Genomic DNA, 72,089 nt, shown 5'->3' on the forward strand with positions numbered 1-72,089 from the left:
GCAGGGAGAGTCAGCTGCTCTATGCCCTCACTTAAGATGATAGCTGTCTGCTGGAAGAAGGACCACCCCAGAACAGAGACCTCAAAATACAGGAGGCACCTTGGGTGACTCTGTGGGGGATGTCAGCTGCCCCAGGTATGTAGAAGAGTATATATGCTATATATACAGTTTTTGTAATGCATACGGTCAGTGGACCACCCAGTTGTTGCTACGGTCACCAGTGAAACAGAAAGTAAAATTAGCATTAAAAGCTGTAGTGTCCCAAGGGTGAAAAAAGACATGTTCATGTAGAGCCATTGAGCGGCCAAAATGACAGAAAATCTCAACGAATGACTCGATTTTTAAAACCCCTTGTTAAATTCATTTAGGGGAGTACTGCGCATTTTGACCCCACAGTTTTTGAATGAATCTAAGCAAAGCAGAAGGAAAAAAATTACAATTTTCATTTTTTTGCCAATCGTGTCACTTTACATTTTTTTTCTTCTACAGCATACATATAAATGAAGACTTTCACCTCAAAATGAATACTTCTATTTGTCCTGTGTTCAGAAACATACCCATTGTGGCTCTAGTATATGTCTCTATGCACAACAGGACACAAACCGAAAGGAGCAGATGGTGGATTTCAGAATAGACATTTTGCTTGAAGGTGTTTTAGGTCCCATTGCCCACCTGTAGAGCCCTTGGGTGGCCAAAATGATGGAGAACCCCCACAAATGACCATATTTTGAAAGCTAGACCTCTTATTGAATTCATGCAGGGGTGTAGGGCATATTTTGATCCAACAGTTTTTGAATGAATCTGAGCAAAGCAGAAGATAAAAAAATACTATTTTCTTTTTTTTTTTTGAGGCAATTGTTTCAATTTAAAAACATGTTTTTTGTACAGCACACATATGAATGAAGACTTTCACCCCTAAATGGATCCCCCTGTTTGTCCCATTTTCACAAACATACCAATTGTAGTCCCAATCTATTTATAGGACACATGGCTAGGCCTATAATGGAGGAAACCCCCATTGTATTTCAGAGCACAAATGAAAAAATTCCAGGCCCCATTACTCACTTGGAAAAATAATTGACTTCCTAAAAATAATCCATCCCCTTCCCTTCTTTTATGGCATTGCCTAGATCTTAGATAAAAATAATAATGTAAACTGTGTGATATGTCTGAAGACAGGGGTAAAGGCTTGGTTGGGGTGGGCACATGGTGCAATAAAAGTGGCTAGCCCTCCTCCTCCCATGGTTGCTGCTAAAATGAGACACTTTTTGGGGGGGTATTTCTTGACCTCAGCGGCAGGGATGAGGTGTAGAAAGTGGCGCTCTGTGAACCTTCGTAAGCATGCTGAGGTACGGCAGTCTCAAATAGAAGGCTCTCAACAAGCTGCTACTGGAACTGCAGGAAGGCAAGCATTCCCGGGGCTTCTTGTAAATTATGTATTACAGGTAGCGATCTGAATAATGCCGGGCTCACACGGACGTATATGGAACCCACTTGCGGAGGCCCGCAGTGGATTCCAGCTGTGAGCCCAGCCGTGGACCTGCGTATGGCCTTGTAATGTACTGTGCATAACTGCATACCCTCACAGGCAGTCAATCGCATGCAGAATCTGCAATTTTTATCCGGTGGTGTGAGGCCGTGACCAGGAACCACTCAACGAGGCCAGCGGTCACTGTTCCAGGTTCCTGGCTACCTTTGGTAACTGGGAGTAAGGAGATTTTAAATTTCCTGGGCCCTCCCCAGTTCCTGCGCATATGTCTGGCATTTTACCAGCCGGCGCATGGGCAGAAGCCGTGGAAGGTCCATGGAGGATGATCGCGCCAGGGTTCAAATGTGGAGGCCTCTGGTAAGAAGCTTCATCTCCTCTCACTGGGAGCAGGGAGATTTTAAATATCCTGGGCATTCCTCGACTTTTGCGCATGCAACCACCATTTTGCTGACGGGCGCATGTGCAGAAGCCGGGATAAGGTCCACGGATAAAGATCCCATCGGGGAACAAATCCAGGGACCTTAGGTATGTACTTTCATCCCCCCCCCCCTCGTGGATACGATCCATAAGGGGAGATGAAAATGTAACTTTTTAAACTTTTTTTTACACTTTTTAACATTATATGATCCGATGAATAACGGCAATTATTTGACTGAAAACTGCATACAGCTGTCCCGAGTGACATCTTCCTGCAGTTGGCTATCTTTGACAGCTGGTTGCAGGGAGATTTTAAATGTCCCGGGCTCTCCAGTCTTCTGCACATACACACAACATTGGCACATGAGCAGAAGGCCTCGGCAGGCCCAGATCGCCGCAGGACATCATGGAGGATAGAGGTCCAATTCATGAGGGGAGCTGAAACTTTAACCTTTTTAAACCTTGTTACACTTTTCTGTGATCGACGTTATCCATTGGATAATGGCGATCACGGGCCCGGAGACTGGTCACTGAAGTCCCTGGTGACATCTCCTGCCTCCCAGCTACTGAAGGTAGCCGGGAGCTAGGAGATTTCAAATCTCCCAGGCCTCCCAGCCTTCTGCGTGAAGTAATATGTCTGACACGCATGTGCAAAAGGCGGTGGCAGGTCCTTTCTGGAACAGATCGCCGCGGGACATCGCAGAGGATGGGGGTGAGTACTATCATCTCCCCTCATAGATCCCATACATGATGGCAGCTAAAACTTTAACTTTTTTTTCACTATCTACTTTTATGCGATCGGCGTTATCCAGCATGGAGCCGTCACGTCCTCCACCCACATGGCTTTAATCCCCAGAGCGGGCATATTTTTATGGCCCTGAGGATTAAAACCCACTAAAGCAGGATGTAAAAAGTCTATGGGGTGCTCACTATGGGGTTAAGCACATATTAGTTTATGATTTCTGCGCCTTTTCATGTGGGAACTTGTATTTGTATATGTCCCATCAGAATCTGTTTCATTATGCCTAAGGAATAGAGATGAGCGAACACCAAAATGTTCGGGTGTTCGTTATTCGGAACGAACTTCCCGCGATGCTCGAGGGTTCGTTTCGAATAACGAACCCCATTGAAGTCAATGGGCGACCAGAGCATTTTTGTATTTCGCCGATGCTCGCTAAGGTTTTCATGTGTGAAAATCTGGGCAATTCAAGAAAGTGATGGGAACGACACAGCAACGGATAGGGCAGGCGAGGGGCTACATGTTGGGCTGCATCTCAAGTTCACAGGTCCCACTATTAAGCCACAATACCGGCAAGAGTGCCCCCCCCCCCTCCCAACAACTTTTACTTCTGAAAAGCCCTCATTAGCATGGCATACCTTTGCTAAGCACCACACTAGCTACAACAAAGCACAATCACTGCCTGCATGACACTCCGCTGCCACTTCTCCTGGGTTACATGCTGACCAACCGCCCCCCCTCCCCCCCCACAGCGCACACCAAAGTGTCCCTGCGCAGCCTTCAGCTGCCCTCATGCCACGCCACACTCATGTCTATTTAGAAGTGCGTCTGCCATGAGGAGGAACCGCAGGCACACACTGCAGAGGGTTGGCACGGCTAGGCAGCGACCCTCTTTAAAAGGGGCGGGGCGATAGCCCACAATGCTGTACAGAAGCAATGAGAAATAGAATCCTGTGCCACCGCCATCAGGAGCTGCACACGTAGGCATAGCAATGGGGAACCTATGTGCCACACACTATTCATTCTGTCAAGGTGTCTGCATGCCCCAGTCAGACCGCGTTTTTTAATTCATAGACACAGGCAGGTACAACTCCCTATTGTGAAGTCCCTGTGGACCGACAGCATGGGTGGCTCCCTGGAACCCACCGGCGGTACATAAAAATATCCCATTGCATTGCCCAACACAGCTGAGGTAGTAATGTCGTGCGTAATACAGGTGGGCTTCGGCCCACACTGCATGCCCCAGTCAGACTGGGGTTCTTTAGAAGTGTACAGATGTATTAAAAACTCCGTGTGCACCTACAGCATGGGTGGCTCCCTGGAACCCACCGGCGGTACATAGAAATATCCCATTGCATTGCCCAACACAGCTGAGGTAGTAATGTCGTGCGTAATACAGGTGGGCTTCGGCCCACACTGCATGCCCCAGTCTGACTGGGGTTCTTTACAAGTGGACACATGTAGGTTACACTCCCTGTGGACCCACTGCCTGGGTGGGTGCCAGGAAGCCACCGGCGGTACATAGAAATATCCCATTGCATTGCCCAACACAACTGAGGTAGTAATGTCGTGCGTAATACAGGTGGGCTTCGGCCCACACTGCATGCCCCAGTCTGACTGGGGTTCTTTACAAGTGGACACATGTAGGTTACACTCCCTGTGGACCCACTGCCTGGGTGGGTGCCAGGAAGCCACCGGCGGTACATAGAAATATCCCATTGCGATGCCCAACACAGCTGAGGTAGTAATGTCGTGCGTAATACAGGTGGGCTTCGGCCCACACTGCATGCCCCAGTCTGACTGGGGTTCTTTACAAGTGGACACATGTAGGTTACACTCCCTGTGGACCCACTGCCTGGGTGGGTGCCAGGAAGCCACCGGCGGTACATAGAAATATCCCATTGCATTGCCCAACACAGCTGAGGTAGTAATGTCGTGCGTAATACAGGTGGGCTTTGGCCCACACTGCATGCCCCAGTCTGACTGGGGTTCTTTACAAGTGGACACATGTAGGTTACACTCCCTGTGGACCCACTGCCTGGGTGGGTGCCAGGAAGCCACCGGCGGTACATAGAAATATCCCATTGCATTGCCCAACACAGCTGAGGTAGTAATGTCGTGCGTAATACAGGTGGGCTTCGGCCCACACTGCATGCCCCAGTCAGACTGGGGTTCTTTAGAAGTGTACAGATGTATTAAAAACTCTGTGTGCACCTACAGCATGGGTGGCTCCCTGGAACCCACCGGCGGTACATAGAAATATCCCATTGCATTGCCCAACACAGCTGAGGTAGTAATGTCGTGCGTAATACAGGTGGGCTTCGGCCCACACTGCATGCCCCAGTCAGACTGGGGTTCTTTAGAAGTGTACAGATGTATTAAAAACTCCGTGTGCACCTACAGCATGGGTGGCTCCCTGGAACCCACCGGCGGTACACAAAAATATCCCATTGCATTGCCCAACACAGCTGAGGTAACGTCAGCTGTTATGCAGGTGGGCTAAAAATTAATTTGATTACACTGTAGGCGAGGGCCCACAAAAATTGCTGTATCAACAGTACTAATGTACATCCCAAAAATTGGCCATGGCCAGCCAAGAGGGCAGGTGAAACCCATTAATCGCTTTGGTTAATGTGGCTTAAGTGGTAACTAACTAGGCCTGGAGGCAGCCCAGTGTAAGGAAAAATTGGTTCAAGTTAAAGTTCCAACGCTTTTAAGCGCATTGAAACTTATAAAAATTGTTCAGAAAAATTATTTGAGTGAGCCTTGTGGCCCTAAGAAAAATTGCCCGTTCAGCGTGATTACGTGAGGTTTCAGGAGGAGGAGCAGGAGGAGGAGGAGGAATATTAGACACAGATTAATGAAGCAGAAATGTCCCCGTTTTGGATGGTGAGAGAGAACGTAGCTTCCATCCGCGGGTGCAGCCTACGTATTGCTTACGTATCGCTGCTGTCCGCTGGTGGAGAACAGAAGTCTGGGGAAATCCAGCCTTTGTTCATCTTGATGAGTGTTAGCCTGTCGGCACTGTCGGTTGACAAGCGGCTACGCTTATCTGTGATGATTCCCCCAGCCGCACTAAACACCCTTTCCGACAAGACGGTAGCCGCAGGACAAGCAAGCACCTCAAGGGCATACAGCGCTAGTTCAGGCCACGTGTCCAGCTTCGACACCCAGTAGTTGTAGGGGGCAGAGGCGTCACCAAGGATGGTCGTGCGATCCGCTACGTACTCCCTCACCATCCTTTTACAGTGCTCCCGCCGACTCAGCCGTGACTGGGGAGCGGTGACACAGTCTTGGTGGGGAGCCATAAAGCTGGCCAGGCCCTTAAAGACTGTTGCACTGCCTGGGATGTACATGCTGCTCGATCTACGCACATCCCCTGCTACCTTGCCCTCGGTACTGCGCCTTCTGCCACTAGCGCTGTTGGCTGGGAATTTTACCATCAGCTTGTCCGCAAGGGTCCTGTGGTATAGCAACACTCTCGAACCCCTTTCCTCTTCGGGAATCAGAGTGGGCAGGTTCTCCTTATACCGTGGATCGAGCAGTGTGTACACCCAGTAATCCGTCGTGGCCAGAATGCGTGCAACGCGAGGGTCACGAGAAAGGCATCCTAACATGAAGTCAGCCATGTGTGCCAGGGTACCAGTACACAACACATGGCTGTCCTCACTAGGAAGATCACTTTCAGGATCATCCTCCTCCTCCTCCTCCTCCTCCTCAGGCCATACACGCTGAAAGGATGACAGGCAATCAGCCGGTGTACCGTCAGCAGCGGCCCAAGCTGTCTCTTCCCCCTCCTCCTCATCCTCCTCATGCTCCTCCTCCTCCTCCTGTACGCGCTGAGAAATAGACAGGAGGGTGCCCTGACTATCCAGCGGCATACTGTCTTCCCCCGCCCCCGTTTCCGAGCGCAAAGCAGCTGCCTTTATGGTTTGCAGGGAATTTCTCAAGATGCATAGCAGAGGAATGGTGACGCTAATGATTGTAGCATCGCCGCTCACCACCTGGGTAGACTCCTCAAAATTACCAAGGACATGGCAGATGTCTGCCAACCAGGCCCACTCTTCTGAAAGGAATTGAGGAGGCTGACTCCCACTGCGCCGCCCATGTTGGAGTTGGTATTCGACTATAGCTCTCCGTTGTTCATAGAGCCTGGCCAACATGTGGAGCGTAGAGTTCCACCGTGTGGGCACGTCGCACAGCAGTCGGTGCACTGGCAGCTTAAAGTGATGTTGCAGGGTGCGCAGGGTGGCAGCGTCCGTGTGGGACTTGCGGAAATGTGCGCAGAGCCGGCGCGCCTTTACGAGCAGGTCTGACAAGCGTGGGTAGCTTTTCAGAAAGCGCTGAACCACCAAATTAAAGACGTGGGCCAGGCATGGCACGTGCGTGAGGCTGCCGAGCTGCAGAGCCGCCACCAGGTTACGGCCGTTGTCACACACGACCATGCCCGGTTGGAGGCTCAGCGGCGCAAGCCAGCGGTCGGTCTGCTGTGTCAGACCCTGCAGCAGTTCGTGGGCCGTGTGCCTCTTATCACCTAAGCTGAGTAGTTTCAGCACGGCCTGCTGACGCTTGCCCACCGCTGTGCTGCCACACCGCGCGACACCGACTGCTGGCGACATGCTGCTGCTAACACATCTTGATTGCGAGACAGGGGAGGAGGAGGAGGAGGAGGGTGCTTTAGTGGAGGAAGCATACACCTCCGCAGATACCAGCACCGAGCTGGGGCCCGCAATTCTGGGGGTGGGTAGGACGTGAGCGGTCCCAGGCTCTGACTCTGTCCCAGCCTCCACTAAATTCACCCAATGTGCCGTCAGGGAGATGTATTGGCCCTGCCCGCCTGTGCTTGTCCACGTGTCCGTAGTTAAGTGGACCGTGGCAGTAACAGCGTTGGTGAGGGCGCGTACAATGTTGCGGGAGACGTGGTCGTGCAGGGCTGGGACGGCACATCGGGAAAAGTAGTGGCGACTGGGAACTGAGTAGCGCGGGGCCGCCGCCTCCATGATACTTTTGAAGGACTCCGTTTCCACAACCCTATACGGCAGCATCTCAAGTCTGATGAATTTTGCGATGCGGACGGTTAACGTTTGAGCGTGCGGGTGCGTGGCGGCGTACTTGCGCTTGCGCTCGAACACTTGCGCAAGCGACGGCTGGACGGTGCGCTGAACTACACTGCTGGATGGGGCCGAGGACAGCGGAGATGAGGGTGTGGGTGCAGGCCATGAGGCGGTAGTGCCTGTGTCCTGAGAGGGGGGTTTCATCTCAGTGGCAGGTTGGGGCACAGGGGGAGAGGCAGGGGTGCAAACCGGAGGCGCTGAACGGCCTTCGTCCCACCTTGTGGGGTGCTTGGCCATCATATGTCTGCGCATGGTGGTGGTGGTGAGGCTGTTGGTGTTGGCTCCCCGGCTGAGCTTTGCGCAACAAAGGTTGCACACCACTGTTCGTCGGTCGTCAGGCGTCTCTGTGAAAAACTGCCAGACCTTAGAGCACCTCGGCCTCTGCAGGGTGGCATGGCGCGAGGGGGCGCTTTGGGAAACACTTGGTGGATTATTCGGTCTGGCCCTGCCTCTACCCCTGGCCCTGGCCACTGCACTGCCTCTTGCAACCTGCCCTGCTGATGCCCTTGACTCCCCCTCTGAAGACCTGTCCTCCTGAGTAAGCGTTGCACACCAGGTGGGGTCAGTCACCTCATCGTCCTGCTGCTCTTCCTCCGAATCCTCTGTGCGCTGCTCCCTCGGACTTACTGCCCTTACTACTACCTCACTGCAAGACAACTGTGTCTGATCGTCATCGTCCTCCTCACCCACAGAAAGTTGTTGAGACAGTTGGCGGAAGTCCCCAGCCTCATCCCCCGGACCCCGGGAACTTTCGAATGGTTGGGCATCAGTGACTATAAACTCCTCTGGTGGGAGAGGAACCGCTGCTGCCCAATCTGAGCAGGGGCCCGAGAACAGTTCCTGGGAGTGTTCCCGCTCCTGAGCAGGTGTCATTGTAGTGGAGTGAGGAGGCTGGGAGGAAGGAGGAGCAGCAGACAGAGGATTCGGATTTGCAGCAGTGGACGGCGCAGAACTGCGTGTTGACGATAGGTTGCTCGAAGCACTTTCTGCCATCCAGGACAGAACCTGCTCACACTGCTCATTTTCTAATAACCGTCTCCCGCGTGGACCCATTAATTGGGCGATGAATGTGGGGACGCCAGAAACGTGCCTCTCTCCTAATCGCGCAGCAGTCGGCTGCGACACACCGGGATCAGGAGCTCGGCCTGTGCCCACACCCTGACTTGGCCCTCCGCGTCCTCGGCCGCGTCCACGTCCTCTAGGCCTACCCCTACCCCTCAGCATGCTGTATTACCAGTGATTTGATTTCACAGGCAGGAAATAAATTGGCGCAAGACTGCAGGCCAAATATAATTTTTGCCCTTTTTGGAAAACGAAAGGCCCCACTGCCTCTAGTGAATGAATAATCTAAGTTTAATAACTGTGCTGTGTCCCTGCTAATGTGTCACAGAACGTGAGGGTAGCAGAGTTATTATAACTCTGGCAGAGCAGGTATTTTTTTCCCAATTAAGGAAAGCAAATGGCGAAGCCAGCAGTAAAGCGTAGCTGGGTGCGTCTGATTTAGCAATGTTGTTCACGCAGCTCACACGTGTCCACAGCCCTTAGGACGGACAGAGGCTGGACAATAGATTTGTTTTCAGTTTTTTTTTCCACCAAAAGGCAGCACTGCGTATATTCAATGAACATGAGAAGTTTAATAACTGTGCTGTGTCCCTGCTTATGTGTCACAGAACGTGAGGGTAGCAGAGTTATTATAACTCTGGCAGAGCAGGTATTTTTTTCCCAATTAAGGAAAGCAAATGGCGAAGCCAGCAGTAAAGCGTAGCTGGGTGCGTCTGATTTAGCAATGTTGTTCACGCAGCTCACACGTGTCCACCGCCCTTAGGACGGACAGAGGCTGGACAAATAGATTTGTTTTCAGTTTTTTTCCACCAAAAGGCAGCACTGCGTATATTCAATGAACATGAGAAGTTTAATAACTGTGCTGTGTCCCTGGTTCTGTGTCACAGAACGTGAGGGTAGCAGAGTTATTATAACTCTGGCAGAGCAGGTATTTTTTTCCCAATTAAGGAAAGCAAATGGCGAAGCCAGCAGTAAAGCGTAGCTGGGTGCGTCTGATTTTTACAGGTTGCAGACGCAGCTCACACGTGTCCACCGGCGTTAGGACGGACAGAGGCAGGACAAATTTAATTATTTTCCGTTTTTTGGCACCAAAAGGCAGCACTGCGTATATTCAATGAATAACAACTGTGTTGTGGCCCTGCCTATACAATTCTTTCCCTGCAGTATCAATGGAGGGTGCAATGCTCTGCAGAGGCGATTTTGAGAAGCAAAAAAAAATGCAGCACAGCTAACAGCAGCCTGAACAGTACTGCACACGGTTAAATATGGCCCTAGAAAGGACCGTTGAGGTTCTCGAAGGCTACACTCACTCCTAACACTCTCCCTGCCTATGCAGCACTTCTGTCCCTAATGCCGGGTGCAATGCTCTGCACTGCCGATTTTGAGAAAATAAAAATTTGCCACTGCTAACAGCAGCCAACACACAGCTATCAGTGGCCCTAATAAGGACCTTTGGGGGGTCTTGAAGCCTACACTAACTACCAATTCTTTCCCTACAGCAGCTCCGGTACAAACAGCACTGTCCCTCATCTAACTCACCAGGCATCTGAGGCGAGCCGCGGGAGGGGCCGACTTTTATGTTCGGGTGACACCTGATCTTCCCAGCCACTCACAGCAGGGGGGTGGTATAGGGCTTGAACGTCACAGGGGGAAGTTGTAATGCCTTCCCTGTCTTTCAATTGGCCAGAAAAGCGCGCAAACGTCTCAGGGAAGTAAGTGAAAGTAACCAGAACACCGCATGGTGTTCGTTACGAATAACGAACATCCCGAACACCCTAATATTCGCACGAATATCAAGCTCGGACGAACGCGTTCGCTCATCTCTACTAAGGAAGGATCCTAAGTAGGTCCGATTTTTGTTAGCCATTAAAAGCTATCATATCTACAGGATTACTTGGTTTCTCTTACTGAAAACAATCACATCGGACACAGGCGCTGTTACTGGGAGCAACACTCTTCTGAAAAGGAAAAAGTTCCAAAGCCCCACTACAGTTTGATGGTTCGGGGGTAACCAGTAGATTTTGAGTTTCAGAAGTGAGAACGGTGCTCGGTAAAAAACTACACATGTGCACACAAACAGACTGATAGGGACTAAGCAGGCCTACTAGTCATAACACGTTATCCAGTAAGATCCAAGGAAACCCTTTGGTTAAAACAGAAGAGAAAATAAAAGGACATTTCTGGAGTTGAAGCAGAGTATTACCGGAACTTTACCTTATGTGTATGCATCCACTTGTTACGCAGACAAGATTTTGGACATAAAATTGTGTTATCTTTGGATTCAGTGCAGCAAGCCCCTATTGCTGAATTATTACTTAATGTTGCTATATTGTTTATTCTTTATTTAAAGTGCATTTTTAATATTGTGGTTACTAACTGTTAACTGCAGAACATATATAAAGAGTTGATACATAGTAACACAGTAAGCTAGGCTGTAAAAAAACAAATTTCCATCCCGTTCAGCCTGTTTCCACCCTCTCTCCATGTTGATCCAGAGTAAGGCAAGACTCCCGCTAAGGCAGAAGCCAATTTACTCTCTTTTGGGGGAAAACATCCTTCCCGACTCCATAACGGCACTCAGAATACTTCCTGAATCAACATTTGAAAAGGTCCTACCTGACTCAAAGTACGGCAATTGGAAGATCTGGCTCAACAACCCTTCTGGTTATTTAATGTTCATATCCTGTAATTTCATTGTGTTCTAAATAAACGTCTAGTCCCTTCTTAAATTCCGCTATCAATTTTGCCATCATCATGCCCTTAGCCAGAGTTCCACAGTATCACTGCTCTTACAGTAAAGAACCCCCTTCTGTGTTGGTGATGAAACCTGCTTTCTTCTAGACGTAGCGGATGCCCTCTTGTTACCGTCGCAGTCCTGGGTATAAACAGATCATGGGAGAGATCCTTGTATTGTTCCCTAATGTATTTATACAGAGTTATTTGGTCACCCATTAACCGTCATTTTTCTAGGGTCAATAATCCCAATTGTGATAGCTTTCCAGTCCTCCCATTCCATTTATTAATTTAGTTGCCCATTTTTGAACTCCTTCAAGCAATGTAATGTCTTTGCTGAGTACTGGTGTCCAGAATTGAGAGGTCTGACAAGTGCCTTATATAGTGGAAGAATAATGTTCTCATTCCTTTCCCTATTATCTCTTTTAATGCACCCCAAGACTTTATTTGCTTTTGCAGCAGCTGACTGGCATTGATTGATCCTGTTAAGTCTACAGTAAACTAGTACCCCCAAGTCCTTTTCCATATGACTTTTCCCTAGCAGTATACCCCATTTAGTGTATATTGGTGACATCTGTTTCTCCTGCCCATGGCATAATGTTACATTTATTTGCCATTTTCTACCCCAGCCCCCAGCTTATCTAAGTCCATTTGCAGCCGTCCATTGTCCTCCGTTTGTATTAGTTATCTTGTATAATTTTGTATCGTCTGCAAATATCGATATTTTACTGTGGATTTCCTCTATCAGGACATTGATAAATATATTGAACAGAATGGAGCCCAATACTGAACCCTGTGGCACCCCACTAGAAACGGTGGCCCAATCAGAGTACGAACCATTTATTACTACCCTCTGCTTTCTATCTCCGAGCCAGTTCTTTACCCAGCTACACACATTTTCTCCTAGACCGAGCTGTCTCATTTTATATATCAGCCTATTATGGGGCATGATGTCAACTACTTTAGAAAAATCCAGATATACAAGATTAAAAGACTCTCCCAGGTCCAGCCTAGAACATACTTTGTTGTAGAAGCTAATCAGGTTGGTCTGACATGATCGACCCCTCATGAACCCATGCTGATGAGGAGTTATACCATTGTTTTCCTTGAAGTATACCAGAATGGTGTCTCTCAGAAACCTCTTGAATATTTTTCCAATTATTGAAGTGAGACTTACCGGGCTGTAGTTACTAGGCTCTTTTCGTCACCCCTTTTTGTATATTGGAGCCACATTGGCAATTCGACAATCCAGTGGTACAACCCTGATCTTAATAGTGCTAGTTAGTGTCAGGACTATGGAACAAAAACATTGAAGCATGCAACTTGTTTACAATTAGTTATTAACCGTTTGTAATCAAGCTTTGTAAATAGTTGTAATAAACATTTGTATTTTTGTAAGTCTAGTATCTGCCTCGTATCCTGATACCTGTGTCGTGAGAAATGGTGGACGACACAGGTATCAGGCGACATATCAAATCTTTTGATGAATGGAGCTCTGAGTGCTGTGCTTTCCTTGCTTCATTCCAGTGTTTGGTGGAGGTCTCAGCAGCTGGGCCTCTCCTTATGAAGGCCTTTGACGTGTCAAACATTTTTGGAAAGCACAGTTACACTTATATTATTATTAATTATTTTTAATGTGTCAGAAAAACAGAGCTCCAATTCTTATAACTAATTTTTCACATTTTCAGAGAGAGAGATAATAGGATGTAATTGTTTTACTGTAAATATCAGTGACTTTTTTTCATGACTAGAATAAAGATAGAAAATAGAAAGAAGAAAAATAAAATGTTCTCTTTTGCAGCTGATGACGCCAGACTCTACATATAATAAGAATAGTCGCACTGGTGATGAACAGCAGAATCTAAAATCAGGTCTCTTTGTTATCAGCCTCTATATAAGACGTCTGACAAGATTCAGGCTCTTTGCACAGCCAGATGCGGCAGATTCTATACACCTTGTGTATAGAATATTTCTAGACCTGCTGGTAGCATGTGCAGCTTTACAGGATTTCATCCACTGAAAATCTTCTTGCTTCTCCTTTTACTTGTGCCAACTTTTACCTCCATCATCAATGACCAGTTATCAGCTTGTGCTCTAAAAATTGTAACGGCCTATGAGGACTATGAATATGTGCAGGATGGAGACATCATCATCGGAGGGATGTTCTCTGTCAATTCTTTGATGGTTGGCAAGACGCTTCCGGAGGCAAAGTACATGTTTTCACTTTTCTGCATGATGTAAGCAAGACTCGTATAGTTAAGGATTCAGAGATGCTGTGACATCCATTCACCTCATCAATTCTGGATACAGAAAATGCTGCCAGCGTTAAGCCATGTCCACATCGTATATAAAAATAACACAGGGTATCCATATAATTGTAAGGCCGATATTTAGTAGAAATGCCAAACAAATCAGTATTGCATACCACTCTACCATATATTAGATTGCAGCACAAAAGAATGGAGTAAGGACATCTATATATGTATATATAAAGGCAAAAGCTCTGACTGAGGGCTTAGTCACACGGGCGTTTATTGCCGCGATTTGCGCATGCGCATGCGTCCGGCGATTTTTTTAAACCATTGCTTTTCAATGGTATCGGACACATGAGCGCTTTTTATGCGCTCGTCCGATAAATTAGGGAACAGAAATCGCAGATCGCACCTATCTGCGATCTGCGATTCCTGTTCTCTTCTCTATATGCGCTCAATGGGGCCGGCGGCAGCAGCGCCGACCCCATTGAGAACATATAGAAGACAAATCATTCTTCTCTGCCACAGCTGTAACAGCTGTGACAGAGAAGAACGATGTTTGCCCATTAAATTCAATGGAGCGGCAATACAGCCGACTCCATTGAAAGCAATGGGCTGCCGGCGTGCGCGGGATGAATTGTCGGGGAGGGGTTAAATATATAACCCCTCCCCTGCAATGCATCCTTAAATGTGAAAAAATAAAAAAAAGGATGTACTCACCAGCTCCCGGCAGCTGGAGATCCCGGCGGCCGGCCTGCAGTGGGTGTGAAGGGGTGTGACTCAGACTGGCCCCTGATTGGCTCAGCCTGAGCCAATCAGAGGCTGATCTCAGTCACACCCATTCATGAATTCATGAATGGGTGTGACTGAGACTTGCTTCTGATTGGCTCAGCGCTGAGCCAATCAGGGGCAAGTCTGAGTCACACCTCCTTCACACCCACTGCAGGCCGTCCGCCGGGATCTCCAGCTGCCGGGAGCTGGTGAGTACATCCTTTTTTTTTACTTTTTCACATTTAAGGATGCATTGCAGGAAAGGGGTTATATATTTAACCCCTCCCCGACAATTCATCCCACACTCGCCCGCAGCGCTTGCATTCAATGGAGCCGCTGTATTGCCGGCTCCATTGAATGCAATGCGCTGGACAGCTCCGGCCCGTTTCTAATGAAACGCGGCTAGGAGCAGATTTTCGGGCGATTTTTGGGCCGATTTTTCGGCGCCGGTCACGCGATTTGCGCATGCGCATCCGTCATGCGATGCGCAAATCGCGTGAAAAAACGCCCGTGTGACTAAGGCCTGACTCACTCACTCACTGATGGACTCACTGACTGACTGACTCACTGACTCAATTACTCACTGATTCACCACTAATTCTCTAACTTCCCGGTGTCGTAAAAACTTGAAGTGCAAAAGTAAGTGACCCCCTATGTTATGTAACTTCCCTGTGTTATACAAAGTTAAAATTTGGCACGAGCATTCTTTAGGTCCTGCACAGGAAAAGTAAAGTGGTCGCAACATCATTAATTAATTCTAAGTGCAAAAGTAAGGGACCCCCTATGTTATATAACTTCCCAGTGTTGTACAAGCGTGAACTTTGGCACAAGAATTATTTAGAACCTAAATAGGAGACGTAAAAGGGTTCACAACTTGATTATTCAATTCTAAGTACAAAGGTAAGTGACCCCCTATGTTGTGTAATTTCCCTGTGTCGTACAAATGTGAAATTTGCACAAGCGTTATTTAAGCACCAAATAAGAAAAGTAAAGGGGTTGCAACTAGAGATGAGCGAACGTACTCGTAATGAGTACTTACGCACCCGAGTACCGCCATTTTCGAGTACTTCAGTACTCGCGCGTAAAGATTCGGGGGGCGCCGTGGGGCGGGGAGAGGCGCGGCGGTGCGGGGGGGTAGCAGCGGGGAACAGGGGGGAGCCCTCTCTCTCTCCCTCTCCCCCCCACTCCCCACTGCTACCCCCCGTGCCGCCACGGCGCCCCCCGAATCTTTACGCGCGAGTACTGCTGTACTCGAAAATGGCGGTGCTCGGGTGCGTATGTACTCGTAACGAGTACGTTCGCTCATCTCTAGTTGCAACTTGATTATTCAATTCTAAGGGCAAAAGTAAAGCCCCATTTACACAGGATGACTGTTGGGCAAACGATGCCCGACACTCATCCTCGCATGTACTTGCTCCCATGCTGTTGCACAGAAGCGAATATTGTTGGCTTGTAGCAGGGCAGCTGGAGCAGATTTCACTCCTCACTCTCCGTCGCACCTCTTCATTCACTTTAACAGCGACCGTTCCGTACTGAATGGTCGCTGTTTACACTGAATGATTATCGTTCAGAATTTTATGCTCCTTAAAATTCTGAAGAATGATCGTTCAGTGAAAACAGCAGCTGTTCAGTACTGAACGGCCTCTGTGTCAAGTGAATAGAGAGTGGTGGGAGAGAGCGTGGAGTGAAATCTCCTCCAGCCGCCCCACTGCGAGCCAACTATACTCACTTCTCTGCAACAGCATGGGAGCGAGTACATACAAGGACGAGTGTCGGGCAACGTTTGCCCAACAGTCGACCCGTGTAAATGGGGCTTTAGTGACCCCCTATCTTATGTAACTTCCTGGTGTCATACAAACATTAAATTTGCACGAGCATTCTTTAAGTCCTATATAGGAAAAGTAAAGGCGTCGCAACTTGATTATTCAATTCTAAGTACAAAAGTAAGGGACCCCCTATATTATGTAACTTCCTCATGTCTTGCAAGCGTGAAATTTGGCACGAGTATTCTTTAGGTCCTAAATAGCAAAAGTAAAAGGTTGCAACTTAATCGCAAAAGTAAGTGACCTTTTATGTTATGTAATTTCCCGGTGTCGTACAAACTTAAAATTTGGCACGAGTATTCTTTATGTCCTAATGTAAAAAATATAGGGGTTGCAACTTTATTATTCAATTCGAAGTGCAAAAGTAAGTGACACCCTATGTTATGTAACTTCCCAGTGTCATACAAACGTTAATTTTGGCCCTATCATTTTCTAAATCCTATGTGGGAAAAATGAAGAGGTCGCAACTTTAATTCTAAGTGCAAAAGTAAATGACACCCCCCAACTTCCCCCATGTTAAGCACCTGATCTAATTCTCTAACTTCCAGGTGTCACAACCATTGTTTAGGGCCTAAATAGAAAAAGTTAAGGGGTCGCAACTTGATTATTCAATTCAAAGTGCGAAAGTAAGTGACCCCCAATGTAATGTAACTAATAGCACACATCTGAACCCGCAAGCTTGAAATTTGCCATGACCATTGTTTACATCCTAATCAGAAAAGTAAAGGGGTTGCAACTTCAATATTAAATTCTAAGCGTTAAAAACTGTGAAAGTCAGTAATACATGACACAGTTCTTTTCTCAGAAACCGTAAAGCCTAGGGAAATGATTTGTACACAGAGGAGAATCTACCTCACCTCTATGTGTATATATTAATGAGAATCTAATTGACCTGTGTGTGTATTTACTGAGGAGAATCTAACTGACCTCTATGTGCATATGCTAAAGGCTGTACATAAGGCAGCTGCCATGAACCGCAGAGATAGAGCATGCTTTTAAGGCTAAGAAGGGGCTGCAACCTCCCGTCTGGGGTTTAATTTGAATAAAAAGGGGTGTTACCTTTAAGGGTAAAAAGCAAGGAGAGTGGGAGGGGTGGCACATTCTGCAGAGGGACATCAGTACATGCAGGCTGAGGACAATGTAAAGCTCCTCTATGTGTATATACTGAGGAGAATCTAATGCTCCTCTATGTGTATGTACTGAGGAGAATCTAACGCTCCGCTATGTGTATATACTGAGGAGAATCTACCTCACTTCTATGAGTATAAACTGAGGAGAATATAATTGACTTCTGTGTGCATGTACTGAAAGGTTGTAAAGTACATAATGAAGCGGCCATGGACTGCAGGGATGGAGCATGCCTTAAATGTAAGAAGGGGTTGCAACCTCCAGTCTCGGGGTAAATTTTAATAAAAAGGGGCATAACCTTTAAGAATAGAAAATGAGTAGAGGGGTGGCACATTCTGCAGAGGGACATCGGTTCCTGAAGTCTGAGGAAAATCTAACGCTCCCCTGTGTATACATATTTTATTCCTCAGCCCCTCTGAAGTAACCACTACTTCATAAAATTTTCTGTACGAACAACGGGCAAACACCTGTATCAAATTAACATGGGCAAAGTTGGGTATATCAGCCAGTACCATATATTATTTATTATACAAACATAGAATACAATGTAATCACATATAGGAACAACATATAAAGGAAAAATATATATATCAATCATAGGTAGGATCACAATAACCTTATAAGAAATAGAGTAGATAGAGAAATAGATGGGCTTCACTTCTTTTTTGCTCCTTTGTAGTAGCATCTCCCCGGAGATCTTTTTCTCCCTTTCTTTTGCACTGTTTATATATATATATATATATATATATATATATATATATATTTCACTGTCTGATTTTATTATGAATATCTCCCAACCTTTCAGCAGTCCTGCAGATTATCACCCAGCTTTTCCGTAGTTCTGCAGAATGTCACCTAGCTTTTTCGTAGCAATGCAGAATATCACCTAGCCTTTCCATTGTCCTGCAGAACACCACCTAGCTCCTCTTTGGTCCTGCACAGCCAATTCCTTGTATGGAGGTACAGTTGTGTGTTTTGACTCTCCTAGAATCCTGCTCAGCCGTTCCCTTATACTCTTACTATACACATTTTTTTGATCACTGGCACTTTCATATTTATGTTTATTTATTAACACTTATATATGTTTTTCATTACTCTTTTTACTTGAGAGCGTGTTTGAATTTGTCAGGTGAGTTGGACATGACGTCACAGCCTCATTTTCCATCTGGGTGTTCATTTTTTTGAATGTTCAGATGAATTAGTGCTGCGCTGCACTTCCTCTCTCCAACGTTGATTCCTTCATTTGCCACTATCACTGACCAGGTATAATAGGACTGAATCTCGCAAGAATTTTGGCAACTTATATTGTAAGTGACGTTGCTGTGACGTTTCCTCACACATGTGCAGGTTTTTATATGTCACCATCTTGGTACACCCATAGTTTACATAGTAATACACTGACATTGCATTTTGAGAGCACTTTATGATGTCACTTCCTATCAGACCTTACACACATGCATTACTCATTAGCTTTCACAGCTGCTATTCATCACGTACTATTACAGGACTATACAGGGGGATCTGTGATGGAGATATTACCCCTTGACAAAGAGGTCGAAGTGCGCATTGGGGGTGTTTCTGCAAAATAGGTAGGTTCCCTGCATGCTTCTGATATGTCCATGCATGTCAGCCAAGCGCAGGCCCTAGCAGGGAGACAGCGGAAAACAAGATGCTTGTCAATGGTGGCTCTACTGGCCCAGCTGTGCACAGTGGCAAAACAACAACAGTAGCAAGAAATGATATAGTTTTAATGTTCTCAAGATGCCAGTACCTTTTAAATGAAGCATTCTGGTAACGACAAAATAAAGAGTCTAAACCAGACTTGACAAAGTAAACCAAAGGTACACAGTTTACTCCACGCTTGAAAAGTTAACAACAGTTCACACTTTGCAGAATTCTTAGTGAGCATTAAATTCAACAGTTCCACTTGAGCAGAAAATATAGGCACATATTTCTTAGCTTCTTCTCTGTACAGGAAGATGGACTCACCAGTCTAAGTTATCTGGGGAATTCTTACAGATGGGTATTTGTGGATGAATGAAGGCAATCAGGCTGACTTCTTCAGCTTAGCTAGACTCTTAGCTAATGACCTCTCTCCTCTTGGTTCTGAAAAAGTCCACCGGGACGAAACGCGTTGTACAGCAAAAAAACGGAGTTGGGGATAGTAATCACGGACCGGAGTGTATATGTCCTAAGGAGCGCGAAATCCATATTTATCCATATAGACTTTCTTATAGCGGCTCCCTGGTTAGAGAGACGGAGGATTCGCACGACTCTCCTACTGTCTAGCCCAGCAGGATATTACGGGACCTCCGGAGGATCGCTTTACAGGCTTATCTGGATCTGGGGTGTTAGTGGGGATCTTTATTCAAAGGTCTCTGCTATACACCGGGTAAGTGTGTTTCATTTCCATTAAGGCACACCACGGGTTAATTGTATTTGGCCGTAATTTCAGGAGCGCCATCCTAATTTTTGCATCCTCTTGGTTCTGAAGAGTCTGCCCTGTCTAGACTTCCTCTCTCTAGGAGGGATGAAAGAGACTCCTTCACTGAGCTTGATCAATTCATTAGGCCTGACTTATCCTAGCTTAAGCCTGTCTGGCTTAAGTTCCACTTTCAGCCTCCTCACTCTCCTCTATTCTACTGCGAAACACCTCACTCACTATCTACTACTGCACCAACTGCTCACCAAAACCTAAACTCTACCATTATATCTACAAATATAAGGTGATTTGCTCAGCAGATCCCAGAGCTGCTTAAGGTTAGGGGGAGTTCTGCACAGTCACTCAAGATTAGGTTACACAAACACCAGACAAGGCAATACACATGACATTACACAGTCTACCACATTTAACAGTACCACACATACACACTACAGAAGCTAGATATTAAAGTGCTGGAGGGTCCCTACTCTAGGACACTACACATGGTTGACACATAATCATATTATACTAGTCCATTGAGAGAGATTTATTATCAAGGTTTACAATATTTTCATATATCCCTTACATCCTCTATTTATCCTATACCCTATATGATCAGTTTGATCCTACCTATGAATGACAGCTGTTTCTGTATCATGGGTGGGTCTTTTTTATGCTTTTGATATATCGATTGCTTACATGCAGCCATGTTATTACAAGTTTTTCAGGAGTCTATATAGAGAATGGTCAATTGCTGTTTTTAGTATTTTTTTGCTATTTGTACATTCATACATTTGCACTTTCTTAAAAAATACTGTGCATGGCCTCTTTTTTCTCTATTTACTCTATAAGATTATTGTGATCCTACCTATGATTGATTTTTATAAATACATTTTTAAATGTGTTATTCCTATATGTGATTACAATGTATTCTGTTTTTGTATAATAAATAATATATAGTATGTATAGATGAGCGAGCACCAAAATGCTCGGGTGCTCGTTACTCGGGATGAACTTTTCGCGATGCTCGAGGGTTCGTTTCGAGTAACGAACCCCATTGAAGTCAATGGGCGACCCGAGCATTTTTGTATTTCGCCGATGCTCGCTAAGGTTTCCTTTGTGTGAAAATCTGGGCAATTCAAGAAAGTGATGGGAACGACACAGCAACGGATAGGGCAGGCGAGGGGCTACATGTTGGGCTGCATCTCAAGTTCACAGGTCCCACTATTAAGCCACAATAGCGGCAAGAGTGGCCCCCCCCCCCTCCCAAAAACTTTTACTTCTGAAAAGCCCTCATTAGCATGGCATACCTTAGCTAAGCACCACACTACCTCCAACAAAGCACAATCACTGCCTGCATGACACTCCACTGCCACTTCTCCTGGGTTACATGCTGCCCAACCGCCCCCCTCCCCCCCACAGCGCACACCAAAGTGTCCCTGCGCAGCCTTCAGCTGCCGTAATGCCTCACCACCCTCATGTCTATTTAGAAGTGCGTCTGCCATGAGGAGGAACCGCAGGCACACACTGCAGAGGTTGGCACGGCTAGGCAGCGACCCTCTTTAAAAGTGGCGGGGCGATAGCCCACAATGCTGTACAGAAGCAATGAGAAATAGAATCCTGTGCCACCGCCATAATGTCTTTGGGAAGCCTCTGTTTCCACACCCCAGAGACATACCATTAGCAGCGGTATAGGCAGAGCCCAGAATTCGTAACATTTTAGCCGTAGCATTAGGACAGGCCCCACTAACATATCACTAGCAGCATTATAGCGGGAGCGCAGTCTTCGTTCCATGTCAGCAATAGTAGCACTCAAGACAGGCCCCACTAACATATCACTAGCAGCATTATAGCGGGAGCGCAGTCTTCGTTCCATGTCAGCAATAGTAGCACTCAAGACAGGCCCCAGTAACAATTCCGAAGCAGCAGTATAGTGGGAGCGCAGCCTTCGTTCCATTTCAGTAGCTGCAGTATAGCCAAGGCCCAAGTTACATTTATGTAGCTAAAGTGTAGGCCAACCCCACACACACTTCTGTACCATGAGTGCAGGTGAAGAACATACAAATTGCTATGATTACACTGTAGGTGAGGGCCCCAAAAAATTGGTGTACCAACAGTACTAATGTACCTCAGTAAAAATTGGCCATGCCCAACCAAGATGGCAGGTGAAACCCATTAATCGCTTTGGTTAATGTGGCTTAAGTGGTAACTAGGCCTGGAGGCAGCCCAGTTTAACAAAAAATTGGTTCAAGTTAAAGTTTCAACGCTTTTAAGAGCATTGAAACATAAAAATTGTTTCGAAAAATTAGATGAGTGAGCCTTGTGGCCCTAAGAAAAATTGCCCGTTCAGCGTGATTACCTGAGGTTTCAGGAGGAGGAGCAGGAGGAGGAGGAGGAATATTAGACACAGATTGATGAAGCAGAAATGTCCCCGTTTTGGATGGTGAGAGAGAACGTAGCTTCCATCCGCGGGTGCATAATACGTATTGCTTACGTATCGCTGCTGTCCGCTGGTGGAGAAGAGAAGTCTGGGGAAATCCAGGCTTTGTTCATCTTGATGAGTGTTAGCCTGTCGGCACTGTCGGTTGACAGGCGGCTACGCTTATCTGTGATGATTCCCCCAGCCGCACTAAACACCCTCTCCGACAAGACGCTAGCCGCAGGACAAGCAAGCACCTCCAGGGCATACAGCGCTAGTTCAGGCCACGTGTCCAGCTTCGACACCCAGTAGTTGTAGGGGGCAGAGGCGTCACCGAGGATGGTCGTGCGATCGGCTACGTACTCCCTCACCATCCTTTCACAGTGCTCCCGCCGACTCAGCCTTGACTGGGGAGCGGTGACACAGTCTTGCTGGGGAGCCATAAAGCTGGCCAGGCCCTTAAAGACTGTTGCACTGTCTGGGCTGTACATGCTGCTCGATCTACGCACCTCCCCTGCTACCTGGCCCTCGGAACTGCGCCTTCTGCCACTAGCGCTGTCGGATGGTAATTTTACCATCAGCTTGTCCGCCAGGGTCCTGTGGTATAGCAACACTCTCGAACCCCTTTCCTCTTCGGGAATGAGACTGGGAAGGTTCTCCTTATAGCGTGGGTCGAGCAGTGTGTACACCCAGTGATCCGTAGTGGCCAGAATGCCTTGAATGCGAGGGTCACGAGAAAGGCATCCTAACATGAAGTCAGCCATGTGTGCCAGGGTACCTGTATGCAACACATGGCTGTCCGCACTAGGAAGATCACTTTCAGGATCCTCCTCCTCCTCCTCCTCCTTCTCCTCAGGCCATACACGCTGAAATGATGACAGCCCAGCAGCATGTGTACCGTCAGCAGTGTGCCAAGCTGTCTCTTCCCCCTCCTCCTCATCCTCCTCATCCTCCTCCTCCTCCTCCTGAACGCGCTGAGCTATAGACAGGAGGGTGCTCTGACTATCCAGCGACATACTGTCTTCCCCTGGCTCTGTTTCCGAGCGCAAAGCGGCTGCCTTTATGGTTTGCAGGGAAGTTCTCAAGATGCATAGCAGAGGAATGGTGACGCTAATGATTGCAGCATCGCCGCTCACCACCTGGGTAGACTGATCAAAGTTTCGAAGGACCTGGCAGATGTCTGCCAACCAGGGCCACTCTTCTGAAAAGAATTGAGGAGGCTGACTCCCACTGCGCCGCCCATGTTGGAGTTGGTATTCCACTATAGCTCTACGCTGCTCCTAGAGCCTAGCCAACATGGGCACTGGCACGTCGCACAGCAGTCGGTGCACTGGCAGATTAAAGCGATGTTGCAGGGTGCGCAGGGTGGCAGCGTCCGTGTGGGACTTGCGGAAATGTGCGCAGAGCCGGCGCACCTTTACGAGCAGGTCTGACAAGCGTGGGTAGCTTTTCAGAAAGCGCTGAACCACCAAATTAAAGACGTGGGCCAGGCATGGCACGTGCGTGAGGCTGCCGAGCTGCAGAGCCGCCACCAGGTTACGGCCGTTGTCACACACGACCATGCCCGGTTGGAGGCTCAGCGGCGCAAGCCAACGGTCCGTCTGCTCTGTCAGACCCTGCAGCAATTCGTGGGCTGTGTGCCTCCTATCTCCTAAGCTGAGTAGTTTCAGCACGGCCTGCTGACGCTTGCCCACCGCTGTGCTGTCGCGCCGCGCGACACCGACTGCTGGCGACGTCCTGCTGCTGCTGACACATCTAGTTTGCGAGACAGAGGTTGAGGAGGAGGAGGAGGAGGAGGGTGCTTTAGTGGAAGAAGCATACACCGCCGCAGATACCACCACCGAGCTGTGGCCCGCAATTCTGGGGGTGGGTAGGACGTGAACGGTCCCAGGCTCTGACTCGGTCCCAGCCTCCACTAAATTCACCCAATGTGCCGTCAGGGAGATGTAGTGGCCCTGCCCGCCTGTGCTTGTCCACGTGTCCGTAGTTAAGTGGACCTTGCCACTAACCGCATTGGTGAGGGCGCGTACAATGTTGCGGGAGACGTGGTCGAGCAGGGCTGGGACGGCACATCGGGAAAAGTAGTGGCGACTGGGAACTGAGTAGCGCAGGGCCGCCGCCGCCATCATAGCTTTGAAGGACTCCGTTTCCACAACCCTATACGGCAGCATCTCAAGGCTGATAAATTTGGCTATGTGGACGGTTAACGATTGAGCGTGCGGGTGCGTGGTGGCGTACTTGCGCTTGCGCTCCAACACTTGCGCTAGCGACGGCTGGACTGTGCGGTGCGAGACATTGCTGGATGGGGCCGAGGACAGCGGAGGTGAGGGTGTGGGTGCAGGCCATGAGACGGTTGTGCCTGTGTCCTGAGAGGGAGGTTGGATCTCAGTGGCAGGTTGGGGCACAGGGGGAGAGGCAGCGGTGCAAACCGGAGGCGGTGAACGGCCTTCGTCCCACCTTGTGGGGTGCTTGGCCATCATATGTCTGCGCATGCTGGTGGTGGTGAGGCTGTTGGTGGTGGCTCCCCGGCTGATCTTGGCGCGACAAAGGTTGCACACCACTGTTCGTCGGTCGTCAGGCGTCTCTGTGAAAAACTGCCAGACCTTAGAGCACCTCGGCCTCTGCAGGGTGGCATGGCGCGAGGTTGTGTTTTGGGAAACACTAGGTGGATTATTCGGTCTGGCCCTGCCTCTACCCCTGGCCACCGCACTGCCTCTTGCAACCTGCCCTGCTGATGCCCTTGCCTCCCCCTCTGAAGACCTGTCCTGAGTAGGCGTTGCACACCAGGTGGGGTCAGTCACCTCATCGTCCTGCTGCTCTTCCTCCGAATCCTCTGTGCGCTGCTCCCTTGGACTTACTGCCCTTACTACTACCTCACTGCAAGACAACTGTGTCTCATCGTCATCGTCCTCCTCACCCACAGAAAGTTCTTGAGACAGTTGGCGGAAGTCCCCAGCCTCTTCCCCCGGACCCCGGGAACTTTCGAATGGTTGGGCATCGGTGACGATAAACTCCTCTGGTGGGAGAGGAACCACTGCTGCCCAATCTGAGCAGGGGCCCGAGAACAGTTCCTGGGAGTGTTCCCGCTCCTGAGCAGGTGTCATTGTAGTGGAGTGAGGAGGCTGGGAGGAAGGAGGAGCAGCAGACAGAGGATTCGGATTTGCAGCAGTGGATGGCGCAGAACTGTGGCTGGACGATAGGTTGCTCGAAGCACTTTCTGCCATCCAGGACAGGACCTGCTTACACTGCTCATTTTCTAATAAAGGTCTCCCGCGTGGACCCATTAATTGGGCGATGAATGTGGGGACGCCAGAAACGTGCCTCTCTCCTAATCGCGCAGCAGTCGGCTGCGACACACCTGGATCAGGAGCTCGGCCTGTGCCCACACCCTCACTTGGGCCTACGCGTCCTCGGCCACGTCCACGTCCTCTAGGCTTACCCCTACCCCTCAGCATGCTGTATTACCAGTGATATGATTTCCCAGGCAGGAAATAAATTGGCGCAAGCCTGCAGGCCAAATATAATGTTTTTGCTTTTTTGCAAAGGGAAGGACCCACTGCGTATATTCAATGAACAATAACTTTTAGAACTGTAGTGTGGCCCTGAAAAAGTGACACACAACTTTAGTGTAGCAGAGTTATTAACTCTAGCAGAGCAGGTATTTGCCAGTCAGGAAAGACAATGGCGCAAGCCTGCAGTAAACCGTAACTGGTTGCGTCTGATTTTTGTACGTTGTCCACGCAGCACACACGTACACGGAGACCTTAGGACTGACACAGGCAGGCCAAATACAATTTCTTTTCCTTTTTTGCAAAGGGAAGGACCCACTGCGTATATTCAAGGAACAATAACTTTTAGAACTGTAGTGTGGCCCTGAAAAAGTGACACACAACTTTAGTGTAGCAGAGTTATTAACTCTAGCAGAGCAGGTATTTGCCAGTCAGGAAAGACAATGGCGCAAGCCTGCAGTAAACCGTAGCTGGTTGCGTCTGATTTTTGTACGTTGTCCACGCAGCACACACGTACACGGAGACCTTAGGACTGACACAGGCAGGCCAAATATAATTTCTTTTCCTTTATTGCAAAGGGAAGGACCCACTGCGTATATTCAATGAACAAGAAGTTTAATATCTGTGGTGTGGCCCTCAAAAAGTGTCACACAACTATAGTGTAGCAGAGTTATTAACTCTAGCAGAGCAGGTATTTGCCAGTCAGGAAAGACAATGGCGCAAGCCTGCAGTAAACCGTAACTGGTTGCGTCTGATTTTTGTACGTTGTCCACGCAGCACACACGTACACGGAGACCTTAGGACTGACACAGGCAGGCCAAATACAATTTCTTTTCCTTTTTTGCAAAGGGAAGGACCCACTGCGTATATTCAAGGAACAATAACTTTTAGAACTGTAGTGTGGCCCTGAAAAAGTGACACACAACTTTAGTGTAGCAGAGTTATTAACTCTAGCAGAGCAGGTATTTGCCAGTCAGGAAAGACAATGGCGCAAGCCTGCAGTAAACCGTAGCTGGTTGCGTCTGATTTTTGTACGTTGTCCACGCAGCACACACGTACACGGAGACCTTAGGACTGACACAGGCTGGCCAAATATATTTTTTTCCTTTTTAGCAAAGGGAAGACCCCACTGTGTATATTCAATGAACAATAACTGTGTTGTGGCCCTGCCTACACAATTCTGTCCCTGTAGTATCAATGGAGGGTGCAATGCTCTGCACAGACGATTTTTAGAAGAAAAAAAAAAATGCAACACTGCTAACAGCAGCCAGCACAGTACTGCACACGCTTAAATTTGGCCCTTGAAAGGACCGTTGAGGTTCTTGAAGGCTACACTCACTCCTAACACTCTCCCTGCCTATGCACCACTTCTGTCCCTAATGCCGGGTGTAATGCTCTGCACTGCCGATTTTGAGAAAAAAAAAAAAAAAACCACTGCTAGCAGCAGCCTGCACACAGGTAGATGTGGCCCTGAGAAGGACCGTTGGGGTTCTTGAAGCCTACACTGACTCCTAACGCTCTCCCTACAGCAGCACCAGCACGATAGTACTTTCCCTCAGCTAACTCACAAGGCATGTGTGGCGAGCCGCGGGAGGGGCCTACTTTTATACTCGGGTGACATCTGATCTTCCCAGCCACTCACTGCAGGGGGGTGGTATAGGGCTTGAACGTCACAGGGGGAAGTTGTAATGCCTTCCCTGTCTTTCAATTGGCCAGAAAAGCGCGCTAACGTCTCAGAGAGGAAACTGAAAGTAACCAGAACACCGCGTGGTATTCGTTTCGAGTAACGAGCATCCCGAACACCCTAATATTCGCACGAATATCAAGCTCGATCGAGTACGTTCGCTCATCTCTAGTCCCAACTTGATTATTCAATTCTAAGCGCCAAAGAATTAGCGTCCAAATTTTACGTACGGAATCTAATTCTCTCACTTCCTGATGTCATCTATATATATAAATAGCAATGTATGTCTGTCTGTCTGTCCTTTTTGCGCTACTACACTATTCATCTAATCGCCATGAAACTTTGGGAAGTTGTTGAGTACACTCCTGGGAAGAGTCCTGGCATAGTACATCTATCCTGCGAGCATCGTCGACAGTTATGCTCCCCAGACAAAGATCGTTTGATTTCCATCTCAAGCACAAAAGCAAAAGGCATTACGAGCAACGGGAGGCGTCTTCAACTACAAAATGATGCATCCGCCGAACGTTTCGCAAGACAATAGCTGGATATTGAGAATGCTGAGGTAAAATGAAAGCTGTGCTGTGATTGGTTGCTATATATTATACCGCTGAGGTTACATGAAAGCTGCTGTGCTGTGATTGGTTGTTATATATTATACCGCTGAGGTAACTTGAAAGCTGTGCTGTGATTGGTTGTTATCTAGATATATAAAAACGAATGTATGTACAGTATGTATGTCTGTCTTCGCAGCAACACGCGATGGGTACGCTAGTCTATATATATAAAATTGAATGTATGTCTGTCTGTGTGTGTGTGTCTGTTTGTCCTTTATGCGCTACTACACCATTCATCCGATCGCCATGAAACTTTGGGAAGTTGTTGAGTACACTCCTGGGAAGATTATAGGCATAGTACATTTATGCTATGATAAATGGCGCACGTGCGAGCGTCGTCGACAGTTACGCCCCCGCACACACATAGATCATTTGATTTCCATCATTGCCACTAATTCTCTCACTTCCCGATGTCGTAGAAACATGAATTTTGGCACGAGCATTAATTATGTCATACATAGTAAAAGCTAATAGGTCGCAACTCAATTACTCAATTCTAAGTGCAAAAGAATTAGCGTCCAAATTTTACGTACGGAATCTAATTCTCTCACTTCCCAATGTAATAGAAACTTGAAATTTTGCACGAGCATTTATTATTTCATAAATAAGAAAAGTTAATAGGTCCCAACTTGATTATTCAATTCTGAGCGCAAAAGAATAAGCGTCCAATTTTTACCTACGGAACCTAATTCTCTCACTTCCTGATGTCATATATATATATATATATATATATATATATATATATATATATATATATATATATATAAAGGAATGTATGTCTGTCTGTCTGTCCTTTTTGCGTTACTACACCATTCATCTAATCCCCATGAAACTTTGGAAAGTTGTTGAGTATACTCCTGGGTAGATTACTGGCATAGTACATCTATCCTACGATAGGTGGGGCGCGTGCGAGCATCGTCGACAGTTATGCCCCCCAGACAAAGATCGTTTGATTTCCATCTCAAGCACAAAAGCAAAAGGCATTATGAGCAATGGGATGTGTGTTCAACCACAAAATGATGCATCCGCCGAACGTTTCGCAAGACAATTGCTGGATATTGATAATGCTGAGGTAAAATGAAAGCTGTGCTGTGATTGGTTGCTATTTTTTATACCGCTGAGGTAACATGAAAGCTGTGCTGTGATTGGTTGCTATACATTATACTGCTGAGGTAACATGAAAGCTGCTGTGCTGTGATTGGTTGTTATATATTATACCGCTGAGGTAACTTGAAAGCTGCGCTGTGATTGGTTGTTATCTAGATATATATAAAACGAATGTATGTATGTATGTCTGTCTTCGCAGCAACGCGCCACGGGTAAGCTAGTCTATATATATAAAATTGAATGTATGTCTGTCTGTGTGTCTGTCTGTTTGTCCTTTATGCGTTACTACACCATTCTTCCGATCGCCATGAAACTTTGGGAAGTTGTTGAGTACACTCCTGGGAAGATTATAGGCATAGTAAATTTATGCTATGATAAATGGCGCGCATGCGAGCGTCGTCGACAGTTACGACCCCCCACGTAGATTGTTTGTTCGATTTTGCATCATTGCCACTAATTCTCTCACTTCCCGATATCGTAGAAACATGAAATTTGGCACGAGCATTGATTATGTCATAAATAGTAAAAGCTAATAGGTCCCAACTCGATTATTCAATTCTAAGCGCCAAAGAATTAGCATCCAAATTTTACGTATGGAATTTAATTCTCTCACTTCCCAATGTAATAGAAACAGGAAATTTTACACGAACATTGATTATGTCATAAATAGGAAAAGTTAATGGGTCCCAACTCGATTATTCAATTCTAAGCGCCAAAGAATTAGCGTTCAAATTTTACATACAGAATCTAATTTTCTCACTTCCCAATGTCATAGAAACTTGAAATTTGGCACGAGCATTGATTATGTCATAAATAGGAAAGGTTAATAGGTCCCAACTCGACTATTCAATTCTAAGCGCCAAAGAATTAGCGTCCAAATTTTACGTACGGAATCTAATTTTCTCACCTCCCAATGTCATAGAAACTTGAAATTTGGCACGAGCATTGATTATGTCAAAAATAGAAAAAGTTAAAGGGTCCCAACTCGATTATTCAATTCTAGGCGCCAAAGAATTAGCATCCAAATTTTACGTACGGAATCTAATTTTCTCGCTTCCCAATGTCATAGAAACTTGTAATTTGGCACGAGCATTGATTATGTCATAAATAGGAAAAGTTAATAGGTCCCAACTCAATTATTCAATTCTAAGCGCAAAATAATTATCGTCCAAATTTTACGTACGGAATCTAATTCTCTCACTTCCTGATGTCATCTATATATATAAAAAGCAATGTATGTCTGTCTGTCTGTCCTTTTTGCGCTACTACACTATTCATCTAATCGCCATGACACTTTGGGAAGTTGTTGAGTACACTCCTGAGAAGAGTCCTGGCATAGTACATCTATCCTGCGAGCATCGTCGACAGTTATGCTCCCCAGACAAAGATCGTTTGATTTCCATCTCAAGCACAAAAGCAAAAGGCATTACGAGCAACGGGATGCGTGTTCAACTACAAAATGATGCATCCGCCGAACGTTTCGCAAGACAATAGCTGGATATTGAGAATGCTGAGGTAAAATGAAAGCTGTGCTGTGATTGGTTGCTATATATTATACCGCTGAGGTAACATGTAAGCTGCTGTGCTGTGATTGGTTGTTATATATTATACCGCTGAGGTAACTTGAAAGCTGTGCTGTGATTGGTTGTTATCTAGATATATAAAAACGAATGTATGTATGTATGTCTGTCTTCGCAGCAACACGCGATGGGTACGCTAGTCTATATATATAAAATTGAATGTATGTCTGTCTGTGTGTGTGTCTGTTTGTCCTTTATGCGCTACTACACCATTCATCCGATCGCCATGAAACTTTGGGAAGTTGTTGAGTACACTCCTGGGAAGATTATAGGCATAGTACATTTATGCTATGATAAATGGCGCACGTGCGAGCGTCGTCGACAGTTACGCCCCCCCCCCACACACACATAGATCGTTTGATTTCCATCATTGCCACTAATTCTCTCACTTCCCGATGTCGTAGAAACATGAATTTTGGCACGAGCATTAATTATGTCATACATAGTAAAAGCTAATAGGTCGCAACTCGATTACTCAATTCTAAGCGCCAAAGAATTAGCGTCCAAATTTTACGTACGGAATCTAATTCTCTCACTTCCCAATGTAATAGAAACTTGAAATTTTGCACGAGCATTTGTTATGTCATAAATAAGAAAAGTTAATAGGTCCCAACTTGATTATTCAATTCTAAGCGCCAAAGAATTAGCGTCCAAATTTTACGTACGGAATCTAATTTTCTCACTTCCCAATGTCATAGAAGCTTGAAATTTGGCACGAGCATTGATCATGTCAAACATAGGAAAAGTTAATGGGTCCAAACTCGATTATTCAATTCTAAGCGCAAAAGAATTAGCATCCAAATTTTACGTACAGAATCTAATTTTCTCACTTCCCAATGTCATAGAAACTTGAAATTTGGCACGAGCATTGATTATGTCAAAAATAGGAAAAGTTGTTTCTGCAACAGACCCATTTCAAAGAAGTGGCTCCCCAGAGATTCCCCCAAAAAATGTTTGACAGATGGTTCTTCAGCAACCATCCTAAGAGTGCTTCAAAGGGGGTAGCAATTGCACTACATCCCTCAGTACCCTTTATCGAGATAGGGAGCCTCTCTGATCAAGAAGGCTGCTTGTTATTTTTAAAAAGCAAGATTCTGTCAGAAACTTTTACCCTTGCCAATCTCTACGTACCTAATAAGAACCAAGTGTCCTGGCTAATAGAAGCACTAAGAAAACTGTCAGTCTTTGCAGAAGGCAAAATAGTCATAGGAACAGACCTTAATCTGTCACTAGACCCTCTTTTAGACGCATCTTCTGGGAGATCTCAGATCTCTCAGAGAGCGCGAAAAAGACTCCATAAGGCCCTGAGCGAGTTAAAAATCTCTGACACCTGGAGGACCTTGAACCCTACAGGCAAGGGCTATACGTTTTATTCTGCCCCCCACAAATCTTTTCAAAGAATTGATTACATTCTCACTTCCACATCACTAATCCAACACCTAAAATATGCTAACATAGGAAACATAACAGTCTCCGACCATGCCCTATCTATCAGCTTGGCCCCTCCATCACACAAGGCCTGGAGCTGGAGACTAAATGAAACAATCCTAGAGAACCAAAAAGCTTTGGAGAATATCTCCACCCATTTGAAAAACTATTTTAAGGAAAATCAATTTAACTCAGAAAAATATCCCTTTGTGTGGGAAGCCCACAAGGCATATATAAGAGGCATCCTTATTTCTATCGGCTCCGCACAGAAAAAACAAAAACTCAAAAGAATAGAGGACATTTTAGCACAAATCTCCAAATTGGAACAGGTATCTAAACAAAACAAAGTAAAAGAATCCCAACCAGAATTAACAAGCTTAAGAGAACTTAACAAGCTTAAGATATACTAAATAGTAAATTCGCAAAATCTTTCCTATATTATAAACATCAACTTTTTGCCCACGGTAACAAGGGAGGCCGACTCATGTCCTCCTTAATAAAAAAAAAAGCTAGAGGAAAAACACACATACATAAAATATCTGACGCAGAAGGAAAGACACACAGTGAAACCCCAAGGAAAGCAAAAACCTTCAAAAAAATTTTACTCACAACTATATAACCTGAACCTAGGAGAAGGCCAAACTAACGAAACAAAAAACAGGAAACTAAGCGAGCTGCTTGCCTCCCTGGACCTTCCCCACTTAAACCAAGCGGAAGCAGACTCCCTAACCGCGCCAGTCACATTAGAGGAAGATACTTCTGTAATAAATAGCTTTTCTCTTCACAAAAGCCCAGGCCTGGACGGACCTCCCCTAATTTATTACAAAAAATTCCAAGACATACTCCTACCACAATTAACCCTATCTTTCAACGCACTATTAGGCCTTAGTCACACGGGCGCATCGGCACCCGTACACCGGCGCCGATGCGCCCGTCTGACTGTCAGTGAGAAGACGGACGTACCTGCAGACGGCCATCTCTCTGCAGCGCTGGAGGAAAGAACATGTGACCGGCTCCATTGCCGGTCATGTGTTCTTTCCTCCAGCGCTTCAGAGAGATGGCCGTCTGCAGGTACGTCCGTCTTCTCACTGACAGTCAGACGGGCGCATCGGCACCGGTGTACGGGTGCCGATGCGCCCGTGTGACTAAGGCCTTAATGAGAGCACTACTGCCGAAACAGTCGCAAGAAGCCTATATCACACTTATATACAAGGAAGGGAAAGATCCCCTATCATGTGGAAGCTATAGGCCAATCTCTCTTTTAAATTTAGATATCAAACTATGGGCAAAAATCCTCTTCAAGCGAATAAACAGATTTATTCCCGCTTTGATAAATGAAGAACAGTCCGGTTTTGTCACAGGAAGGGAAGGCAAAGACAACTCGACTAGACTCCTTCACATAATCAGCTATGCCAAAAAACAAAAAATCCCCTTAGTCTTTCTAGGTATAGACGCCGAAAAGGCGTCCGATAGGGTAGATTGGAATTCTATGCGAGCAGACTTAATAAAATTTAATTCCCCCCCCCCGCCTAATCGAAGCAATTTTTACTCTATATTCAAACCCCTATGCTAAAATTAAAGTAAATGATTCCTTTTCACCACCCTTTTCGATCTCCAACGGAACTCGTCAAGGCTGCCCTCTTTCCCCAACCCTCTTTATCCTTTCACTAGAAATCCTGCTTCAGCTGATACGTCAGAGTGAGGATATTCAGGGAATCCGCCTAAAACACCTGTCACTTAAATCCGTAGCCTTTGCTGACGATATCCTGTTCGTTCTCAGCAACCCAGAACAAGCCCTCCCAATCTTAAAAAACATCCTTAACCTCTATGGATACATCTCCAACTTTAAAGTCAACGAAGCTAAGTCAACTATTCGACTATAGAAACTTGAAATTTGGCACGAGCATTGATTATGTCATAAATAGGAAAAGTTAAAGGGTCCCAACTCGATTATTCAATTCTAAGCGCAAAAAAATTAGCGTGCAAATTGTATGTACGGAATCTAATTCTCTCACTTCCCAATGTAATAGAAACATGAAATTTGGCACGAGCATTGATTATGTCATAAATAGCAAAAGTTAATGGGTCACAACTCGATTATTCAATTCTAAGCGCCAAAGAATTAGCGTCCAAATTTTACGTACGGAATCTAATTTTCTCACTTCCCAATGTCATAGAAACTTGAAATTTGGCACGAGCATTGATTATATCAAAAATAGGAAAAGCTAATGGGTCCCAACTCGATTATTCAATTCTAAGCGCCAAAGAATTAGCGTCCAAATTTTACGTACAGAATCTAATTTTCTCACTTTCCGCTGTCATAGAAACTTGAAATTTGGCACGAGCATTGATTATGTCATACATAGGAAAAGCTAATGGGTCCCAACTCGATTATTCAATTCTAGTGCCAAAGAATTAGAGTCCAAATTTTACGTACGGAATCTAATTTTCTCACTTCCCAATGTCATAGAAACTTGAAATTTGGCACGAGCATTTATTATGTCATAAATAGGAAAAGTTAAAGGGTCCCAACTCGATTATTCAATTCTAAGCGCAAAAGAATTAGCGTCCAAATTTTACGTTTGGAATCTAATTTTCTCACTTCCTAATGTCATAGAAACTTGAAATTTGGCACGAGCATTGATTATGTCATAAATAGCAAAAGTTAATGGGTCCCAACTCGATTATTCAATTCTAAGCGCAAAAGAATAAGCGTCCAATTTTTACCTACGGAATCTAATTCTCTCACTTCCTGATGTCATATATATATATATATATATATATATATATATATATATATATATATAAAGGAATGTATGTCTGTCTGTCTGTCCTTTTTGCGTTACTACACCATTCATCTAATCACCATGAAACTTTGGAAAGTTGTTGAGTATACTCCTGGGTAGATTACTGGCATAGTACATCTATCCTACGATAGGTGGGGCGCGTGCGAGCATCGTCGACAGTTATGCCCCCAGACAAAGATCGTTTGATTTCCATCTCAAGCACAAAAGCAAAAGGCATTATGAGCAATGGGATGCGTGTTCAACCACAAAATGATGCATCCGCCGAACGTTTCGCAAGACAATTGCTGGATATTGAGAATGCTGAGGTAAAATGAAAGCTGTGCTGTGATTGGTTGCAATTTCTTATACTGCTGAGGTAAAATGAAAGCTGTGCTGTGATTGGTTGCTGTTTCTTATACTGCTGAGGTAACATGAAAGCTGTGCTGTGATTGGTTGTTATATATTATACTGCTGAGGCAACATGAAACCTGTGCTGTGATTGGTTGCTATATATTATACCGCTGAGGTAACATGAGAGCTGTGCTGTGATTGGTTGTTATATATTATACTGCTGAGGTAACATGAAAGCTGCTGTGCTGGGATTGGTTGTTATATATTATACCGCTGAGGTAACTTGAAAGCTGCGCTGTGATTGGTTGTTATCTAGATATATATAAAACGAATGTATGTCTGTCTTCGCCGCAATGCGCGACGGGTAAGCTAGTTATATATAAAATCAAGCACAGTAATATTGATCCTATTATGTGTAATATATATACTTTTATTGCTTGATAAAGGCTTAATTGTTTCCAGCAGAGTCCCTTCTCGGGTTCCTGCGTTACCCAAATGTGTAAGATATCATGAAGATTTATAGGCTAGTATTAAAGTTATGAGAATTGGTGGAGTATTTATAACCATCTCATGTGAGCCTGTAGTTTGTGGGGTCTCCACAGCCAAGCTATCAGTAAAGTGAAGTAAAGCCATCACTAAAGGGAATTATCTATTGATAATATTGTGAGAAATTGTGACGCTTGGTTACTATTTTTACGCATATACTTTTCACTGAATTATTTTTTTTTTAAATTTAATAAAAGTTATATTTTATGTTAGTTCTCTGATTCCCTTCGGTAACAAACTGTAATTAAGAATCAAATTTTGATTCACAGATAAGTCATAATTTGAAGCATTTAAAATACCGGGGACATGCTGCCATCAATGAGGACGGAGAGCTGGAAACTGAATATCAAATTAATAACAATATTATAGTCAATGGAACGTGGCATAAAACTACCGTCTGTATCTTCCTGCCGTACACTTCACGTAAAGATTGGATTCCAATCAACGACAGTTTAATTAAATGGAAAACCATCAACAATGAGGTGAGGCGATGTTACCATAATGGGATGAAATTACTCAAACTGTTTTTACTGAGATGCTTCTAGAGCAGTCATCTCCAACTTATGGATCTGTAAGGGGTGCCTGTGTTGCACAGGATATATTTATTGGTTGTGTGCCCCTGATGCTTTATATGCCATGGAGCTGCAGTCAAAATGGAATAGAGAAGGTACTCCAGGGTACGGCTGCTCCTCTTAGATTGTTATCTCTCACCAGTTTCCAAGAGGAGGGTAGAGTTTTTGGTGGGCTTGAGATCTAGCAGAGAGCACGGCTGAGATTTCCTTTATTGCTAGCCAACTGAATTGCATGGGTGACCCACCGATCACTAAGGGAACATAAGCATCTCCTGACCAATTCTTTACATCTTTCTGCACTGTGTTATCTACCCCGCCATCTCCTCGGCTGTTGGCCTGCTCCTTGGATGCTGCACCCAACCTTATGATCCAAAATCAACTTTTAGTGAACGTCGGAAGTCACATTCAACCCAAAAATGAAGGACAGAAAGTTTTAGGATAGGGCTATATGGTGACCTTAATGGCAACACATAATTACAGCTGAAAATTGCTCAAGCATCATTGTGATACGTGTGTGACAAGATTGAGTTGACAGACTGTGTATAATAAAGGTATTAGTTAGTGCTCATTTAACTATTTGCCTGTGATACGAACTTGGGTCATTATAAGTTCAATAAACTCTGTACAGATGCTGGATATTCCTGATCAAACCGGTTAGAATGACTCATAGTCACGGGATGTTGCAAAGTAATAGAATCCAGATGTGAAAAACTTCATAGAGAAGTTATGCATTAGAATATTACCAGACGTAGTACTGAGCATGCGTAAAGCCTAATCAGTTATATAAACATGACGTATATACTCACAACTGCGCAGAAGCGGATATGTTACATAATCACAAAGTAGTATATAAGAGGGGGATTTTCAGTGAAACGATGGGACTCAACTTGTGGTCTAGCAGACGTGCCGGCGTTTTCCCGGATTCCTCCTACCAATCGTACCTGGAGATCCACCGATTGCGGAGTGATGCTACAAAATCCGGTGATATATTGATGCTTATCTTTGTTACCCATGTGATCTGTATGCTTTACATGTTGATTAACAGTTTTACTTAAATTTATATACTAAAGAGTAAATAAACTCGTGATTTATATCTGTTTTACCTCAAAACTGTCTCAGTTTGCTGAGTTTGTATGCTAACGAGGCTGTAGAATTGCTAAATCTTGAGCAGGTAAGACAATCATAAATATATGGCGTTTGGTCCCGGGCTTTAACCCCTTAGCGCAACAGAATGTAAACTTATGTTTTAGCTGGAAAGCTATTTCCTCCCCAGGATGTAAGTTTATGACTAAAGATGAGCGAACACGCTCGGTTAAGGCAATTACTTGAGTGAGCATTGCTTTTTTTGAGTAACTGCATACTCATCTGAGAAAATTCAGGCGGTGGGGGCGGGAGAGCAAGAGAGCTCTCTCTCTCTCTCTGTCCCCCCTGCTCACCCCTGCCGCCTTCCCCGAATTTTCTTGGACGAGTATGCAGTTGCTCGAAAAAAGCAATGCCTGCTCGAGTAATTGCCTTAACCGAGCGTGCTCGCTCATCTCTATTTATGACCTATAAATGGTGTGGGCTCAGCTTCTGAGCGTGCACCATCCTCAGCAGGAGCAAGCTGTGACTCCCACACAGAACACTGATCCTTGCTGTTAACACCTTACATGCCGCTATCAATGTTGATTGCGGCATACAAAAGGGTTCACAGGGTGCTCCTTCTGTGACATAATTGACCCTCCTCACTAATCGCACAGGGTTGATGGGTTGCAATGGTAAACCCATTGGCACCAGAAAAAGGTGTATGGGACTGCTATGGCCTATGATTAGTATTATACTGTAAGTACTGCAAAGTTTTATCATAGCGAACATAGTTTCACAGTTTAAAGTCCCTAATAGGGACCAAAAAAAATATATAAAAAAATAGTAAAAAATACATATGTAACAAAAACATTGTATTAAAAAAAAAAGGTCTGCATATTTTCCCAAATAAAAATGGAACCCTCTCCAGCCCAAATGTTTAGTATCACTGAATCTGTAATGATTAAAACACACTATTTGTCCTGCATGGCAAACGCTGTAAAAAAAATTGAACTAAAATGCCTTTTTTGTTTATTTTCTAAAACTTTTACTCACAGGTTCCAAAGTCTCGGTGCACAGAACCTTGTCCGCCAGGAAGCAGAAAAGTCCCAGGGCAGGGAATACATCCTTGTTGTTACAGGTGTGTGCCGTGTTCCGAAGGAGAAATATCAAATGAATCAGGTAGGATTTCCCACTGATTTTAAAGGGGTATTCCAGGTTTTTAAATAATGATGATCTTTCCTCCGATCATCCTATTTACTTAGCTCTCAGCTATTGAATGACGCTGAGAGCTGCCTCTGATTGGTCCCTGCGCTCAGCCAATCAGAGGCAGCACTCACTTACCCATTCATGAATTCATGAATGGGTGAGTGAGAGCTGCCTCTGATTGGAGAGGGCTATGACCAATCAGAGGCAGCCCATTCAGCAGGCGAGGATTTTAAATCCCCGCCTGCTAAATACTACACAGAGCAGTTCAGGAGAACTGCCGGCCGGACACGGCTGAACTCCGTCTGCAGGGAAAAGGTGAGTATATATATATATATTTTTATTTTTACACATTTTAGGATGTTTTTCAGGGAAGGGCTTATATTTTTAAGCCCTTCCCGAAAATTCATCCCGCGCTCGCTGGCAGCCCATTGCTTTCAATGGAGCCGGCTGCATTGCCAGCTCCAGTGAATCCAATGGGCAAACATCGATCTCCTCTGCCACAGCTGTGCCACAGCTGTGGCAGAGGATAGCGGGCAGCGCTGGGCTGTTTTGCCGAAAACGCTGCTAGCTGCAGATTTTTCAGTGAATCGTCAGCCCCGGTCACACGATTTGCGGATGCGCATCCGTCATGCGATCCGCAAATCGCGCGAAAAAACGCCCGTCTGACCGAAGCCTAAAGGGAAGCCATTTTTCTCAAGATGCAATTCAACATACATCCCAGAGAGCAACTGAACCTTCTTCATACAGGGAGGACCGAGGCTTTCATTTGATAGAGTCAGACACAGTGTGTTTAGAAGCCCTAAATTGACACTATAGAGGTTTGTTCATTTATGATAAAAAATGGCTTGCCTCCCAGCGTATTGAAGAACCTTCTGAACAGAGTGACTTAGATCTCACTATCGACAGAGAAAGACTCACCTCTAGAGATGAGCGAACGTACTCGTTTCGAGTAATTACTCGATCGAGCACAGCGATTTTCGAGTACTTCCGTACTCGGGTGAAAAGATTCGGGGGGCGCCGGGGGGCGGGGGGAGACATGGCAGAGCGGGGGTAGCAGCGGGGAACAGGGGGGAGCCCTCTCTCTCTCCCTCTCCCCCCACTCCCCGCTGCAACCCCCCACTCACCCACGGCGCCCCCCGAATCTTTTCACCCGAGTACGGAAGTACTCAAAAATCGCAGCGCTCGGGCGAAAAAGGGGCGTGACCGAGTACGCTCGCTCATCTTTACTCACCTCTCAACATGCTGAAGAGTCTTCTGAGGGGAAAGAAGTACATCCAGTGCTGATAGAGAAAGGCACAACTGCCAATGTGCTGAAGAGTATTCTGAATGGAGGGACCTATGTCCAACTGTTGAGAAAGAAATTAGGAAAGCACCTCAGAAATGTAGCAAAAAATATTAGAAGGAGAATATTTCTTCAAATGAACTCCCCTGGTGTGGACACCTAGACCCAATTTGGGTAACCAGGTGCCACACGTGTGTTCCTTTTGTCAGTTCTTATATGGGTTCTCGCTATTTCTTGGCACCCAGTCGTATACGGGAGATCTGCATAGAGTTCAGAGGGCTTTAAATCAAAGCTCCATGAGGCATGAAACCAAAAAAAAAGGAATTCCCTTTCTTTTGGTTTCAACTTCTGATAGAGGAAGGCACACCTCTCATAGTGCTGAAGAATCTTCTGAATGGAGGAACCAATGCACACCTTTCAAAATGCTGAAGAGTGTTCTGAGGGCAGGGAACTACACCTCAGTGCTAATAGAGAAAAACACACCTTTCAATGTGCTGCAGAGTATTCTGAATGGAGGACATAATGCCTCACTGCTGATAAAGGTACACTTCTTAACATGCTGAAGAGACACCTCAGTGCTGATAGTGAAAGGCACATCCCTCAATGCCCACAGAACTGTTATTCAGAGGGAAACAATGCCACAATTGCAATGATTTGCTACTCTCCAATGCAAACAACTTAAAGCACCAGAAATTTTACTAAAAGAAAAGAATAATGTATCTGTGCTCCAAGGAGGAATCAGTGTAGATTGTAATATGAGTAGTGGTAAATAGAATTGGACTCACCTGGTGTGGGAAACCCATCTTCATGAATGGTCTCCACACCTAAGCTCCAAACGCGCCTCTATGGATGGTCAATTACACCAATCTCTACCAAGTCTCAGACAGGCAGAGAGTGGCAACAGAGATACCCAGAGTGCCAGGCCTCGGTCATAAAGCATAAAAACAAAGATAAATAAAAGGCTTCAGTGCTACTAGGTGTATTTGACCAAAGGGAGATAATAAATAAAACTTACTTCACTAAGGAGACCTAGGGTCCAACAGGCCTCCTCTGAATCCAGAAGTGTGTATATATCACCATTGATTAAGAGGGATATTTTCTGATAATTTATTCCATATAGTGATTTTAAAATATAAAATTAATGTAGAAAAACAACAAACAAAAAACATACTAATTGCAGGCAACGCATTTCAATGATCACAGGACACCTTTTTTAAGCAACTAGTACATGCATAAAGAAGTAGTTTATAAAGTATAGTGAGTAAAAGGCCAATCATCATGATTGGATGACAGAACTTACCAATCAAGAAAATGTTACCAGGACAGGTGGAGTCACTAATGATCTTAGTATTATAGTTGCTGCATCTGTTCTGGTATCATCCCCTTGCTATGAGGCCGGGCCAGGTTTTAGCTGTATCTTTGCCTTTCCTGGATAAGACAATAATTTTATTTCTTGTCTTAATAGTTAATTGGGGACTAATATTTTCAAGCAGCATAGATAATAAACATAAGGTGTTTACAGATCTAGAACTTTTTATATGGAATAACGTTATCCATACTGAAACTCACTTTAAGGCTTTTTTCACACGAGCGCATATCGGCCGACCGTTTTCACAGCCGATATACGCTACTTTGGGGGCAAAAAAAATGGTGAACGGGTGCACAAATCAAACGTTTGTACGCCCGTTCATATGGCCTGGTGATACGGCCGATATACACTACATCAGGGGCGAAAAAACTGGTGAATGGGCGCACAAATCAAACGTTTGTATGTTCGTTCATATGGCCTGGTGAGATGGCCAATACACGCTACATTTGGGGCAAAAAACTTGTCTGACCTGCTCGGCAAGGTGCGCTGCGTCTGCGCACATTTCCGCAAGTCCACCACGGACGCTGCTACTCTGCGGACCCTGCAACATCGGTTTAATCTGCCAGAGCACCGACTGCTGTGTGACGTGCCCACACGGTGGAATTCTATGCTGCACATGTTGGCCAGGATTTATGAGCAATAGTGGAATACCAACTCCAACATGGGCGGCGTAGTGGTAGTCAGCCTCCCCAATTCTTTACTGAGGAGTGGGCCTGGATGGCAGACATCTGCCAGGTCCTCTGAAACTTTGAGGAGTCTACCCAGATGGTGAGCGGCGACGCTGCAATCATTAGCGAAACCATCCCACTGCTATGCCTGCTGAGGAGTTTGCTGCAAGACATAAAGGCCGACGCTTTGCGGTGGGAACAGGAGACGGGGGATGACAGTATGTCACTTGATAGCCAGACCACCCTCATGTCTATATCTCAGCGTGTTTTGCAGGAGGAGGACGAGGGGGAAGGGGAGGAGGAGGGGGAAGAGACAGCTGGCCACACTGCAGAGGGTACCCATGCTGCTTGCCTCTCATCTGTTAAGCGTGTATGGGCTGAAGAGGAGGAGGGGGATCCTGAAAGTCATCTTCCTAGAGAGGACAGCGATGTGTTGTGTACTGGTACCCTGGCACACATGGCTGACTTCATGCTAGGCTGCCTTTCCCATGACCCTAACGTTAGACGCATTCTGGTCAACACGGATTACTGGGTGCACTCCCTTCTCGACCCACAGTATAAGGAGAACCTTTCTGCTCTCATTCCCAAAGAGGAAAGGGGTATGGGAGGGATCCAATACCACAGGGCCCTGGTGGAAAACGTGATGCTAATGTTCCCATCTCACAGCTCTAGTGGCAGAAGATGCAGTTCCGAGGGCCAACTAGCAGGGGAAGCATGGGGATCAGGCAACATGTCCAGCGCAGGCAGGGGAACACTCTCGAAGGCCTTTGCCAAGTTGTCAAAGCTGGACACGTGGCACGAACTTGCACTGTACGCCCTGGAGGTGCTGGCCTGCCCTGCTGCTAGCGTCTTGTCAGATAGGGTGTTTAGTGCAGCTGGGGGAATCATCACAGATAAGTGTACCCGCCTGTCAACTGCCAGCGCCGACATGCTTACCCTCATAAAGATGAACAAAGGCTGGGTTTCGCCAGACTTCTCCTTTCCACCAGTGGAAAGCAGCGGATACCAAAGAATCTTTTTGCTGCAACAGGAGACAAATGCATCCTCTATTACCCCAAAAAGGGGAGAATTAGCTGTGTGTATCCCTCTCGAATATTATTACTCCTCCTCCTAAAACAGCATGTCATCACGCTGAACTGCCAATTTCAATGCGGCCCAAAATGCTCTGTTTAAAACTTTTAAAAGTTTTATCAGTTTTTAAAGTTTTATAAGTTAAACTTAAACCAATTTTTGTGGAGGGCTGCCTCCAGGCTCTGATACAAATTAACCAATAACGAGCTGTATCTTTAAAAAATGTTTGTGGGTTTCACCTGCCCTCGCGGTTGAGCAATTTTTCAGGGGTACACTTGTGCTCACCAATTATTCAGGCCATTGTCAATACTGTTAGCAAACAAATTTTTTCCAGGCTTCACCTATACTCTTGGTAAACAAATTTTTACAGGTGTTCGCCTATACTCTTGGTACCTCAATGTTACTGGGGTTCGCCTATACTATTGCTACAGAAATGTTACAGGGGTTCGCCTATACTTTTGCTACAGAAATTTTACTGGGGTTCGCCTATACTTTTGCTACAGAAATGTTACTTGGGTCCGCCTATACTCTTGCTACAGGAATGTTACAGGGGTCTGCCTATACTTTTGCTACAGAAATGTTCCTAGGGTCCGCCTATACTCTTACTACAGAAATGATACAGGGGTTTGCCTATACAGTTTTTACTGAATGGTTTGAGGAGTTCGCTTATACTCTTACTGGGGTCTGCCTATATGTTTTCTACTTAATAGTTTGAGGGGTTCGCCTATACATTTACTACAGAAATGTTACAGGGGTCCACCTATACTCTTGCTACAGAAATGTTACTGGGGTCCGCCTATACACTTGCTACTGAAACGTTTGATGGGTTCACCTATACTCTTGCTACAGAAATGTTACTGGGGTCCGCCTATACTCTTGCTAAAGAAATGTTACAAGGGTCCACCTATACACTTGCTACTGAAAGGTTTGCAGGGTTCAACTATACTCTTGCTACATAAATGTTATTGGGGTCTGCCTATACACTTGCTACAGAAAGGTTTGAGGGGTCCGCCTATACTCTTGCTACAAAAATGTTACTGGGGTCCACCTATACTCTTGCTATGGAAATGTAACGGGACTGCCTACACTCTTGCTACTAAAAGGTTTGGGGGGTCCGTCTATACTCTTGCTACAGAAATGTTACTGGGGTCTGCCTATACACTTGCTACTGAAAGGTTTGAAGGGTTTGCCTAGACTTTTGCTACAGAAATGTTTCTTGGGTCCGCCTATACTTTTTCTACTGAATGGTTTCAGGGTTTCACCTATACGCTTGGTATAGAAATGTTACAGCGGTTCGCTTATGCTTTTGCTACAGAAATGTTACTGGGGTTTGCCTATACAGTTTCTACTGAATGGTTTGAGGGGTTCGCCTATACCTTTGCTACAGGAATGTTAATGGGGTCAGCCTATGCTGTTGCTAAAGAAATGTTACAGGGGTCCGCCTATACTCTTGCTACAGAAATGTTACAGGGGGTCTGCCTATGCTGTGGGTGAACAAAGACTTCCCATTGCGGTGTTTTACCTATCTGGCACAAATACACTGACTGACTAGAGCAGAAATGTGGGCCGAGGCCGAGGTCCTTGGCGGGGTGAAACTCTGCCATGTTTGGGCACTCTGATTTCCTCATGTGTAATACCATGTGTGAGTTGCTTGGGCTCGCCTATGCTGTGGGTGCACAAAGACTTCCCATTGCATTGTTTTACCTGTCTGGCACAAATACCCTGACTGACTAGGGCAGAAATGACCCTGGGCCCGCTCACGTGCATCCCACACAGAGTATTGCTGCATTGTGGAGATGTGTAGAAGTTCTGGCACCTGAGTTCCCTTTATGCCCACGTTTGCGGCTCCTGACAATTTTGTGACGGAAGTGGCACGGGATTGGAATGATGATCGTCCGTCAATTTATCATTAATTCCCAACAGCATTGTAGGCTATCGCCCACACTTTCAAAGACGGTCGCTGCCTAGGCCTGCCAACCCTCTGAATTGTGTGCCTCCGGTTCCTCCTCATCCATTAAGCACCTATAAATAGACATGAGGGTGGTGTGGCTATAAAGCGAGTGTGTGGCATGAGGTCAGCTGAGCGTTGTGCAGGGAAAATTTTGGGTGTGCTGTGGACGCAGGGTCGTGCGCGCGCGCGGGGGGGGGGGGGGGGGGGTTGGACAGCAATGCCAGCATGCTGCCCCTGCCCTTCCCTATCCGTTTCTGTGGTGTTTCCATGATTTTCTGATGTTTTCTGGTGTTTTACAAGTCATCACCAATGCGGAGCAACGGTCCCATACAAAAATGCTCAAGTCGCCCATTGACTTCAATCGGGTTCGTTACTCGAAACAAGCTCTGGAGTATTACGAAAAGTTCGACTCAAGCAACGAGCACCCGAGTATTTTGGTGCTCGCTCATCTCTTATAAGGAAGTAATTTATAAAGTATAGTGAGAAAAAGGCCAAGCTTCGTGATTGGATGATAGTACTTACCAATCAAGGAAATGTTACCAGGACAGGTGGAGTCACTAATGATGTTTATATAATTATCTTCTCCTGGCTCCTCCAGTTCCCCGGGTCACATCACCACCAGCCGTCTGGATCCTCTTCTTCCTATTTTGGAGCATCCATTAGCTGCAGCTCACTTCATGCATGGGCAGTGAAGGCTACGAGTGACATTGCACAGTCACGCTAAAGCAAGCTGCCAAGGATTCAGCACAAAATAATCTTCACAATAATAAGATTAAACATCACATTTATAATTAGACAAAATATTTTCTGAAATGTACATTCCAGGGGTTATAGAAAATAATTGAACACAAAGTGTGATGTAAAGGATGTAAGAAAATGCCAGGCTCAATCATGTGGGAACAAAGTCACGGATGACATGACTGACCCCTGCTAGCAATGTTGATGACATTGACCATTTTTTTCTGGTTGCCGTCATGTGACTCCCCATTGGCAGACATCTTCTTCCGGCTAAATGCTGGCTCCTATCAACACAGAAGAGTGTCCTGTTGCGAGATCCCCACATGCATTTTCACGGAGTTGCTCCCCTATACATGACTAGTGATGTCAGTGAAGTGATGGAAGCCAATCCCCTCCATCAAGTCATCACTTGATTGCCTGCAAACTACCAGCAAATTGCCAGACCCCACCAGCATACCCTCTCCTTTCTGATAGATTGCAATGTCTATTACTATAGGATTGAAATCTTTAGTGACTCCACCTGTCCTAGTGACATTTTCTTGATTGGTAAGTACTATTATCCAATCACGATGCTTGGCCTTTTTCTCACTATACTTTATAAATTACTTCCTCAAGTATGTACCAGTTGCTTGAAAAAGAAGGCGCCCCGTGACCTTCAAAATATATTGCCTGCCATTTGTATGTTTTTTGTTTCTTGTTTTGCTTACATTATTTTTGTGTTATAAAGCCACTATTGCTGCATAGATTCCTAAAACACTATTTCTATTATTTTAACATAAAAATGTTTCCATTATTTTTTCCTTTCCTACAGACAGTGAAATCTGCAGGAGATGTCCCGACCATGAGTGGCCCAATAAGAACAACACTCAGTGTGTCCCTAAACTGCTGGAATTTCTCTCCTACTCTGATGATGTGATATCAGCGATTGTTCTATCCGGATCCATGTTTCTTCTTACGTTGACTGCAGGAATATTGGGGATTTTTATTAGCTATAAGAACACCCCAGTTGTGAGGGCAAATAACAAGAACCTGAGCTTTGTCCTCCTGGTCTCCATCATGTTGAGCTTCCTCTGTGTCTTCTTGTTCCTTGGTCGTCCTGTAGATGGAACCTGCATGTTACGCCAGATATGTACTGGAATATTACTCTCAGTATCCGTTTCTTCATTGCTGGCCAAGACCCTAATGGTTTGCATTGCGTTCAAAGCCACCAAGCCTGGAAGTGTGTGGAGAAGATGGACTGGAGTAAAGCTCCCTAATTGTGTGCTCCTGATCTGCTCCTCTATCCAGGTTGTCCTCTGTTTGAGTTGGGTGACCTTCTCTCCTCCCTTCGAAGAGCTGGACACACAATCTTATATGGAGAAGATTATAGTTCAGTGTAATGAAGGGTCAGACCTTTGCTTCTACTCTGTCCTGGGTTATATGGGGATTCTGGCTACTGTTAGTTTTATTACAGCTTTCTTAGCCAGAATATTACCAGACAGTTTTAATGAGGCCAAGTACATCACCTTCAGCATGCTGGCATTCTGCAGTACCTGGATAGCCATGATCCCAGCTTATCTCAGCACCAAAGGCAAATACATGGTGGCCGTGGAGATATTTGCCATCCTGACGTCTAATGCTGGACTTCTGGGATGTATATTTCTCCAAAAATGTTATATAATTCTGTTCAGACCTGAACTAAATACAAGAAAACATATTCTAGAGCCTACAAATGCTATGTTACATCAGTGATCCCAGCTTATCTAAGCACTAAAGGCAAATGCATGATGGCCGTAGTGATATTTGTCATCGTGACCTCTAACACTGGACTCTTAGGTTTTATTTATTTCCCTAAAGGTTATATAATTTTTCGTAGACCTGAAAATAGTATATATTTAGGAGCATAAATACATTATATTACACATTTCTATCGAAAACCATGGAGAATGACTTATAATGGGATAAAGTACATGGGGTTGATGTCATTTTTCTGTAAGAAAGAAAACAATTGTAGAATAAACAAAATTGCAACAGATAACATTTACTAACAGGATAGTAGTTACAATTACTTTTATGCATATTGCTCACTATCTCCTTAGGAGAATCAACAGTTCTTTGCTGTTACAGCACCATGCTGAAGGTTGGGGATTAGTGTCTGTTTGACGGCTCAGGTGTTGTGATGCAAGATTCAGGATGTGATGCAACAATAGTAGTTCCAAAAAGATTCAATATTTGTGAAAGAACAATGGAATACAAGTGGATAATTTTAAGAAAACAAGCAGTCATATTGTCACCTTTACATAGACTGGCATTAGCTATGGGTGTAGTGACCCAGAGGGTTCTACAGGGTAGTCAAAAGGGCTAATAAGTCCTAGAGACCTCGCTATGAGCCCTTAGGGGGCAGAATAGGAGGCATCCTGCAGGAGAAAGACACTGTCTTTCCCTGAATATCGGGCTAAAGCTAATCTGCCTAGCAACAGCCCTCTTCTAATTGGCTTCATACGCTTGATTTTCTGATTGGTGGAGTTGGAGGAGTCAAGTGAAGCCCAGGGAAAGTGTGCTTGGAGGAGAGCAAGTGAGTCAGCAAGAGAAAAGAAAGAGCAGGAACTGGTGGGAAGTGCGCAGTTAGGATTAGGAAAAGAAAGAGAGAGGAAGCAGAGAGTGGAGCAAGAGAGTGTTGATGAAGTGCCGGAGGTTAGGAGTCAGAGTATAGTGTGGGAAGCAAAGGAAAAGGAAGACGTGGGAAGCCGACCGCGCTCAGAGCGGAAGCGTTGATTACTTCAACCCTGCGGAATCCCTGTGGACTCTGGACGGAGAGTAGTCGTCGCAATTGTGAGTTTCATTCCCCACAAATAACCTCCTAACCCAGCAAGTCTTCAACTAAGTCATATCCTGCAAGAAAGAGAGTCTAGGAATCATTGATTGTTGTTTCAAATGCATGAGAAACATTTACCGCATACTGAACTACCAAGTGTGAGCTGTGTGCTGTGTTTCCGCAAGAAAACAGTAAACTGTGTGCCTTCGGGTTAACCACAAACTATCTGCACTTGTTCCTTTATTCTGATATTGCAAGCTCCACATCATTCAATGCACGGGTAACCGAATATTATGAGTAATACTTTGTGCACAATTGGAGATAACAACAAGATCTAAAGAACAGATCTAAAGATCAATACCACTTTGGAATAGAGTGCCCCGTTGTGCAGAAATTCACTTACAAGGTCCCTATTACCTACAGTTTGTGCCCTTGTATCACTCAGTTCATATGCAATACCATGAGCAACAATAGTATACAAAGCAGTCCAAACCCCTTAGTTTAGCATCCTCCAATATAACAGTCCTGCTGAGTACTGACTGCGCCTCTAATGGTATGAAGCCTGATGTTTAGTTTGAGGCCGGCCTCACTTGTAGACCCATTGGGTGGAAGTTGTCACTATTACTGGTCCAGGCTTGTCCGGGATCAGGACCACAACTCTACTTGTGCTCTCCAAGATCTCTGTTGCAGTTCAATTATTTCCTCTATCTTTGAGCTAGAATGCAGACTCCCTCTCTCTTTACAGTTCCAGGCAATAAGTTGTGTCTGCTTCTGTTGCGCTGCACTCTCTAAGCAGCCCTTTCACTCCCACTGCTGTTAATTTTGCTTTCGCATGCAGCAGCTTATCTGCAGACTACTGGGCAATCTACTCACTAAATCTCCAGCAGCACCTCCAGCGCACGGCATGACACCCTGTGCTCTCCCTGTTATGCAAAACAATATATATATATTTTTTGAAGAGCTTCAGACATTCAATAAGAGTCGTTCGGGCTTGCTCTTTTCTACTTTGCCAAAATTTGATGTAGATTTTGATACACACGGTAATTTAGTGCAAACTTTGGCACATCTCTCAGTTTGTTGCGATATCAACACTTTAACCATTTAGACTCGCATCGGTAACCTTGACTGTCCAGTCTCTACAATTCAACCATCACAGAACTGTACCTATACCTCTCAACTTTGGGGGCACAGAAAGAGGAATAGCTTATGCACATTCTGCAGCAACATTTTCAGCCACATCTCAAACACCACTAAAGCACATCCATACACACCCAGCCTGCTCCGGTCTCCTACTATAGTCTGTGCAACTGTCAGGAGATTTAGTGTATATCAGGACATGGCAGGATGCTATGCATATATTGATGTGTGGCCTTGTGAAGTTGTCTGTATTGGGGTGCTGCTTTCTTCATCTCCTTCCCCTTGTTGCTCATCCTTGCCCCGGTCTCTGCTGTCACTCCTGCCTGTAATCTGCAGCCTACAGTGCAACGCCAACACCAGAGCAAGCAGCAGCCAGTCCTTAATAATCACAAACAGAGTCTCATCTCAATCTGATGTAATCAGCGGGTGAGCCCTCCAGATTGCAGCAGTGAAAGCACAGAATAAGACAGTGGCTGGACAACGCCTGAGGGCTCAGTCACACGGGCGTTTTTACGCGCTTATATACGCATGTAAAAAAACGCATGACCATGTCCATTGCCACCCATATGTTCTATCTTTTGTAGGTGCGACGCCCGTGTGACTGAGCCCTGAAATCCAGAACTATTCCACTGGATCCGTTAACTTCCCAGGCAGTTAACGTGCAAGCCTCTATTACTGTTCTTCTCGCATTGCTGATTATCCTTGTTCAGCTGATCGGGGGTCTATTGCGCCCAATAAGGTAACCAGTAACATGTGGTTAAGTGTTGTATTACACCTTTTTTGTTGGTCTCGATCACTGGGGAGGAAGGGAGGCTAATGTCAGGCATTATGTAAAAAGACAGGTTGGCACCAACGGCACCAGGTGGTGTTTCAGCAATGTAGTGTGCTGACTGAGAGCATAAAATGTGATTGTTCTTAGTAAGGGAAACCAAGTAATCATGCAGATATGATATCTTTTAATGGCTAACAAAAATACATGATGTTATAGCGAGCTTTCAAACCTACTCAGGGTTCTTCCTCAGGCTAAATGAAATAGAACTGAAGAGGCAAATATATGTACATATATATATATATATATATATATATATATATATATATATATATATATATATATATATATTAAAAGGCACAGGGGGAGTGAGGTTAATTTGCCCTTAAAAAGGACCATAACAGGATGAGCGGAGGAGTAAATACTTAGAAAAAATGTGGCAGGCAACACTTGAACCAGGCCGCTGACCACAAAGCCGTTCCTCCCATTGCTATGCCAGTGGTAAAGAAGAGGACGAGGAAGAGAAAAAGTTGGAGTAAGATGAAGAACGAGGAATTGGAGTTGGTTCAGTCGAGATGAACCTCCAGAGGTTTGGGTTCTTGCTGTATCAAACTATTGACAAAGTTTGACCAAAAACAGGTTTTAATGTTTCAGTTAGCTCAAAACTAATTGACTCACTGGTAACATCTTCCTTGATTGCAATTATTCCCTATATTCTTTTCTCTCTATCTCTGCTAAACTGCTTTGACAGTTTTGCTAGCTAGGTGACAGTTAGAAGGAACGGAAGAGGAAAGAGCACCAGGGAGGCTAGTCCTGAACTTATACACCTCAATAAGTTTACAAAGTTTGCAGATGAGGGAGTTGCCATTGCAGGATCAGCACTACTGCAGCACGACATGGCCTTTGGCCGCCAGGGAATGGATGCTCTAGTGAAAAGGGGTATAGGAGCACAGGGAAGGCTGGACAGGTGCTGGTAGTGGGAGACTCAATTATTAGGAGGACAGACAGGGAAATCTGTCACAAAGACTGGGATCGTTGAATGATGTGTTGTCTTCCTGGCGCTCAGGTTTGACACATCATGGATCGGGTTGACAGATTAGTGGAAAGGGCTTGTTAGGCTCCACTGCTCATGGTAAAAATGACAAAGTTAGAGGTAGGTGGAAGGTCCTTAAAAACAATTTCAGGGAACAAGGATGTAAATTCTGGGCAAGAACCTCCAAAGCGGCATTTTCTGAAATGCTAGCTGTACCCCGTGCCAAACAAGAAAGGCAGCGGTAGATTTGGGAGGTAATCAAGTAGCTTAGAAGTTAGTGTAGAAAGGAGGGGTTTGGGTTTTTGGCGAACTGGGCTGACTTTGCTGTTGGCTGCAGGCTCTACCGTAGTGATGGGCTGCATTACAATGGGGAGGGTGCAAGTGTGCCAGGGGGAAGATGGCTAGAAGTTTGGAGGAGTGTATAAAATAAGGTCTGGGGATAGAGCAAACACAGAGATGGGGGGAAGACAGTGTAGAGAGAGACCTGCAACTAAGAACAGTAATGGAAATGGGCTTGGAGTGGTGTCAGGGGTTAGCACAGTTAGAACTGGCGGAACAGTTAGCAGGGATACACATAATATAAAAAAATAACAAAAACCTTCTAAACTGTATGGTGACTAATTCTAGAAGTTGGATCAATAAAGTAGACAAACTAAAAATAATAATGTCTGAGGAAAACTATGACATAGTGGGAGTAAGGGAGACCTGGTTGAATGAAAGCTGTAACTGGATGGTCAACTTACAGGGTTATAGTCAGTTTAGAAAAGATCGTAAAAACCAGAAAGTGAGAGGGGTTTGTCTCTATGTAAAGTCCCGTTTAAAGCCTACATTAGGGGAAGTTATATGGGAGGGGGAGGAACATGTGGAGATGCTATGGGTGGAAATACATGGAGGAAAAAACAACATTAAAATCCTCAAACGGGTTTTCTATATACCACCAACTACAACAGAATCCACTAAAAAGAAATAGATGAAACAGCAAATCACAATGAGGTAACTATTATGGGGGACTTTAACTATCCAGATATAAACTGGGAAGCTGAAACCTGCGGATCTCGTGAAGGTAATAACTTCCTGTCAGTTACTGAAGATAATTACTTTATCCAACTTGTACAGAACATGAAGAGAGAACGGCCATTTTCGATTTAATATTGGTCAATAGACCTAACAGAATAACAGGGGTGCAGATTGGGAAGCACCTGGGAAATAGTGACTACAATATAATAAATTTCAACTTTTCCTCTAAGAGAGAGTTTTAGAGAGAAGCTACGAAAATACTAACCTTTAGGAAGGCAAAGTTCAATCAGCTTACTGATGCCCTTGACCTTATTGACTGCGACAATGTCCTCAAAAATAAGAATATAAACAACAAATGGGAAACAAAGCACAGACATAGGTGTGATTAATTTGCACTTAAATCTATTTTTGTAATTCTTTTTTAGTATTCTTTTAAGCACAAACTAATCACATCCATGCCTGTGCCTTGTCATAAGTCAGATCTATTTCATTATGAGTAAGAATCCTGAGTAGGTTCTAAAGCTTGCATTAACATCATGTAGTTTTGTCAACCTTGTTAGCAAAGTATCATATCTACAAGATTACTTGGTTTCTCTTGCTGGGAACAATCACAAAAGACAAATAGGGACACATGAGAACATTATTCTTCCCCTATACAAGTCACTGGACAAACCACACATGGAATATTGTGGACAGTTGTGGGCACAGGCATTCGATAAGGACATATCAGAGCTTGAGCGGGTTTAAAGGCGGGCAACTAAAGTAATAAATTGAATTGGTGGACTACAATACTCAGCGTGGTTATCAAAATCGGGGTTATTTAGTTTAGAAAAAAGGCGACTAAGGAGCGACCTAATAACTATGTATAGATATATCAGGGGACAATACAGAGATTCCTCCTATCATCTGTTTATACTAAGCACTGTAAAAATGGTGCATTCTCTATCTAGGGCAGTGTTTCCAAAACTGTGCTCCAGGGGCCCCGCGAGTGACAGTCAGGGGCTCTGACCGAGGGTCTAGACTCGTGGTGGTAAACTTATGGCATGCATGTCAGAGGGGACACGCTGAGTCCTCTCTGCTGGTACTTGCACTGACTGCTGCTCACCACAATAGTGATTATGGCCGGGGTGCAGTAGGTCCCTGGCCGGTCATCACACAGTGGGGCCGATCCTGGTAAACTCTCTGACGTCAGTGTGTGCACCCGAGATCCTCCTCCCCTGCCCTCTCCTCCTCAGTTCTGCAGGAGTGGAGACGAGAGGAAACATTGCAGGCTCACACACTGACGTCAGTGTGCACCCAGGATCACCACTGAGAAGAGGAGTGGTGCTGACTACAAGGAGAAGGTAAATATATAGGTTGGGGTGGCTTTTATTACTGGGGCTAATGTGGGGTTAATACCGAGGGGGTTAATATTACTACTGGGGCTACTGTGGGGTAATTATTACTATTGGGTCTAATGTAGGGTTAGTCTTGCTACTGGGGCTACTCTGGGGTAATATTAACTATATTAGGCACTTGTTAGGCCTCACATGGAATACTGCATACAGTTCTGGTCAGCGGTGCTCAGGAAAGATGTTACAGTGCTTGAGGGGGTTCAAAGAAGGGCAACTAAATTAATACATGGAATGAAGGGACTGGAATACCCAGAGAGGCATCCAAATTGGGATTATTTACCCTGGAAAAAAGACGGCTAGGGGGTGACCAAATAACCATGTATGAATACATGAGGGGACAATACAAGGATCTCTCTCATGATCTGTCTTTCTAGAGTGGAAGGATAATACAGGATATAAATTTTAGGCGATCAGTGGGTTGTTGATCCGGGTCTTCAGACATGTAGGAACTAGTAGAAGTTGATCCAGGGATTAATCTGACTACCATTAGGGAATCGGGAAGGAATTTTTTTTAGAAAGAGCTAATTGGCTTCTTCCTTTTGGGGTTTTTTGCCTTCCTCTGGATCAACAAGGAGATTGAACAGGCTGAACTAGATGGACATTGTCTTCATTTGGCCATATATACTATGTTATTACTACTGAGTCTATTGTGGGATTACTATTATTACTAGGGCTAATGTGGGGTTAGTATTGCTACTGGGGCTACGATGGAGTTAATATTACTGAGGGGATTAATGTTACTACTGGGGCTACTGAAGGTTAATATTAGTACTGGGGCTACTGAGGCTGAGAGCCTGGAGCAAAGACTGAGGGCTGCGGTAAGCGGTCCCTGGTCACGTGATCACCATAATCCAATGGATAATGGCAATCACGTAAAAGTTAAAAAAGAGTTGAAGCTTAATCTGCCCTCACCGATGTGATCAGTGAGGGGAGATGAAACTTCTTACCATGGGCCTCCACATTTGAATCTTGATGCGATCATCCTCCATGGACCTACCCCGACTTCTGTGGGTGCGCCCACTAGCCAAATGCCGCACACATGCGTAGGAGCTGGGGAGGGCCCGGTAAATGTAAAATGTCCTTGCTCCCGAAGCAATTACACAATGCCGCTCACATTAGCAGATTGGAATTATGTAATCCTTTCACAGAAAACAGAGCACAGCATGTCAAATTTTACGGTGGACATCCGCAACATAGAGCCCATTGTGCTTTATGGTGACAAATATGCCCACAGCGGATACGCAACTACATTGTGTACGGGCTGCAGGAACCTGCATCAGCGCTAAGCGACGGCATGGAAAATATAAACAAAACAGGTCTACTTCACATGACCGCCTATGTGAGTATGCAGGTATGGGCAGTACATTACGTGGCTGTATGCAGGGCCACGGCCGGGCTCACAGCTGAGATCTGCTGCGGGTGTCCGCAAGCAGTTACCACAAATGGACGTGAGAGCTCAGCATTATTCAGCTCACTACCTGTAATACGTAATTTACAAGAAGCCCCAGGAACACTTGCCTTCCTGTAGTTTCAGGGGCAGCTTGTTGAGCGGCTTATGTTTGGGACCGCAGCTTCTCAGCAAGATTACAAAGCCTCACAGAGTGCAACTTTTCACTCCCTGTGACTGGAGTCAAGAGATACTCCCTAAAAAAAAAGTGTCGGGTTTGCAGCAAGCATGGGAGGGGGAGGGATACCCGGTTTTATTGCCCCATGAGCCCATCCCAACCAAGCCTCCATAATTACCCGTTTTCAGACATAGCACACAGTTTAAATTATTACTTTTATTTAAAGTTTAGGGAATGCCAAAAAGGAAAGGGGGGATTCTTAAGAAGTCCATTTTTTTTCTGCAATGGAATAATTTCCATGGGGTGTGGAATTTATTCAGTTGCGCCCTGAAATTCAATGTGTGTTCCCTCCATTACAGGGCTAGCCATGTGTCCAGTAAGCAGATTGGGACTGCAGTGGGTATGTTTGTGAACACAGGACAAACAGGGGTATTCATTTTGGGGTTAAGGTCTTCATTCATATGTCTGCTGTACAAAAAATACTCCTGTTTTTAAAATGACACAATTGCCCAAAAAATAAAAATATATTTTTGCTTTGCTTAGATTCATTTCAAAACTGTGGGGTCAAAATATGCAGTACACCCCTATATGTATTTGTTAAGTTTTCAAAATCAGGTCATTTGTGGGGGTTCTCCATCCTTTTAGCTGCTCAATGGCTCTACAAATGTGCAAAGGGGCCTGAAACACCTTCAAGCAAAATCTCTGTTCTGAAGGCTACTGGCTGCTCCTTTTGGTTTGGGCCCTGTTGTGCATATGGACATAAGATTAAGGCCACAAGGGTATGTTTCTGAACACAGGACAAACATGAGTATTCATTTTGGGGTGGATGTCTTCATTGATATGTGTGATGTACAAAAAAACAGTTTTTAAAATGACACAATAGCCAAAAAAATGAAAATCTTAAATCTTTCTGCTTTGCTTAGATTCATTCAGAAACTGTAACATAGTATGTTATGCTAAATGATGACAATGTCCATCTAGTTCAGCCTGTCTCAACCCCCTGCCCTATTCCCCACTTGTTAGTCCAGAAAAAGGCAAAAAAAACAAGACTATTTAGTTAATTTGGAGAAAAAAATCCTTCCTGACTCCCTAATGACAGCCAGAGTAATCCCTAGATCAACTTTTGAGATCAACAACCCCACTGATCACCTAATATCTATATCCCGTGTGACAAGTTGTGGTCTGCTTGCCACAGGATCGCCCACCTTTGATACTGGAATGGCCACCAGCCACGCAGAAATGCTCCAGAGATGTGGATTCTCTTTAAATCTGGCTCCAGACAGCCTTTATTCACAGCACATAACAACGTAAACATACACAGTCCAAATAAGCACCCCACCTGGGTGTTGAGTTTAGGGTTGTCTTCTCTAGCAAACTCACGCCTTTCCTGGTCTGCATTAGACCCTAGGCTAGCAGCCCTTCCAGCTCCACTGAGCTGTCTCTTTCAGCCAAAGCCTCTCTGGCTCTCTCAGCCAACATCTCCCTGTTTCTAGCAGGGACTGGCTCTTTTGTAGCATTTTCTGGTACATCCATCAGGTGTTAACCCTTACTTCTCCTTTTGCAGGTGTCAGAATGCCTATCTAGCATCCTCTGCAGGCTAGTCTGACACTGCCCTGCTATACCTGCAATATTGTAGCACTCTAAAAAGAAATATTGTAGCACTCTAAAAAATGTCTAGTCCCCTCTTAAACTCCTGTACCAATTTTGCTATCACCACGTTCTCAGGCAGAGAGTTCCACTGTAGTAAAGAACCCCCTTCTGTGTTGGTGATGAAAACTTTCTTCTAGACTTAGTGGATGCCTTCTTGTTACTGTCACTGTCCTGTGTATAAACAGATCATGGGAAAGAGCCTTGTATTGTCCCCTTATGTATTTATACACAGTTATTTGATCGCCCCTTAGCCGTCTTTTTTCCAGGGTAAATAATCCCAATTTTGATAGCCTTCCATTCCATTTATTAGCTTAGTTGCCCGTCTTTGAACTCGTTCAAGCACTGCAACATCTTTCCTGAATACTGAACTGTACATAGTATTCCATGTGAGGCCTGACAAGTGCCTTTGTATAGTGGAAGAATAATGTTGTCGGCCCTCGCCTTTATACTTCTATTAATGCACACAAGACTTTATTTGCTTTTTCAGCAGCTGATTAGCATTGGTTGCTCCAGTTAAATCTACAGTCCACTAGTACCACCAGGTCTTTTTCCATATCACTTTTCCCTAGCAGTACCCCATTTAATGTATATTGCTGACATCTATTTCTCCTGCCCATGTGCATAAATGTACATTTATCAATATCGAACTTCATTTGCCATTTTTCATTTTTACAAGCCCCCAGTTTATCTACGTCCTTTTGCAGTCGTACATTGTCTTCTGTTGTATTAATTATCTTATATAATTTTTTCTATCATCTGCAAATATTGATATTTTACTGTGTAGTCCCTCTATCAGGTCATTGATAAATATATTGAACAGAATGGGGCCTAGTACTGAGCCCTGTGGCAACCCAGTAGAAACGGTGGCCCAATCAGAGTACGAACCATTTATTACCACCCTCTGCTTTCCATCTCTGAGACAGTTCTTTACCCAGATACACACGTTTTCACCCAATCTGAGCTGCCTATTTACATATATCAGCCTATTATGCGGCACTGCGTCAAATGCTTTAGAGAAATCCAGATATACGAGATCAATAGATTCTGTTAGGTAGAGCATAGAAATTACTTCATTGTAGAAGATGATCAAATTGATTTGACACGATGGACCACTCATGAACCCGTGCTGATGAGGAGCTATTCAATTGTGGGGTAAAAATATGCAGCACACCACTACATGAATTTGTTGAGCTTTCAAAATGGGGTCATTTGGGGGGTTCCCTATGCTTTTGGCAGGTCAAGGGCTCAACAAGTGTGCAATGGGGCCTAAACCACCTTCAAGCAAAATATCTGTTCAGAAAGCCACCAGCTGCTCCTTTTGGTTTGGGCTCCTTTGTGCATACAGACAGACGATTAGGGCCACAACGGGTATGTTTCTGAATAGAGATGAGCGAGCACCAAAATGCTCGGGTGCTCAGTACTCGAGTCGAACTTTTCGTAATGCTCGAGAGCTCGTTTCGAGTAACGAACCCCAGTGAAGTCAATGGGCGACTCGAGCATTTTTGTATGGGACCGATGTTCCGCATAGGGAATGACTTGTGAAACACCTGAAAACATCAGAGAGTCATGGAAACACCACAGAAACAGATAGGGAACTGCAGGAGCAGCATGCATGGCTGCATCTGAGGCTCCCAGGTCCCACTATTAAGCCAAAAGGGGGGCAAGAGCCTGGCGGTCACCCCCCTAGCTATTTACTTGGGACAGACCCTCATTAACAAGCCACATACACTGGCACATCTTAGCTAAGCACCACACTAGCTGCAACCAGGGACAATCACCACCTGCGGGTGACACCGCTGCCTCTTCTCTTAGGTTACATGCTGGCATTGCTGTCCAACCCCCCGCACAACCCTGCATCCACAGTGCACGCAAAATTTTCTGGCCTCATGCCACACGCTCGTTTCATAGCCACACCACCCTCATGTCGATTTATAAGTCCGTCTGTGATGAGGAGGAACCGGAGACACACTGCAGAGGGTTGGCAGGGCCAGGCAGCAACCCTCTTTGAAAGTGTGGGCGATAGTCCACAATGCTGGTGAGAATTGATGATAAATTAACGTATGATTATCATTCCAATCCCGTGCCACCTCTATCACAAAATGTTCAGGAGCCGCAAACGTGGGCATAAAAGGGACTCAGGTGTCAGCACTTCTACACATCTTCACAATGCAGCAGCACATACTAACTCCAAAGATTGGTTTGAAGTAGGAGGTGACGCAAAAGTAGCCACCACAGGTATACAGTGACCCTGTGAAAGTCTCATGAAATCAATAATGCTTCCTGTGAATGCTCCAATCCTGTATCTCGGATAACTGTGGTTACGCTGATCTCCAGACCCCAAGCAGGAGAAGGAGGTGGCATAATACGCCTGAGAAACCATGACCGAGGTAGGACCCACAATACTCTGTGTGGAAAGCACGTGCGCGGGCCCTGGGTCAGGCTCGGTCACAGCCTCCACCTTGTGTGACCCAAGGTGCCGCGAGTTACATAGTAATGGGAAATCCATGTGTGCCCACACACTTCATTCTGTGTAGGTGTCAGATAGCTGAACACCGCAATGGGAAAGCCTTCTGCACCCTAGCCAAGTCAGTCAGTGTATTTGTGCCAGATAGGTAAAATACCGCAATGGGAAATCTTTGTGCACCCACAGCATAGGCGACCCCATGAAACTCAAAGTCAGTATTACAAGTTTACAAGGGCAATAGGGTCCCAGTTAGACCTATGGAACGTTTACCACTAGGACCTTCCAAACTGATAAAATTAAAAAATACCTTTTATTAAATCATTTAAAAGAAAAGAAGAGCAAAACACACACAAACAATCACAAGAGGAGTTATGATGTAAATAGACACCTATAACTGGTAATCAGAAGGATGTTCGAAACGTAAATTTTACGCTCGACTTGTAGAGCAAAAACACTTGCCACTCGTGTAATATGAACAATGACAGATTAGAGTCATACAATAAGACTCTATTGATGTAAATCATTGATCATGGTCCAAGTGAAGGTGATTCAGTCTAATAAGAGGACGAATCCCATACTTGGTCAGGTATAACACCGTGCGTCAAAGGATGGAAATGACTAGCACGTGAAAAAATTAGCTCATCAAGAGCGCGTCACCCAACGCGTTTCCCCCACCTAGTGGGTTCTTCAGGGGTTACAGTACGCTAATCCCAACTGATGTGTCAGGTCGTGGCCAAAGTCTACTTATGGAGACCACATAGACGTCCCAAGTATAGAAGGCACGCTAGTGGTTGCCAAAAAATGGTCTGTTTGCGTCCATTTACGGATGCTATGCACCGAAAAGATAAAAGGTGCGTTGTAGGTAAAAACAGACCAAAAAAAAAATAAAATAAATAAATAATTGACCTTAAGCGTGACAAAAAAAAAAATAATTTTTTTCCTTGTCACCACTGTGGTCATAAAAAGAGCATAACTACCCTCTTAGTACAAGAAAAGGGCAGGGAGATATATCCCAAGCCCTAAAGCCGTTAGATAGAAACACGATCTGCAGTCCCTATGGTCCTAAAGATAGAACAAAACTACCTAGCAGATATAAACTAACTTAGGTTGCTAGATACATGGATAAGTGCAACCAAAGTAAGTAGTAACGGGGAACTCGCCCCTAAATCAGGACCCAAAACTGAATAGCTAGTCCAAGGAGCTTTAAATAGGGTTCCCAAAGAAACACCCATGGGCGGGTGTGTATACACAGAGCCAATCAGAGTTGAATTGGGAGGTGTCCACCTTGTCCCTGGTAGCCATGGCTACCGGTACACTAATGCTTGTGCTGTTAGTTTAAATGAACCCAGTGTACTTACATCTAATGCATAATGCAGAGGGATATGAAGCGCTTATAAAGCGCCAGCCAGCGATCACATGGCACTACCTGATCCCTTCTGTAGCATATCATAAGCCTCTGAGGTCCGGATTGTAGATGGATGACGTCATGACGTTAAGGGGGGGCGAAGGATGTCTCCCTCTTCATGCGCCGGTTACGTTGGAAGAAACACTTTGTCCAACTGGATAAAAAACTAGCAAAAGATTATGGGCTTTCTCCATCTGATATGCCCATTTTGAGAGACCTGCAAGAACTCGAAAGAGATATGAACAAGGTCCCCGGTAAAGGTCCGTTCACGGCACTGAAAAATAAAAATGCATCGAACCCTCCCTCATTACACTGTCCCCTGTTGGATACATTTGAAAAAATCGTTCTAAAGGAAATCACGAACCTTAATCCCAGAAACTGCAGAACCCCCCAAAACCTGACCTATGAAGAATCATGTGCTTTAAAAACTTTGGAAAACAACCGTGACGTCGTTATCAAACCTTCGGATAAAGGTGGTAACGTTGTAGTCCTTAATAGAGATGTTTATACCAACATGTGTCTATCTTTATTAAATGATGTCGACACTTATGAAAAACTTCAGTCTGACCCTACTCTCAAATTCTCCAGCGAATTACTATCCATCGCGGAGAAAGCACTAACGTCTAAACTCATCAGTCTAAGAGAATTTGAGTTCATTGTCCCGAAGCACCCGAGGATTGCTACATTCTACACCTTGCCGAAGGTGCATAAGGGACTGTCGCCCATTAAAGGGCGTCCAATCGTCTCGGGCGTTTCCAACCTCAGTCAACATGCGAGTACTTACGTGGACCAGATATTACGGCCATTCGTTACGTCTCTGCCTTCACATGTCGAGGACACCCTCGACATGTTGCGCCAACTAGAAGGCATCCACCTTGATCCAGATGTCATTCTGGCAACCATGGACGTGGAAAGCCTTTATAGTTCAATTCCCCATGAACTAGGTTTAAAAGCTACTGAATATTATCTTAATCAAAAAGGCCAACACTACTGTGAGCATAATCAATTCGTTCTGGAACTACTAAAGTTTATTCTTACTCGCAATTATTTTCTTTTCCAAGATGTCTTCTTCCACCAGCTCAGGGGCACCGCGATGGGGACACCGTGTGCCCCATCCTACGCAAATTTGCTCCTGGGCTGGTGGGAGGAACGACATGTGTTTACTGAGGCTAACCATCTGTATACCAACAATGTCCTCCTATGGGCTAGGTATATAGATGACATTTTTATTCTTTGGTCAGGTAATGCAATCACTTTCAATCAGTTTGTTGAGAAGTTAAACATCAATTCTCTCAACTTACGCTTTACGGCCGAGAGTGACAAGACATCTGTCACCTTCCTTGACCTCAAGATTACAAAGGAACATGACGGTACTCTTACAACAACTACTTTTCGCAAATCCACCGCGACTAATTCCTTATTGACCTGGGATAGCCATCATCCTTACCCTTTACGGAGAGGGATCCCTAAAGGGCAATTTTTAAGGATACGCCGTAACTGCTCCTCAGAACATGAATTTGTAACCGAAGCTGAAAAACTATCATTGAGGTTCAGAGAGCGAGGCTACCCAGAAGATGTAATTCTTGAAGCACATAAGTTTGCATCTCAAAAAAATCGTGGGGAATTATTGCAAAAACGAAAGAGGGAACAAACCATCCAAACTAGGATTGTCGGTACCTTTGACACCGGCTCCTCTGCCGTTAGGAATATTCTAAATAAGTTCTGGGATATCCTCAAGGACGATGAGGATATCAGCGACTTAATACCCCCTGCACCATTGATTACTTTTCGCCGCGGACGTAATTTGCGCGACCGGCTTGTCAGAAGCCATCTTCCACGTGAAATCCCGACAAGCATGTGGTTAGGCAGGCACAACCTGAAGGGGACCTTTAAATGTTCAGGCTGTGCGGCCTGTCCGTTTATTAAAAAGAGTCCAGTATTCAAAAGCGCAAATACAGGCAAGGAATTCACAAACCGTGAGTTCATCAACTGCCGAACTACAAACGTCGTCTACCTGGCCACCTGTTCCTGTCCACTTAACTATGTGGGCAAGACGGCACAGGAATTCCGCCGTCGTATTCTTGCCCACATAGGGAACATTAGACGCAAAGAAAAAACGCCACTTGCAATACACATGTGGGATACACATGGTGGTGATGATACACATGTCCAATTTCAAGGCATTGAACAGGTCCGTCACGATGGTCGCCGAGGCGATGTGAATCAGCTCCTTTTACAGAAAGAGGCTAGCTGGATTTTTAGATTACGCTCTCTGTCTCCAACCGGGTTGAACGAACAATTATCATTTAATTGTTTCATTTAGAAACAGCTTGCATGGCTGCCAGTGTTGACGCATTCAATATCCTTACAGTATCTTTTCATCAGAAGAACTAAACATTGTTTTTTGGTTTAGCTATTATGCTACACCTTCTATCTACTATTAATATTTTCGTTTCTCGTACAAGATATTCTGTGTAGCTTGCTATTGCTACAAATGCCCTTGCTAGTCCTCTACTACTATTTTATTTGAGACCAATCTGGTTTTATGGTATGTAGCTTGGAGCACGAATTGTCCATTCCAAAGTAATATATATCTGCGCACACATGCTGTTTCATTATCACTTGATGTTTTATAATTTTTTTATTTTTTTTTCAGTTTTTTTAATTTTTATTTTTTTTTCAGTTTTTTTTCATTTTTTTTTTTTTTTTTTTTCAGTTTATTTATTCCTAAGTAAACACCCATGGGCAAATACATGCGGTTCCATCATCTCCATGTGGCTTTTTTAGGCAAAATTATTTTTGCACTGATTCACCTCTATCTGAGCCGGCAGCGTTATGGGGATCTGTAATATAACAGCAGTAATCGTTCCATGCTACCCTAATAGCCCTTATTTCTATCTTTAATCGTTACCTTGGCTAGGAATTCGGATACTATCCACACTAATTCCTGGCATATAACAGTGCTTTCCATGTCTGCTGGACTTTGTGCAGACAAATCTACATCCTTTCTGTGTCTCCCAGCAACACTGGTTAAACATTTACAAACGTTGCCATGGTTAACAGTCCAGCTAAACCCTGTACCCGCCTCCTCTTGCATCATATGATGCTGACAGTGACATACCTTGTCATGTGATCATATCAGCTACGTAGCCACACCCCCCCGAACGTCATGACGTCACTGCCTGGGCTCCGGATAACGGATGCCTTGGTTGTGATGCCTGTTATCATCTCTGATGCTCCGGCTGGCGGTCTGTATGACCATAGTGCCATTTATCTTCTTCTATAAAGCATCGGGTATAATATCACATGCATCGTCATGTGATCTCGGCGCTGGCTACGTAGCCACGCCCCCTTAACGTCATGACGTCATCCATCTACAATCCGGACCTCAGAGGCTTATGATATGCTACAGAAGGGATCAGGTAGTGCCATGTGATCGCTGGCTGGCGCTTTATAAGCGCTTCATATCCCTCTGCATTATGCATTAGATGTAAGTACACTGGGTTCATTTAAACTAACAGCACAAGCATTAGTGTACCGGTAGCCATGGCTACCAGGGACAAGGTGGACACCTCCCAATTCAACTCTGATTGGCTCTGTGTATACACACCCGCCCATGGGTGTTTCTTTGGGAACCCTATTTAAAGCTCCTTGGACTAGCTATTCATTTATGCTGTCACTCCACCACAAGGACTGACATGCCGCCGTTTCTTTCTTTTATTTGATTTCAGTTTTGGGCCCTGATTTAGGGGCGAGTTCCCCGATACTACTTACTTTGGTTGCACTTATCCATGTATCTAGAAACCTAAGTTAGTTTATATCTGCTAGGTAGTTTTGTTCTATCTTTAGGACCATAGGGACTGCAGATCGTGTTTCTATCTAACGGCTTTAGGGCTTGGGATATATCTCCCTGCCCTTTTCTTGTACTAAGAGGGTAGTTATGCTCTTTTTATGACCACAGTGGTGACAAGGAAAAATTTTTTTTTTTTTTTGTCACGCTTAAGGTCAATTATTTATTTATTTATTTATTTTTTGGTCTGTTTTTACCTACAACGCACCTTTTATCTTTTCGGTGCATAGCATCCGTAAATGGACGCAAACAGACCATTTTTTGGCAACCACTAGCGTGCCTTCTATACTTGGGACGTCTATGTGGTCTCCATAAGTAGACTTTGGCCACGACCTGACACATCAGTTGGGATTAGCGTACTGTAACCCCTGAAGAACCCACTAGGTGGGGGAAACGCGTTGGGTGACGCGCTCTTGATGAGCTAATTTTTTCACGTGCTAGTCATTTCCATCCTTTGACGCACGGTGTTATACCTGACCAAGTATGGGATTCGTCCTCTTATTAGACTGAATCACCTTCACTTGGACCATGATCAATGATTTACATCAATAGAGTCTTATTGTATGACTCTAATCTGTCATTGTTCATATTACACGAGTGGCAAGTGTTTTTGCTCTACAAGTCGAGCGTAAAATTTACGTTTCGAACATCCTTCTGATTACCAGTTATAGGTGTCTATTTACATCATAACTCCTCTTGTGATTGTTTGTGTGTGTTTTGTTCTTCTTTTCTTTTAAATGATTTAATAAAAGGTATTTTTTAATTTTATCAGTTTGGAAGGTCCTAGTGGTAAACTTTCCAAAGTCAGTATTACACATGAAGAAATCAGAGTGCCCACACATGGCAGAGTTTCACCCCAAAAGGACCTCAGACCACATTTCTGCCCTAGTCAATTGGTGTATTTATGTCAAATAGGTAAAACACCACAATCGGAAAACCGTCTGCACCCTAGCTAAGTCAGTTAGTGTATTTATGCCAAACAGGTAAAACAATGCAATGAGAAATCTTTGTGCACCCACAGCATAGGCGAGCCCATGAAACTCAAAGACAGTATTACACATGAAGAAATCAGAGTGCCCAAACATGTTTCACCCTTCCCAGGACCTCAGCCTCTGCACACACCCTCAGCAATCGTGGGCATAAAGCGGACTGGGATGCTAGTACAGCTGTGAACGTCTCATTAAACAGTTATGGTTGCTTTCATCGCTCCAAAGACTGGATGAACCACAAAGACGTTCCACGGGCCAAACCTGGCGCAGTTGCATCCCCCCCCCCTCCTTGGACTTCAGCCTCTGCACACATCCTCAGAAATCGTGGCCATACAGCGGACTTGGATGCTAGTACTGCTATGAACGTCTCCTTTATTCAGTTACGCTTCTTTTGATTGGTCTAAACCAGTGTCTCAGATAACTGTGGTAACACGAGAGCAAATACATGTCGACCAATGCTGATCCCCAGACCCCAAGCAGGAGGAGGAGGTGGCACTCTTCACCCTACCCGTCATTTAGTGTATTTGTGCCAGATAGCTAAAACAACGCAATGGGAAGTCTTTGTGCACCCACGGCATAGGCGAGCCCATTAAAATCAAAGACGGTATTACACATAAAGAAATCACAGTGCCCAAACATGGTAGAGTTTCACCTTGCCAAGGACCTCTGCCTCGGCCCACATTTCTGTCCAATTCATTCTTTGTATGTGTCAGATAGCTGAACAACGCAATAGGGAAGCCTTTGTGCATCCAAAGAATAGGCGAGCCCCTGGTACCCAGGGACAGTATTAAACAGGAAGAAAAGTGAGTGCCCAAACATGGCAGAGTTTCACCCTGCCAAGGACCTAGGCCTCGGCCCACATTTCTGCCGAATTCATTCTTGGTATGTGTCAGATAACTAAACAATGCAATGGGAAAGCCTTTGTGCATCCAAAGAATAGGCGAGCCCATGAAACTCAAAGACAGTATTAAACATGAAGAAAAGAGAATGCCCAAACATGGCAGAGTTTCACCACGCCCAGGACCCTATAGGCGGACCCCAGTAACATTTCTGTAGCAAGAGTATAGGCGGACCCCCCAAATCTTTCAGTAGTAAGAGTATAGGCGCACCCCAGTAACATTTTTGCAGCAAGAGTATAGGCGGACCCCTCAAACCTTTCAGCAGCAAGTCTATAGGTGAAACCCAGTAACATTTCAGTAGCAAGAGTATAGGTGATCCCCTCAAATCTTTCGGTAGCAAGCATATAGGCGGACCCCAGTAACATTTATGTAACAAGAGTATACGCAGACCCCAGTAACATTTCTGCAGCAAGAGTATAGGGAAACCCCTTATACCTTTCAGTAGCAAATGAATAGGCGGACCCCTGTATCATTTCTGTAGCAAGAGTATAGGCGGACGCCTCAAACCTTTCAGTAGCAAGTGTATAGGCGGACCCAGTAACATTTCTGTAGCAAGAGCATAGGTGGACGCCTCAAACCTTTCAGTAGCAAGTGTATAGGCGGACCCAGTAACATTTCTGTAGCAAGAGCATAGGCGGACCCCTGTAACATTTCTGTAGCAAGAGCATAGACGGACCCCAGTAACATTTCTGTAGCAAGAGTATAGGTGAAGACCTGAAATATTGGTGTACCAAGAGTATAGGCGTACACCTGAAAAAATTTAGTCACAGAGATTGTAGGCAAAGGCTGGAAAAATTAGTTAGATAACAATATAGGCAAGGGCCTGAAAAATTGGTGTACCAAGAGTACAAGTGTATGCCTAAAAAATTGCTCAACCGCGAGGGCAGGTGAAACCCATTAACATTTTTTTAAGATACAGCACGCTGTTGCTTAATTTGTAGCAGAGCCTGGAGGGAGCCCTGCGAAAAAGTTGGTTTCAGTTAAACTATTGAAACTTTTAAAAATTGTAAAAAACTTTTAAACAGATCCTTTTGGCCAGCAGAAAAATTGGCAGTTCAGCGTGATGACATGTGGACGAGTAGGAGGAGGAGTAATGATATCCAAGAGGGATTGACAGCTAATTCCCCCCTTTTTTGTGGTGATGGAGGATGCATTTTTCTCCTGTTGCAGCGAAAAGAATCATTAGGTTCCACTGCTTTCCGTCGATGGAGAAGAGAAGTCTGGGGAAATCCAGCCTTTGTTTATCTTTATGAGTGTAAGCATGTCAGCGCTGGCAGTTGACAGGCACATATGCTTATCCGTGATGATTCCCCCAGCTGCACTAAACACCCTCTCTGGCAAGACGCTAGCGGCAGGGCAGGCCAGCACCTCCAGGGCATACAGCGCAAGTTCATGCCACGTGTCCAGCTTTGACACCCAATAGTTGTATGGAGCATAGGGATCATGGAGGATCGACTATGTATGCCCTCACCATCTTTTTACAGTGCTCCCTCCGACTCAGTCTTGACTGGGGAGTGGTGACAGTCTTGCTGGGGAGCCATAAAACTGGCAAAGGCCTTGGAGAGTGTTCCCCTGCCTGCGCTGGACATGCTGCCTGATCCCCGCGCCGCACCTGCTAGTTGGCTCTTGGAACTGCGTATTCTGCCACTAGCGCTGTCAGATGGGAAGTTTACACCATCACTTTTTCACCAGGGCCCTGTGGTATTGCATCACCCTCATACCCCTTTTCTCTTCGGGAATGAGAGTGGAACGGTTCTCCTTATACCGTGGGTCAAGAAGGGTGTACACCCAGTAATCCGTGTTGGCCAGAATGCGTCTAATGCGAGGGTCAATGGAAAGGCAGCGTAACATGAAGTCAGCCATGTGTGCCAGGGTCCCAGTACGCAACACATCACTGTCTTCAGTAGGAGGATGACTTTCAGGTTCCTCCTCCTCTTCAGCCCATACATGCTGAACAGAAGAGAGGCAAGCATCATGGGTACCCTCTGCAGTGTGGCCAACAGTCGCTTCCCCCTCCTCCTCCTCCTCCTCCTCCTCCCCCTTCCCCTCCTCCTTCAAAATGTGCTGAGATATAGACATGAGGAAGGTCTGGCTATCAGGCGACATACTGTCATCCCCTGTCTCCTGTTCGAACGTCTCAGCAGGCAAAGCAGCGGGATGGTAATGCTAATGATGGCTGCATTGCCACTCACCATTTGGGTAGACTCCTCAAAGTTTCAGAGGACCTGGCAGATGTCTGCCATCCATGCCCACTCCTCTGTAAAGAACTGCGGAGGCTGACTACTGCTACGCCGCCCGTGTTGCAGCTTGTACTCCACAATTGCTCTACGCTGCTCTTTAAGGGCCTGGCCAACATGTGCAGTGTAGAATTCCAGCGTGTGGGTACATCGCACAGCAGTCAGTGCTCTGGCAGGTGAAACCAAAGTTGCAGGGTCCTCAGGGTGGCAGCGTCCTTGGTGGACTTGTGGAGATATGCACAGACGCGACGCACCTTGCCGAGCAGGTCAGACAAGTGGGGGTACTTTTTCAGAAATCGTTGAACCTCCAGATTGAAGGCATGGGCCAGGCACGGTACGTGTGTGAGGCTGCTGAACTGCAGAGCCGTCACCAGGTTACAGCTGTTGTCACACACAACCATGCCCGGTTGGAGGCAGAGTGGCTAAAGCCAGAGGTCGGTCTGCTCTGTCAGACCCTGCAACAGCTCGGGGGCCATGTGCCTCTTGTCACCTAAGCTGATTAGTTTCAGCACGGCTTGCTGACCCTTTTTTCACCGCTGTGCTGCCGCGCCACGCGCTACCGACTGCCAATAAACATGCGGGGAAGGCATTACCACTTCCTGCTGTGACATGCCAGTCCTCTGCCTGCCAACAGCAGTGAGTGGCTGGGCCGATCAGGTGACCGCCTAGTACTTAAACTTGTCCCACCCGTGGCCCGCCTCAGACATATGCTGGCAGTGGCTGGGAAAAGTGCTGATGCTTAGACAGGGAAAGTGTTAGTGTAGGATCCTCTCTTCAAGAACCCCAAAGGACCTTCTTAGGACTACTCCTCATCGTGTGCATTACAGTTGTGGCTGGCTGGGAGCAGTAGTGCACCCTTTTTTTTTTTTAAAGCATCTATCCCTCTGCAGAGCATGACAGCTATAGCACTCTCAGTCTGCAGTGCATTTGGCAGAGTTTAGGGACAGAGCTGCTGAGATAGGGAAAGTTTTACAGGTGGGATCCTCTCTACAGAAACCCCAACTATCCTTCTAAGGGCTACTCCTCACCGTGTACATTATAGTTGTGGCTGCCTGGGAGCAGTGGTGCACCCCTTTTTTTAAAGCATCTAGCCCTGTGCAGAGCCTTTTAGTTATCCTGTTCTCAGCCTGCAGTACATTAGATCGAGGTCTCACTGTGAAACAGTACACTAATATTTTTTAGGCCACTGCAAACCATTTCAGTTATACCGTTCTCAGTCTGCAGTGCATTACGCTGAGGCATCACCGAGAAACAGTAGTCTAATATTTCCTGGGCCACTGCAAACCATTTCAGTTATACCGTTCTCAGTCTGCAGTGCATTAGATAGAGGCCTCACCGCGAAACAGTACTCTAATATTTCCTAGGAGACTGCGAAGTATTTGAGCTTTGCCACTGTGCAGAACGTCTTACAATACCCTTTCTTAGGGGGTTGAGATAGCCACAGTTACCAGCCATGCTGAAACTAATCAGCTTAGATGACAAGAGGCAAATGGCCCCCGAGCTGTTACAGGGTCTGACAGAGCAGACCAACCTCTGGCTTCTGCCGCTGAGCCTCCAACTGGGCATGGTCATGTGTGACAACGGCTGTAACCTGGTGGCGGCTCTGCAGCTTGGCAGCCTCACACACGTGCCATGCTTGGCCCACGTCTTCAATCTGGTGGTTCATCGGTTTCTGAAAAACTACCCCCACTTTTCTAACCTGCTCGGCAAGGTGTGCCGCATCTGCGCACATTTCTGCAAGTCCACCACAGATACTGCCACCCTCAGGATTCTGCAACATCGGTTTCAGCTGCCAGCCACCGACTGCTGTGCAACGTGCCCGCACGGTGGAATTCTATGCTGCACATGTTGGCCAGGCTGCACGAGCAGCGTAGAACAATTGTGGAGTACCAGCTAGAACATGGGCGTCAGAGTGGTAGTCAGGCTCCGCAGTTCTTTACAGAGGAGTGGGCATGGATGGCAGACATCTGCCAGGTCCTCGGAAACTTTGAGGCATCTACGCAAATGGCAAGCGGCGATGTGGCCATCATTAGCATTACCATCCCACTGCTTTGCCTGCTGAGACGTTCGCTGCTAAGCATGAAAGTTGACGATTTGCGGTTAGAGCAGGGGACAGTATGTCACTTGATAGCCAGACCACCCTCACATCTATATCGCAGCGCATTTTGGAGGAGCAGGAGGAGGGGCAGGGGGAGGAGAAGGAGGCGGAGGAGGGGAAAGAGACTGCTGGCCACAATGTAGAGGGTACCCATGCTGCTTGCCTCTCATCTGTTCAGCGTGTATGAGCCAAAGAGGAGGAGCATCCTGCTAGTGAGGACAGTGATGCGTTGCATACTGCGATTCTGGCACACATGGCTGACTTCATGTTAGGCTGCCTTTTACGTGACCCGTGCGTTAGACGCATTCTGGCCAACACGGATTACTGGGTGTACACCCTTCTCGACCCATAGTATAAGGAGAACCTTTCCATTCTCATTCCCGAAGAGGAACGGGGTACAAGAGTGATCCAACACCACAGGGCACTGGTGGAAAAAGTGATGCTAAAGTTCCCTTCTGACAGTGCTAGCGGCAGAAGACACAGTTCAGAGGGCCAACTAGCAAGGGAGGCACGGGGATCAGGCAGCATGTCCAGCACAGGCATGGTAACACTTTCCAAGGCCTTTGCCAATTTTATGGCTCCCCAGCAAGACTGTGTCACCACTCTCCAGTCAAGACTGAGTCGGAGAGAGCACTGTAAAAGGATGGTGAGGGAGCACATAGCCGACTGAACCACTGTCCCCCGTGATGCCTCTGCTCCATATAACTATTGGGTGTCAAAGCTGTACACGTGCCACGAACTTGCGCTGTATGCCCTGGAGGTGCTGGCCTGCCCTGCCGCTAGCGTCTTATCAGAGAGGGTGTTTAGTGCAGCTGGGGGGATCATCACGGATAAGCGAACCCACCTTTCAACTGACAGCGCTGACATGCTTACACTCATGAACAAATGCTGG

At 45.4% G+C, this 72,089-nt stretch overlaps 1 protein-coding gene across 1 annotated transcript; it reads left to right on the forward strand.

Annotated features, from left to right (window-relative positions):
- Nucleotides 1-13,543: 13,543 nt before the first annotated feature.
- LOC136581803 (vomeronasal type-2 receptor 26-like) lies at nucleotides 13,544-47,627 on the forward strand. Its single transcript, XM_066582426.1, has 3 exons — nucleotides 13,544-13,791; nucleotides 38,667-38,749; nucleotides 46,708-47,627. The coding sequence occupies exons 1-3, from the start codon at nucleotides 13,544-13,546 to the stop codon at nucleotides 47,625-47,627; spliced, it is 1,251 nt and encodes a 416-aa protein (XP_066438523.1).
- Nucleotides 47,628-72,089: the final 24,462 nt, after the last annotated feature.

Source organism: Eleutherodactylus coqui, chromosome 11, assembly GCF_035609145.1.
Source record: "Eleutherodactylus coqui strain aEleCoq1 chromosome 11, aEleCoq1.hap1, whole genome shotgun sequence".
NCBI classification, from domain to species: domain Eukaryota; kingdom Metazoa; phylum Chordata; class Amphibia; order Anura; family Eleutherodactylidae; genus Eleutherodactylus; species Eleutherodactylus coqui.

What these genes read in the sequence shown, in the direction of transcription:
- LOC136581803 (XM_066582426.1), top strand. Translation starts at nt 13,544, where the DNA reads ATGTGCAGCTTTACAGGATTTCATCCACTGAAAATCTTCTTGCTTCTC. An exon ending in TTTTCACTTTTCTGCATGAT is followed by an intron (nt 13,792 to 38,666) that starts GTAAGCAAGACT and finishes TTTTACTCACAG; the next exon opens with GTTCCAAAGTCTCGGTGCAC. An exon ending in ATACATCCTTGTTGTTACAG is followed by an intron (nt 38,750 to 46,707) that starts GTGTGTGCCGTG and finishes CCTTTCCTACAG; the next exon opens with ACAGTGAAATCTGCAGGAGA.